This window comes from Zea mays, chromosome 5, assembly GCF_902167145.1.
Source record: "Zea mays cultivar B73 chromosome 5, Zm-B73-REFERENCE-NAM-5.0, whole genome shotgun sequence".
In the NCBI taxonomy this organism is placed as follows: Eukaryota; Viridiplantae; Streptophyta; class Magnoliopsida; order Poales; family Poaceae; genus Zea; species Zea mays.
In genome coordinates, this window is record NC_050100.1 from 86237289 (window position 1) to 86309377 (window position 72089).

At 45.6% G+C, this 72089-nt stretch overlaps 2 protein-coding genes and 1 pseudogene across 2 annotated transcripts; 1 reads left to right on the top strand and 2 right to left on the bottom strand.

Annotated features, from left to right (window-relative positions):
• The first annotated feature begins 7643 nt into the window (after positions 1-7643).
• On the top strand, positions 7644-11294 carry LOC100191140 (camouflage 1). Its single transcript, NM_001136576.2, has 5 exons — positions 7644-7972; positions 8743-9148; positions 9652-9855; positions 10541-10718; positions 10815-11294. Exons 1-5 carry the CDS (start codon positions 7809-7811, stop codon positions 10931-10933), a joined length of 1071 nt encoding a protein of 356 aa, NP_001130048.2. The 5' UTR covers positions 7644-7808; the 3' UTR covers positions 10934-11294.
• Positions 11295-11467: 173 nt separating this feature from the next.
• Positions 11468-13621, bottom strand: LOC100275043 (uncharacterized). The gene is given in 4 exon segments (NM_001149243.1): positions 11468-11776; positions 11969-12132; positions 13229-13321; positions 13405-13621. Coding segments are annotated over 4 exon segments (483 nt in total). The 5' UTR covers positions 13565-13621; the 3' UTR covers positions 11468-11710.
• Positions 13622-36190: 22569 nt separating this feature from the next.
• LOC109939921 (uncharacterized) lies at positions 36191-37120 on the bottom strand (annotated as a pseudogene).
• Between the last annotated feature and the right edge of the window lie 34969 nt (positions 37121-72089).

A 72089-nucleotide genomic window follows, 5' to 3' on the forward strand; every position in this document is an offset into this window, starting at 1 on the left:
AGAGTCGAGCTGAGCATGGAGAGTGGAGTTCAGCGTGTTGGCAACATTCAGGGAAGCAGAAACCCGGGCCAATTCAGTCTGACCTTGAGAATACTTTTCTTCAAGATCAGAATACCGCCGGGCCATATCTATCAAGAAACAGTCAAGCAAGGGTGTTCAGCTAAGAAGCAGATTGGTCAAGTAGCCAAAAAAGAAACAAAGGGCACTAACCAGCATTTGCCATCTCCAAATCAGATACCCGCCGCTGAAGCAACACTGGATTCCAATGCGTCAGAGACAGGGCCCTTTCCGGGACAGAAGCACCATGTGACTTCAACTGACCAACCATTTCATCAACCAATGCCTGACGATAAAAAAATGAGTGTAAGAACAATATCACACCCGGGGTACAGCCAGATCAGGAAAAACCAAATTACCTGGAGGTTGGAGAAAAACGAAGGAACTCCCAAGTCGTGGGAAATCAGTTGATGGCTCGATGAAGGATCAACAACCGGAGCAACCCGCAATGCATCAGTGGGGACCAAGTCAATATCACCATCAGAAATCAAAACTCTGTCATCAGGAGCGCCGGCCTCTAAGGCGACTTCCTGACCCGAAGCTTGAGTTGCTGCCATGCAACCAAAATGCGGAGGAGAAGATCCTACGTGAACATCCATGGAAGTGTGAGAGGGAGAACCAACTCGGACACCCTTGGGGGCTGGGTCATAGCTCGCGCTACCCATCCGAGCTGGATCATCCCCGGCGACACCCTCGGGGGCTGGGTAAGCGCTAGCGCCATCCTTGAGGGCCGAGCTCTCTGTAACAGCCACCTCTAAGGCCGAAGGACCTTCACCCACTTCCATGGGAGCAAAACAATCCAGACCAGCCTCCTGACCCTTAAGACCACTCTCCAAGGTCGATGAGGCACGGGACACCGCTCGGGATAACTCCAACCCGTCATCAGGCACATCAGCACAAATATCCATCATTCCACCATCTGCCGGCTCCAACAACAGATCCTCTGGGACCATATCTTTGAGAGTCTGATCAAAATTTGCCAGAGACAATTCTTGCAGACCAACGAGAGCAGACAAAGCTGGAGAAGGAACACCACTACTTTCCCCGCTAGCTATGTAGCACCGGCCGTTTTTCCAAATTAGAGGGATTTCATTCTCCTCTTCCTCATCTTCATCAATAATGCGGACGGTACACCCATTGGGATCAGCTGTGACCAGACTACACCCATTGGGTTTAGCATCATCAAGGTCATACCCATTGGGATCAGCATCAGTCGGGTCACACCCATTGGGATCAGCTTCAGCAAAAACTGGCACTTCCTCAGTAGCAGGAGCAGAAGGACCGCATCCTGATCCAAGCATGACACTCGACGAAGTCGTCTCTTTTTCTTTTTCTTCCCTTCAGCAGGAGAAGTTGGTTGATTGGCTCGGCGAGGACACTTTGGGCGAACACTATCAGACCTCTGAATATCCAAAGCTTTGCCAGCCTCTGGGATGGGTGCTACAGCTAGTGTTTAAGTAGGGGCTGCATCAGAGGAATCTTCAGCCAACATATCCAGCATGGCACTTATCTCTGCATCACTTGGATTCAAAGGTACCTCAAAATGAACCTGCCTCTCATCGTCAGGGATTTCGCCAAGTGAGGCAACCAAAGCACTAACCTCTTCAGGAGAGGGTCGCACTCTAAGGCCCAAACCGCTATCACCGGCAGGAGGATTTGACACAAAACTGGTAAATGCCTTGGAAGGAGGCAGATTCCAGGCTGAGTATGCAATATGAGCGCCGATGTTCGACACCTTGCCTCTGAGTATCATCTCGAGCCGGCTCACCAAATCCACAGTAGGAATCCTTCTGTTGGTAACCCGGGTTGAATCAGCGAGGCCTCAATACAGATAAGTCGGGTATGCTCTGTCTTTTAGTGGCTAAATGTTATTGAAAATGAAATCGGCGACCACAGCTTCTGCAGTCAGACCCCTCTCTTTCAATAATCCAACCTCAGCAAGCAGAGCCCCTGCCTCAGCCACCTCTAGGTCTGTGGGGGATTCGGTCCAACTCGGAGTGCGAACATCTGGCTGTCTCCCTGGCCGTGGGGGGAGGGAATTCCCGTGATTCTCCACGATAAACCATTCCAGGCGCCATCCTTTGATGCTGTCCTTGAGTGGGATGTCGAGGTAGTCGGTCTTCCTCCCACGGCGCATCTCCAAACTCGCGCCCCCCACAAGCTGGTGCTGCCCTCCGGCCATCCCAGGCCGACAGTGGTACAAATACTTCCATAAGCCAAAGTGTGGCAGAATACCAAGGAAAGCTTCGCACAAATGAACAAAAACGGAAACTTGCAGAATAAAATTGGGATTCAGATGGGTCAGATTCAAGCGATAGAAATCAAGGAGACCACGGAAGAAAGGAGAAATGGGAAGAGCAAGGCCGCGGATGAGAAAAGGAATGTAAATGACGGATTCGTGGGTGTCTTCTGTCAGAACAGTGACCCCACGGCAGATCCGCCAAGAACAGAGTTCCTTCGGAGGAAGAACTCCGATGGATACGAGATGGAGAAGGTCGGATTCAGAGACAACAGACATGTGGTTACCTGCGAAAGGCAACTGACTGTTGGGATCGATAGGAGGAATGATTGCAACAGATGAACTCTGAGTCTTCCGCTTAGGCGCCATCTCAATCTTGCTGGCGAGCGGAGCGGAAGTAATATTGCAAGGGAGCAGAGAAGCCTGGATGCAGAAAAGCAAAGCTAGGGCACAGAATGCAGAGGCATGCGACAGTGCAGTACATATGGGTTTTTCCTGGGCCAGACGCCATTTCTAAAAAGCACCCAGTCATCACCTAGCTGTTATTTCTAAAACGCTAGCGTGCCATGTCACCACTCGGCCGTTATTTCCAAAACGGACGACGCGGCCCAATTTAACTCAGTTGTTATTTCTAAAAATGGTGACGTTACCAGACTTCACTCGGCCATTGTTTCCAAAGCGGCCGACGTGGCCCATTATCACTCGGCTGTTACTTCTAAAACGCCGACGTCGCCAACAGTCACTCGGCTGTTATTCCTAAAGCAGTGACGTGGCTCCAAAGGATTCGGATGTTACCTCTAAAACGCCGACATCACCAGTAACCGCTCGGTCGTTATTTCTAAAACACCGACGTGGCCCGCTATCACTCGGCTATCAGTTCTAAAAGCGCCGACACCGCCAATAATCACTCGGCTGTCATTCCTAAGGTGACAACGTGACTCCAAAGGACTCGGCCGCTACCACTAAAGCGCTGACATCGCGAAGAAGGCAGTCTGAAGCGTGACCCAATGATTCTAAGTCGCTACTCAAGCATTACATTCAGAAACAACATCTGCAGTAAACATTAGCACGATCGACGATTGACAGGAAGGCAAAATGGTGCACACAGAATTGGGCGAAATCATTCTCCATTATAAAAGGGAAGCACTACCGAACTTACAAATCAACTCATTATGAGTTGATGTCCTCCCCATTACTACATCATATTTCACTACACTATACTACTAACTACTACTACGTTATTTTACTAATACTACTTCTACTACTAATCTATACTAACACTTAAAACTAGTGGCGCCTAGCCACTGGCCTTGTTGCTGCCCTTGCTGCTGCCCTTGTTGCTGCCCCTGCTGCTGCCCTTGCTGCCATCGCCGCCGTCGCCACTGCCACCTTTGCCGCCACCGTCACCGCCCTTGCCGTCGCCTTCGCCGCCATCACCGCCACCGTCACCATCGCCTTCGTCGTCGTCGTCGTCGCCGTCACCACCATCGTCGCTGCCGCCCTACTCGGACGAGTCCGAGGAGTTCTCCTCGTTCGAGGAGTACTCCGACTCATCCGAGCCCTCGAGCCCGGCGCGCTCGACGACCCGGATGTAGGTCCACACCTCTGCGGTGATCCCCTGGGAGTCGTCTGAGTCATCAGACGACGCTGGGGGAGAGGCATGGACCGGTGAGCCCTCTGACTCGGAGGAGAACTCCTTCTTCGAGTACTCCGAGTCACCGAAATCCTCCGAAGGAGGAGTCGGCTCACGCTTCCGCTTGTCGCCGGAGTGATGCGAAGAACTACCACCCTTCTTGATCTTACCATTGGTGGAGTAGAAGGAAAGAGAAGCAAGTAAACAGCGAGCAGCAGTAAGAGATGTGAAAATGCCGGAGAAGCAAGAACGCTATTTATAGAAGAAGAAGGCAACCGCTCACCTCCTACCACGGCCACCGAACAATCACAAAAATTCAATATGCAATTCAAATCGTCTAGAGACACGCCAGGCGGCTGACGCCGTTCCACGTAACACGACACCCATTGGGACTCCAGTCAACTGCTCGGGCGATATGATTACACCCGCGGTCACATCAAGTTATTACTCAGAAGCAGTTTGCTAAACGCTCAGCGCACCAAGCCGTCCCTTGCCTACACCCATTGGGAGGGGACGTCCAGGAATTTTCAATAGATTTTCCCAAGCAGTCACATCCATACAGTATGCGCAATGAATACCTCAAGACAGAAGGAAGATATCAATAGGTATCAAAGGAAAGCCAAATATAGCTGATGAGGTACAAGTCTAATCGACAGAAGCATTGAAGCACGAAGTGATATGAAGACTAGCCAAAGGCCATCTGTCGAACATCCAATCAGTCGCAGATCAAATAAATTGCAAGACCTAGCAAGATATGGACAGATCGCGTACTCGGCCTCAAAAACAAAAATGTATGCTGACCTCTAAAGCATAACGTTAATGATATAATGCTGATCTCTAAGGCATTCGACAAAAGAAAAGGATGATTTCTAAAAAACAGCAGGAAACGAAGACCTTCGAGTGGATTATTTTCAAAAATCCACTCAAAGCTCGGGGGTGCACCCAATGAATAATCATCCCCGAAAGACAAAATGCTGAGTTGCTGACCTCTAAAGCATACGGCAAAACTAAGGCAAGGCTAACCTCTGAAAAAGCACAAGTGGAAGATAAAAGTGATTTCTGAGAAGACTTGAAATGAAGACCTTCGAGTGGATTATCTGCAAAAATCCACTCGAAGCTCGGGGGCTACACCCATTGGGTGCACCTTCGGAGCACCCAATGAATTTCAAAATTCTACAGTGCAAAATGCTGACCTCTGAAGCAGGAACCTGATACAGAACACCAAATTTCGAGGAATAATAGCGGAAGAAGACAGTAAAAGATCGTTTTTACCGGATCACTAAGAGTTCAGAAGTAGTGACCCGACAGGCTTATTTCCAAGGCATTTCTTGTTAAAACCAGAGACTGCAAGCTGGACCTAGGATCTTTGGGCCGGTTATTTCAAAATCAACCCAAAGATCGGGGGCTTGTGGGGGACGAATATCCCCCGGGTCCACCAGAAGGACAAGATACCTCGCGAGGGGCCCGTGGGCCCAATAATCCGCGAGGTCACCCCTTCGTGGGCTTGGGAGGAACATCCAATAAAGCGGATCGACACAAGGCCGGATCAACGCAGGCCCAGACGGCCCGATGAATTTGAGCAGTGATCGCAACAGTGACCCGACCTTCCCGCGCAGGGGCCCCATACATCGGAACCGAGCGAGGATGGTTCGACTGAATTATAGGAAGATAGACTCAGTCAGTTCACTATTACTTAGGCACCCGTTGTTATCATATCCACATGTAATGCCCCACGGTCGAGTATATAAGGCCTAGGGGGGCACCCCTTCAAGACGATCTATCTCATTACTTAGCCATCCACCCGGTTCTCTACGTCCCCAACACTAGAGAGCCCCCTTGTAACCCACCACATAAAGTACTCACGCCAGGACGTAGGGTGTTACGCATCTCAAAGCGGCCTGAATCTGTGCACAACTATCCACTGTTTCTCGTGCATCTGGCACGAACCATCGAGCTACAGTCAGTAATACCGTCCTACTCCAAAAAGCACCTTGAGGGGCAACCCCGGGTGCGCGGTCGGACCCAAAACACCGACAGGGCCCTAGCAAGGTTGTGTGAGGGATTAATCGGGTGGAAAGCCGCCATAGACCCGGGAATTGCTCGCCGTAGTTGGAGAAAACCGTGGGCGCCGCGGGTTGCGTCGGAGCAAGGTGCCACCGCCCCGATTTGAGGTAAAATCACCCCCATCTTCTTCGTCCCACTCTCCGCTGCGCATGGCACCTTTCGGGAGGAGTTTTAGGGCATTAAATCATGGCCACCGTGCCCGGCCGGGGCAATGTCAAATATCTACACTAGAAAGTGGGACCAAGAAAAAAATGTGGTTGAGTGCCTAGATTATCTTAAGAGACAAATCCTTCTTATTGTTTCAGGAAGAGTCGTCTTGACCATGAATGTGCATGTACATCTCATGACCATTAATCTTCCCTAAGATTTGACTATTGGTGGTGGTGGATAGATCGATTTGGTGAAACACCATGACTATATGGCCATACTTCTTGATTGGGAGAACACTCAAGATTTTTCTCACAACATATAATCATTGTGTGGGTTGCGTGAGCCCCAATCCATTAACTTCCTCTATAAGAACATTCAACTATGAGTACATATCATTTGCAGTTTCGCGAGGAAGCATTTTTAAATAATTCAATTTCTTCATGATTAAATGATAATACTCTTCACGCTCACTCTTGGTCCCTTCACAAAGTGGACATATATCGAATTAATGATCATGAACGTCACTATGGTTACATACTCTAGTGAAAACATCCTTGCAAAGGTCTCTAAATAGAGTGTTCTTGGCCTTAGAATTCCATTTCTCAAAATAAATTTCATCAATGATTAGATTAGTGGGATCCTTAGGTGTTTGAATCCCTTGAGTAGAGAATCTAAAAACTCATATATCTATAGCCACAAGGTAAGCTGCGATACAAATTTTCGAACAAGGAAAATCATTACCCTAGACATGAGTAGGGTTGAAAACAGATGGGTAAAATCTCGTTCTGACTCATACTATTTTCTACATTTGACCCGACCGTTTCCATATTTACGAAAAAAATATGGAAACGGGAGATGGTTTATTCTGTTCATTTTTTTTGATCCCGTTTTTGTCCGGAATGAACCCGTATTTATTCCGTATTTGATAAATATGGGATGAGCCTAATATGCATTAGTATATAAACTAAAGTATCATGTCTTTAGTTGACAAATTATAGCACAAGTGGTCATTGTAACTATCGGCTCTTTTCAATGACAAGTGGTCTAAAGTCTTAAACAACATCAGATGTAGCTAAATGTACACTATTAGCAACCAAACAACAATAGAATGATGTCTCTCTATATCTATTTGTTTTATGTTATTGTCCTGCCAATCAATCACTATCAAACATTAATATCATTTCTATTTGTATTAAATTATGAGTTTCCGTTAGTATTTCCATTTCCGTTCATTTTCGCAATTCCGTTTATCCCGCTCTCGTTTCCGTTCCCAACTATTCCGGACCCGATCCCGTTTCCGATGAAAAAATGCGGATACGGAAATGGAAGAGGGGTTTTTCCATTCGTTTTCATCCCTAGATATGAGAAGGTTTTTGGAGATGCTCTAAGCATGAGAAAACTTTTTATGAAAAATACAAATAAAATAAATGGAAATATATCTAGAAAATCCCTAGGTTTAAGTTGAGTTTTATGCATGCTGAGTATGCTTCGCTGTGGTTGGCCAATCCTGACACATTATCTTCTCATCCAAGCCGAGAGCGTGACCAGCTCACCCAGATCAGAATCCAGACCTCGTCAGAGAGCATTCCCTTGTGCATCTCGGCCTCTCCTTCCTCCCTTCCTCGCCCGCCCAGTCCTCTAACCATCTTCTCCAAACGCCCGGAGATGGTCTCGCTGCGATGCACCACCGCGCACCACTCCCTCCTCGGCTCGCCGACCTGCCTCGCGCGCCCGCGGCGGCGGCCGTGCCCCGTCGTGCGCGCTGCCGTCGCCGTGGAGGCCGGCGCTCAGGCCAAGGTCTCACTCATCCGGATTGGGACGCGTGGGAGGTGATCGAATTCGACCCTTTCTGCGGTTTCTTTGTTTGGGATGACGATGAATTCGTGGTTATGCTGGTCAAAATCGTGTCTTTAGGTTCTGTTAATTGTTGAATTTGGGGACGGCAATGCGTTGTGACTTGTGAGTGCCTGATAGATCCTGCGTTTAGCTCTTCGTCCGGGAATGTGAGTTTTGAGATGTGGCTCTGAACCTACTGCGTCTTTATTAGGTGTTGAACATTGTGGATTGTCTGGTAAAGTTCAAAGGAGCATCGAGAATCGTTAGCAGGAAGGATGCGCTTCTTTGCTTTGTAGGATGCAATTCCGAATCAGTAGTAACTGGGCGTTGACCTTGATAGAGCTAAAGAATGGCGGCAAAATTCTACGTTTTAGATCTCACCTCTGCTATTTTTGGGCCAACACCAGAGGCTGGATTGTTCTTGTGCTATTCTCATGCTAGTTAGTGGTTTCATGTTAGCGTTTACAAGGGTGTTGTCTTTATCAGTCTTTGCCTTGACTCGGTTTTAACCAATTTACTACTTTTCTTGGATCTTGTGGAAATTCTACGCCTTTTAGACATTTTCCTTATGTTGAGAAAAAAGTTACTCAAGAATTCGTTTTAAAAAGCAGCAAGAAAAAGTTACTAAAGAAAATTCACAGTTGCTGCCAAAACAAATTGTTCATTCCACTTTCCAAGTTTTCATTTTAAAGTGTTGTTTGTTTCTTTTTTTCATTTGGAATGTGCAAATTTTGTAATTCTTGTCATTGGTTATTTAGGACAGTCCTCTGGCTCTTGCACAAGCCCATGAAACTCGGGAAAAACTGAAAGCCGCACACTCTGAGTTAGCTGAGGAGGGGGCTATTGAGATCGTCATCATAAAGACCACAGGAGACATGATCTTGGACAAACCCCTTGCAGATATTGGAGGCAAGGGTTTATTCACCAAGGAGATAGATGATGCACTCTTGCAGGGAAGGATTGATATAGCTGTGCACTCTATGAAAGATGTTCCAACATATCTACCTGAAGGCACAATATTGCCCTGTAACCTCCCACGAGAAGATGTAAGAGATGCATTCATATGCTTGACTGCAAATTCGCTCGCGGAGCTTCCTGCTGGCAGTGTTGTTGGAAGTGCTTCCTTGCGGAGACAATCTCAGATTCTCTACAGATATCCATCACTGAAAGTAAGTATGATGGTTTTGCTCATCACACTTTCCCTCCTCACCCCCTATACTTGTGATTTTAGTGCTACCAGATTTACTGATGTGTTCATAGGTACTTCCCAGTATTGTGAGTCCGGTGTCCCCCCCCCCCCCCCATTGCATACTCTCTGAAGTCTAGAACATAGATCTTCTTTCTATCAGCTGCAGTTTTTAACTCTATTATAAACTGTTAAAAAAACTCTTACCAATATGTACATTTTTCATTTGTATGATTCTGAAGCTGTTGTTTTCAATGTCATACATGTGAAAAAATGTCCATCCTAGAGGCATTATTGCAATTTTCTTTTTCTTTTGTTATAAAGAGTATTTTGTCCGGTTGACAGTTGTATATTCTTGCCTTAGTCCTGTACTTAAATATTTAGAAGCCTGTATCTGTATTTTTAAAAAAATATTTAGAAGTGTGTTATGATTAGGCATTGACCTTGATTAGTCTCGCTTAAGTAACAGTATTCAATGTTTTGCAGGTAGTTAACTTCAGAGGAAATGTTCAGACACGGTTAAGGAAACTCAAGGAAGGAGATGTGTCTGCTACATTGTTGGCGCTGGCTGGATTAAGGCGGCTAAAAATGGCAGAAAATGCAACAGCTGTACTATCAGTGGAAGAAATGCTTCCGGCAGTTGCCCAAGGTGCTATTGGAATCGCTTGCCGAAGCAACGATGACAAAATGGTAAGGCGTCCAGTGTTGCAGTATGCTGGTAAATGGAGAAAACATGATGCTTGCATGATTCCATGTACAAATCTGACACTAGCTTTGCTGTCTTTTCTTTATCGGACTTTGCATGCCACTTTGATTAACTGATAAGCAAGGGCGGATCTAGAATTAGGAACCATTGATGTCGCTAGCGTAGCTATGATGGACATGCTGTGTCATTGCCCCTTTTGCCCACAGTAATTTTTCATTGAGTTTACACAGGTCATTGCTGTCAGGGGACAGAATTACTAATACTGTGGACCTGCCCCCTGGTGACAGGGTCTGACCATTTTATGGTCCTGAATAATAACCATTCTAGGTATATATATTGCTGTTGAGGCCACACAGATATGTCTCTTTGTCATGCCACTATTTGCATTTTTATTTAACAAATATCTTTTATTTATTGCTTTTTTTATCATGGCCATGTTGCATGCTGTGGCTTTTCCGAAAGCATTTAATCTTTGCAACTATGCCTTACAGTAGGCCTTTATTTTTCTTATTTCAGAGTGTGCATTGTTGTTTTATTCCGCAATGTACATGAATGTACTATGCAGCTACGCAGAGCATGGCAGGCACTTGCTTGCTCATGGCTTTCTTTTTAACACTATATGTATCCGAAAATGATAAGATCTGCCATTCTTTGCCCTCTTTTCTGCAGATGGAGTATCTGTCCTCGTTGAACCACGAGGATACCAGACTAGCTGTCACATGCGAAAGAGAATTCTTGGCAGTTCTTGATGGCAACTGCCGAACTCCAATTGCGGCCTATGCTTACCGTGACAAGGACGGGAACTGCTCATTCCGGGGCCTACTGTCTTCACCAGACGGATCTAAAGGTATCCTCGATTTTCGATCGAGAGGATCTTAAAATGGTCCTGTTCTGTTTGTCATCGAATGACATCGCTTTGTTGCTTGCGTGGTTCTTCTTGCAGTATTTGAGACGGCAAGAAGTGGACCGTACTCTTTCGACGACATGGTCGAGATGGGCAAAGACGCTGGCCACGAGCTGAAGGCGAAGGCTGGGCCTGGCTTCTTCGATAGCCTTCAATGAACAGAATGTGCGGCCATGCGCGATTTCAGTTGGCACCCTTTCGGTTGAAAACGAGGGCCAAAGTAGGTTGTTGAGGGGTTTGTTTTTGTTTCTTCTTTTTTTCTCCTACTACTAGTTCCTGCTAGAGCCTTGTACTACCACTCATGTTGAGCAGCCCCATTCAGCTTTTGTTGTTTCTCATGTTCTTTTAGCACTCTGGGTTAGAGAGAGCCGGTATCTGCACAGCTATGTTGTGTCGAAGTTGATGTGACTCTGCAGATAGTTGTTGTTTCAAGAATATTTGAGCGAGCTCATGATAACCATGGGAGTAAGATTCGATGTTCCTATTCTTCGGAAAATTAGCCTTGTTGATTGATTCTCAGATGAACCTGATGAATGTCACATCCCTCTTTGGGGGAAATGAGAATGGAGAAACCTGCCTCTTTCATGAATGTCACATACACCCCTAAATGTTCCAGTTTTTTTTTTTAAAAAAATTAAACAAATATGATTCCTTTTTATTATTATTTTCTGCAATCACATAGAGGCAAGATGAACACAAAGGCAACACCGGCACTCTTTCACAATATTGGAGATAACTGATAGTCTGATACAGGTCCCAATCTAAATTACCCAGACATTTTCAGATGCTACTGAACAAGGATCTCCTGAAGCATCTTACCCCAAAGCCTAAACATTACCTACTGGATGCGTTCAAATAACATGTTGGTTGTTACAAGATCCTTTGTCGAGATGGTTCACCAAATCGAAATTGCATGGCTTCGTTATAGAACGAATCTACTTGTCCTGATTCTGCATTGCTGCCATGTTAGTCAGGTCTTCAGCAGTCACTGCTCTATGCATCTGTACAAACAGGAAGCCAAAATTAGGATCATGTCTGTCAGTCTATGTGATGACACTTCCTTTGTTTCAGTGATTATTGATTTATGTGGCCTACTGCATATAGCTAACCACAACAAGTTGATGCGGCGGAAGCAAAACAAATTTGCGTAAATGGAAAACAAACAGATCGTTAGGTGAAGAAATAATGCTCACCGCATTAGCGACGGTAAGCCAATGGAAGCACCTCGGGAGGGAATCCTCTGCTGATGGCGCTGTATCGTGATTCCAGTAGGTTATGCTCTGGAATTCAGCTCGGGATGTAAAATTGCTGACTTCAGCATCTGAATTCTGTCCGCGACTCTTCTCCAATACATAACCTACAGAGAATGTTAAAAGCATCATAAACATGGTCAAACTGCAGTACTTCTGTTGAATTCACAGTTTCTACTGAAGATATAGAATGACAGATTGTTACCACTCGAACTTGTGGAAAGGGAGGAACAGGAGGAGGGTTGTGATAGCCTGATAGGTTTGTCCAGCCCATGTTAAAGCTAGCTATTTTAATAAAGGTGAAACCCAAAATGTGTTTGAACTTTGAACCTTGACTTGTGGTTTCTATTGAGTTTCAGCTCTAGCCTACCCTAACTTACTTGGGCTAAAAGACTGCTGCTGCTGCTGTTGTTGTATTGTATCACTCAAAAAGGATAGTTCAGAGGCATAAAGCGACATTATTTATGGTCGAAACCTGTCTTCGGTTCGAGGGGGTTTGTTAGCCTTCGGCCCTAATGACCGATGTGTTTGGCACCAAGGGTGCATTCTGTACATAAAATCTCTCTTTTCTTACTTAATTGAATGGCCGAGCTCCTTTTATTGAAAAAAAAAATAGATTGTTACCTCTGGTCACCACCTATCATCTCCACACATCTAGATGTACATGCAAACTTAGCATCCCAAGACCAATTAACATATGTACTAAGTAGGCCGATGGCCATATTTCAGGTAAAAGAAGGAATACACCGCCATTCAATGATCACTTCTGCAGCCAAACTCAAAACTGAAACTTCAGGATTTGTGAACGACTTCCTTACTTCATAGTGTTTATACTTTTTCAGCATGCATTTGAATCATAAATTAATTCTTACTAGAATTTGAAGGTGCCTTTTTTTAGGACGGCTGGAATATCAATGTTCCCCCATAAAGTTTCGGTTTTTATCAGCGCCACACAATTCATCCAGTCACCTTAAAGGCGTGCATGCAATTTGGAGAGAATGTCGGATTTTGGCGCATCTAGTTACGGTTACACTGATTCTATACAGCTTCACTATCATTCAGGCCATAAATCAACGTACATTGCTACGAATCGATGAAGAAAAAGGAGAAAAAACACGCTTCCCACTCCAAAGGTCCCAAACTGATGATAAACTCAGAAATCTTGTAGGCTTGAAGAAGGCAGAAGGAAGAAAGTGATGTAACCTCGGTAGCCATCCGGGAGAGCTAGGGTAGTGCCCTGCAGTTTCCTCCCACGAAAGAAGGCCTCTTCCATCTTCACCCCCTCCACCTCCACACCTATCGGGAGGCCCACACCAATTCCTCAACTAAATGAGCGGGAAAAAGGAAACGAGAGATTTGACTCGGGGGTGGGCACGGACCTGTGTCCCTAGGCTTGAAGTAGTCGGATACGGGGGCGCCGCCGTTCTGCCTGATGCCGCAGGGCAGGAGGTGCGCCCCACCGAGGTCGGCTGCGACTGAGGAGAGGTCGACGGTAGCCGTGACGCCGGCGGCGGGTGCCGGAGGGGTCGCCGGCTCCATGTTGAGCTCACGTTCGTGGAATTTCCGCACTCAACGAGCGACCACAGGAAGAAAAACGGGAAGGAAATTAGGAGAGTCAGCCCACAACTTAAAGCCCTGTTTTGAGTTTGGTGTCTATTTAGGTGCTCCATTAAAGTTAGCGTAAGAATTGAAATGGCTCGAAAATTATTTAAATCTATTTTTTTTGTTTGGCTAACCATAGAATATGTTTCTCGTGAACAAAATCAAATATTTTGGCAACACAAAGAACACATATATGTTTTCATTGCTCACTCCATCCCAAAATACAGGTACGACAGGTGCTTGAGGGCACGCACGCGGGAGCGTGGCAGCGTCTCAGAGCGGCAGCGTCTCTCTGAGGTGCACGCGGCAGTGACACCTTGAGTTGCGCACGACGGTAAGGTGTGAGTGGCCGCGGCGGCGTGACGACGGATCTCGGGGGCACGTGATCAACGACGACACCCCTAAGGCGTGCATGACAGCGAGGTGGGAGCGGCTGATGCGACGGATCTCAGGATGCACGCGCGCGAGGGTTGACCCTGAGCGCGTACGACTGCGATGCCATCCAAGGTACACGCGGGATCCAACTACTCTACCATCGAACACGACACTGGCCCACCTTCGTCCATCCCAACTCGACCCCACCACGTGTGCACCTTCTGTTTACGCAAAACATAACACATGTTTACACATGTATAAACGTGCCCTACAGTCGCGCGGACGCACGAGCCCCACTGGCCCGACCTGACCACGCGTGTGACCACTACCTTGGCTAGGGCTTCCCATGCCTATCGGAAGCTCTGGGCTTCCATTACCAACAGCCTATATATACACTATATTAAAACACCAGTTTCAACGGTCGTTCCACGTCATATTTTTACAAATAACCCCTCACAACCAACCTCCACGTCTGGTATGTGTAAGGAAAATGGACCCCGGGCCATTTGGCTAATTGAGTTTTGGTGTTTGATGAACAACACAATCAGTGAACTAATAAGTTTTCTAGTGGTTGTATTTGTAGTTCACAGGATGCGAAGAGAATTGGACCAAGGCAATGAGGATGCAACACCTCAAAAGAAGACATAAAAAGATGCATAGGAGTCCAATACTCAAGAACAAAGAAGCCCGAAGAAATCAGCGAAGAAATCCAAGACGAGGGCTGTCAGCCAGCGCCTGGTGGCGCACCGGACATCGGTGTCCGGTGTGCACCGGACTGTCCGGTGAGGCACCGGACAGTCTGCGCAGAGAGGCCGCAGACAGGCGCTCTCTGGCTGTAGCACCGGACTGTCCGGTGTGCACCGGACTGTCCGGTGTGCCAACGGGCAGACGGCAACGGTCGGATCCAACGGTCGACTGCTACAGGCGCCAACGGTCGGCTGACGTGGCGTGCACCGGACATCTACTGTGCAGTGTCCGGTGGTGCACCGGACTGTCCGGTGCACCCGACGACAGAAAGCTGCTGCTTTCTGTCCAACGGCTAGTTGGGGGTGTGGAGGCTATAAATACCACCCTAACCGGCCATTCTCAAGTGTGAGAGCCCAAGCAACATACCAAGACACATAGTGCATATTTCCAAGAGCTCAAACACCCAAGTGCTTAATAGAATCACTCGGTGATTAGCGTAGGTGCTTTGCGAAGTGCTTAGGTTAGTTAGACCGCTTTAGCGCTTGCTCTAGGTGAACCCTAGTTAGTTGAGTGAGTTTTGTAAAACCACACAACCCCTCGGCTCTTGTGTGAGTCGTAGTAATTGTACCGAGTGGGGCGAGAGTCTTGCGAGACCGTGACAACCGCGTTTGTGTCACGGCCGCCACCGTGTACCGGAGGGAACGAGGCCCGCGGCGTTTTGGCCGGAAGCTCGATAGTGGAGACGGCGGGGAGCGTCCGAGAGGAGCCGGAAGCGGAGCACCACTTGCGCGTGGAGAAGGCCCGTGGCTCCCTACGGAGTTACTCGACCGTGGTGCTTGGCCCTCGCGTGGGCTTCCCTTTGCGTAGGGGCACCAACGAGGATTAGTCGGGACCTTGCGTGGTTCCGGATACCTCGGTAAAAATACCGGCGTCATCCACGAGAGTTTGCTTCTCTACTTAGCTCTTTACATTCCGCATTTATATTAAGCATTTAAGTTTCAATCTTGTAGTCATACTTATTTAGTGTAGATTGAAACTTAGCCTTTGCGGTAGAGATAGCAACACTTAGACAAAGCCTAGTTTGCACATTCTAATTTGATTATTTGCATAGGTTTTGCTCTAGGGATTTAATTGTGGCCTAGTTAAGTAAAAGTTTTAGAAGTCCTAATTCACCCCCCCCCCTCTTAGGTGTCACCCGTTTCCTACAGTATGTACCGAATTATATTTGGTACTAGGGTGGCCTGATCTTCACGACAGTAGGTTGATGAATAAGATGGCTGGATATAAAGGTAACAGAATAACAAGGTAAATTTGTTGAAGAACAGCGGGTAACTGACTTTATACCTGATCAAGGTCGGAAGTGACCAAGCGACAGGAAGAGAGACACCGAAACCGTGTAGACTTCAACTCGATCTCCGAACAACCGCAGAACCACAACCGGAGCTAATCCACACAATACGAGGCAGTCGTATTGGAACTCGCAAGGCACGAACTAGTGGATCCCAGAGGAATCACTTCACAAGTCCAGGAGAACAAGGAAGAAAAGGGGTAGAGTAAACACTCAGCAGCTCGGCTGCAGTAATCACTTGGATTATCAAATCATCAAAGGTTATCAAAAGTTGTTTTACATCATAGACATAGGGGGTATTTATACTAGCTACAACCAGCCTTAGATAGGTATAAACACGAAAAGAAAGTATTTTAACGTGCTAATGTGAAGGGGCCTCTTCGGGAGATATCCAGAGCTGAATTCCGCGTGGATGTTTGACTTCTGCGCAGCCTTCAGTATTTTGATAATAACTTCTCCTAGGAATCTCCAAATGGCGTGGGGCTAGATGCGTTGGAAAGCTAACTTGATAAGCTTTCTCACCATGTATAGCATGCCTAATGAAACTTTGTGTAATGATGCAGTTTAATACTGAAACTTGGTCATCAAGCAGTCTGTTGACCTTCTGACCAGTCAGCACTAAAGTAGGTCGGTTGCCTTGCTGAGAAATCCGATTAAGTCAGTCTTAGAATCATTGGAAACTAGACTTCAATAGCTTTCCAAAATATACTTATGGGCCTTCATAGATGTTGTTCACTTGTTCTCAAATACTATTAATTAAGAACAAGGCAACACAATTGTTAATAGTTAAAGATCTTCGTCCTTCAAAACATTATTTTCTCTCGGATATAATGATCTTCAGACGAAGGTCATGAAGGACACACCTTCATCATTTTACAATATAAACATGAATATAAATAATAAAATGAAAGAATACAGTGGAATGAAGATAATATTTGTTATATATTTAGATTCATTTATCTTCATTAAACATGGATAAACATTAACAATATTCATATTACAATGGTACCTTCGGCTTACCGGAAGGTGAGAGAGCAAGAATGACGCGAGCGATTACAATCCAGCCTGAACAGTACTGTGTTACTGTTCATCTATTTATAGACACAGGACGCATCCCAAATAAAAGTACATTTATATCCCTGGTAACTGCCTATAATCCTAACATGAATTATTGAGGACTATAAGGTCTTTAGCCCCTTTCAGCCATCATCATGCTTCTGAGCTTCATCAATATGTTAGGCCGAAGGTCCTTGGCTTTTAGCTTCGTTCCCTTCATTCCGCCATAAGAGAAGTTCTTCATCCCAAAGCCGAAGCTTCCTGTAACTATTCATAATCATGCTGAAAACATATGGTTAGACACATTTTTTAGGACCTTCAGAAGAGGAAGACCCCCAACAGTAGCCCCTCGCAGTATTAATTTGTGTCCTTGTAACAAATTTAGACTGCGACGTGTAAGAAGGCCTTTAGCCGAAGGTCCGAAAAAACACCTTCCCTTCGCTAGAATAGCGAACGACACTAACATGCCGGACCCACCAAGCCGTGGGGCGCTATGTATATAAATATGAGCTCGTATTGAAAGTGTTTCTTGTGCTATTTCAGTTGCTTACACTGTGCTCTCTATTTTAAATTCTCATGTTTTGTCGCGAGTTTGAGCTTCGGCATTTCAACAAGTTTTGATTTGATGGCTGGTGAAAAGAAGACTATTGACCCGACGCTGTCCGAGTTTTACGAAGCTATGGAGAGGACCAATGCAGAAAAGATTGCACATGAGACATTAGCTGGAATATCTAAGGGTTCCAGTGACAGTGAATATTTTGATGCAGAAAGTGAAAATGAGGGTGCCGAAGATCGGCCCTAGAGGCCAAGTCATGTTGTCTTCAGAAAGTCAACAATCAAACAAGGATAGATTGATGCCATGAGGGGAAGGTATTTTCGTGACATTTCTATTGTGCGGGCTGGAGGGGAGAGTAATGTCCCTCTGCCTGAAGCTAACGAGGTGGTTTTCTATAGAAGCTTCATGAAAGCAGGGCTTCGGTTTCCTTTGGATAGTATGCTAGTCGAAGTGTTGAAAACCTTCGAAGTGTACCTTCATCAGCTTACCCCTGAAGCCATCATCAGGATGGGGGTTTATATTTGGGCCATGAGGAGCCAAGGACTAGAACCAAATGTGAAAGGCTTCTATAACATGCATGAGTTGTTTTTTGAGACGAAGGCCACCGAGAAAGCAATATCATAATAAGTTTGGCTGCTATGGCTTCGTAACCCGCTCTGAAGTAAGCAATCTAGTGCCAACATTTCGCAAGAGATGGCCAGGGGCCTGGATGCAAGAATGGTTTTATGTGAAGAATGATTTGGTGGAAAGGGAAGACATCAAGGGTATTATCCAACATCCCATATGGTCTCACTTCGGCATTAGGATACCATTTCTTGCCCTTGGAAACGACGTTCAAGCATGCCAAGCTGCCTTTAACACGGTATGCACCTACATAGGCACTAGGGACTTAGTCCAGGAGTATATTGCCTACAAAGTGTGGCCGCTTGGGAGTGGTTGGGAGATGCTGAAGGAGGCTACTGCTGGTTCTAGCAAAGGTGGCCTAGTCTATTTGAAGTATACATTCAAATATAGAAGCCAATTTGATGAGCCAAATGACGACTGGCTAGACGCTATCGAAGCCACCAGTGATGAATTACTTGGTGCCTATTCAAGGGCCGAAGATGACGCTATGACTGCAACCTTCGGAGGTCGAGGCAAGAAAAGGCTAAATATGATTTTTGATGTTATTGGTTTGTATACCCAGACTACTGCTACCCTTCGCGAAAGCAAGGGAATAAAAGAAAAGCCGCTGCTTCGGCGATCTCTAATACGACGAAGCCAAAAATGGTTAAGGTTTTGAGACATCGCCCGAAGCGTGATGAAACAGCAGAAGAACCAAGGCATGCTGAAAGGTCTTCTGCTCCTGAGTCAAGTCACCCTGCTCCCGCCGAAGCTAGGATGGAATCGGACGAAGAGCCATGACTGAAGATAGCAGCAGAGCAGCCGAAAGTCTTGAGTTCATTGCAAGAAATAGAACTTCCGAAGGTAGAAAAGATTGCTTCAGTAACTCCTAAGAGAAGGAGAATGGTGAAAGGGAAATGTGCCCTTGGGCCATTTCTAAGTATTTTGGTGATTTAGTGTCCAACACAAGTGCCTAAGTGTAAAATGGAGGACAAAGTACAAATCAAGGGTAAAGGTATGTTTCTCAGACTTAGTACATTGTTTTAGTGACTAATGTATTGTGTCTAAGTGTTGGAAACAGGAAAAAGCCAATTGAAAATGTCTTGGCTCGAGCAGCCAAGTTTCAGCTCAGTCTGGAGCACCGGACTGTCCGGTGGTGCACCGGACAGTGTCCGGTGCGCCAGGCTGGCTTGAGCGAACTGGCCACTCTCGGGAATCCACCGGCGACGTATGGCTATAATTCACCGGACTGTCCGGTGAGCCAATGGTCGGCCGGGCCAACGGTCGGCCGCGCAATCTGCGCGGGACACGTGGCCGAGCCAACGGCTAGAAGAATGCACCGGACTGTCCGGTGTGCACCGGACATGTCTGGTGCGCCAACGGCTCTCAGCCTGCCAACGGTCGACTACTTCGTTTATGGAAAGAAATCGGGCACCAGACAATGTCCGGTGTGCACCGGACTGTCCGGTGCGCCAGTCGACAGAAGGCAAGATCAGCCTTCCAAGATTGCTCTCAACGGCTCCTAGCTGCCTTGGGGCTATAAAAGGGACCCCTAGGCACATGGAGGAGCACACCAAGCATCTCCTAAGCATTCCTAAGCACCAAGACATCGATTCCGCGCCTTTGATTCTTTGCGATAGCAATTAGAGCTCTAGTTGAGTGGTGAACTCATTGAGTTGTGTTGTGAGCTCTCGTTGCGACTTGTGTGCGTGGTGTTGCTGTGATTTCTTGTCTTGAGTGCGTTGCTAATCCCTCCCTTGCTCCGTGTTTCTTTGTGATCTTAAAGTGTAAGGGCGAGAGGCTCCAAGTTGTGGAGATTCCTCGCAAACGGGATTGAGTAAAGCAAACAAAACACTGTGGTATTCAAGTGGGTCTTTGGACCGCTTGAGAGGGGTTGATTGCAACCCTCGTCCGTTGGGACGCCACAACATGGAGTAGGCAAGCGTTGGTCTTGGCCGAACCACGGGATAACCACCGTGTCATCTCTGTGATTGATCCTTGTTGGTTATTGTGTTTTGTTGAGGATTCCTATCTAGCCACTTGGCAATTATTGTGCTAACAATTAACCAAGTTTTGTGGCTTAAGTTTTCAAGTTTTACAGGATCACCTATTCACCCCCCCCTCTAGGTGCTCTCAATTGGTATCAGAGCCGTTCTCTTCACAAAGGGACTAACCGCCCGAAGAGATGGATCCTAAGGGGAAGGGAATCGTGATCAACGACAAAGAAAAGGAATCCTTCGTCAACGAGCCGAAGGACGACAAGCCTACCGACTCCGGCTCGGACCATAGACGGAAAGAAGGGAAGAAAAAGAAGACGAGGCGCATCAAGGAGATCGTCTACTACGACGACAGCGATGAGTCTACTTCTTCCCAAAAGGACGACGACCACAACGACTACGAGAGAAGGAAACTGGTTAATTCGAACTTTTCTTTTGACTACTCTCGTATTCCGCAAAGTTCAAATTCACATTTGCTCTCCATTCCACTCGGCAAGCCTCCACACTTTGATGGAGAGGACTACGGATTTTGGAGCCACAAAATGCATAGTCACCTATTCTCTCTCCATCCTAGTATATGGGAGATTGTAGAGAGTGGAATACACTTTGATAGTACGGATAGTCCTGTGTTCATTAATGAGCAAATACATAAGAATGCACAAGCTACTACTGTTCTTCTAGCTTCTTTGTGCAGGGATGAATACCACGAAGTGAGCGGCTTGGATAACGCCAAGCAAATATGGGACACCCTCAAGATTTCTCACGAGGGGAACGACGTCACCTTGCTCACTAAAATGGAGTTGGTGGAGGGCGAGCTTGGACGGTTCGCGATGATAAGGGGCGAGGAGCCAACCCAAACATACAACCGGCTCAAGACCCTTATCAACAAAATAAGGAGCTACGGAAGCACGCGATGGACGGACCACGACGTCGTCCGACTGATGCTAAGGTCCTTTACCGTTCTTGATCCTCATTTGGTGAATAATATTCGTGAGAATCCCAGGTACACCAAAATGTCGCCCGAAGAAGTCCTTGGAAAATTCGTGAGCGGGCGGATGATGATCAAGGAGGCGAGGTACGTGGACGACGCTTTGAATGGTCCGATCAACGAGCCGCAACCCCTTGCTCTCAAGGCAACAAGAAGCAAGGAGGCACTACCTAGCAAGGTGGCACAAATTGAGGCGGCTGGACTTAATGATGAAGAGATGGCCCTCATCATCAAGAGATTCAAGACGGCGCTTAAAGGTCGCAAGGGACAACCAAGCAAGACCAAAGTCAAGGGGAAGCGCTCATGCTTCAAATGCGGTAAGCTTGGTCATTTTATTGCTAACTGTCCCGACAATGATAGTGATCAGGATCAAGGGAACAAGAGGGAGAAGAAGAAAAACTATAAGAAGGCAAAGGGCGAGGCTCATCTTGGCAAGGAGTGGGATTCGGATTGCTCCTCGTCCGACTCCGACAATGAAGGACTCGCCGCCACCGCCTTCAACAAGTCATCCCTCTTCCCCAACGAACGTCACACATGCCTTATGGCAAGGGAGAAGAAGGTATGTACTCAAGACTCTACTTATGCTTCTTCAAGTGAGGATGAATCTAGTGATGAGGATGAAATAGATTATTCATGTCTATTTAAGGGCCTAGATAGAACCAAGGTAGATAAAATTAATGAATTAATTGATGCCTTGAATGATAAGAATAGGCTTCTAGAAAAACAAGAAGATTTATTGTATGAAGAACATGACAAATTTATAGAAGCACAAAAATCTCATGCTTTAGAAGTCAAAAGAAATGAAATGCTTTCATGTGAATTATCTTCGTGCCATGAGACAATTTCTAGCTTAAGGAACATTAATGATGATTTGAATACTAAGTTGAAAATAGTTAGTAAATCAACAACTTGTGTAGAAAATGTTGTTATTTGCAATAGATGTAAAGATTTTGATATTGATGCTTGTAGTGAACACATAGCTTCTATTGCAAAGTTAAACAATGAATTGGCTAGTCTTAATGCCCAACTTAAGACTAGCAAAAGTGATTTCGATAAACTAAAATTTGCAAGGGATGCCTACACGATTGGTAGACACCCCTCCATTAAGGATGGACTTGGCTTCAAGAGGGAAGCCAAGGACTTAACAAGCCATAAGGCTCCCATCTCCACCAAGGAGAAAGGGAAGGCCCCTATGGCAAGTAGCACTAAAAAGAACCATGCTTTTATGTACAACAATAGAAGACAGTCTCATAGGAGTTGCAATGCTTTTGATTCACATGACTCGTATGCTATGTTTGCTCCTAGTTCTTCCTATATGCATGGTAGAGATATGCCTAGGAAAAATGTTCATCATGTGCCTAGAAAAAAATTTGTTCATGCTTCTAGGAAAGTTATGAATGGTCCCTCTACAATTTATCATGCTTTGAATGCTTCCTTTGCTATTTGTAGAAAGGATAGGAAAATAGTTGCTAGGAAATTAGGGGCAAAATGCAAGGGTGATAAAACTTGCATTTGGGTCCCTAAGGAAATTGTGACTAACCTTGTAGGACCCAACAAGAGTTGGGTACCTTAGACCCAAGTCTAAATTTGCCTTGCAGGTTTATGCATCCGGGGGTTCAAGCTGGATTATCGACAGCGGATGCACAAACCATATGACGGGGGAGAAGAAGATGTTCACCTCCTACGTCAAGAATAAGGATTCCCAAGATTCAATCATATTTGGTGATGGGAACCAAGGCAAGGTGAAAAGGTTTAGGCAAGATTGCAATATCAAATGAGCATTCTATCTCTAATGTGTTTTTAGTGGAGAGTCTTGGATATAATTTACTATCTGTTAGTCAATTATGTAATATGGGATATAACTGTTTATTTACAAATGTAGATGTGTCTGTCTTTAGAAGATGTGATGGTTCACTAGCTTTTAAGGGTGTACTAGACGACAAACTTTACTTAGTTGATTTTGCAAAAGAAGAGACCGGTCTAGATGCATGCTTAATGGCTAAGACTTGCATGGGCTGGTTGTGGCATCGCCGCTTAACACATGTGGGGATGAAGAACCTCCACAAGCTTCTAAAGGGAGAACACGTGATAGGTCTAACCAATGTTCATTTCGAAAAAGATAGACCTTGTGCAGCTTGTCAAGCAGGTAAACAAGTGGGAGGAGCACATCACAACAAGAATGTGATGACCACGTCAGGACCTCTGGAGCTGCTGCATATGGACCTCTTCGGACCCGTCGCCTATCTGAGCATAGGAAGAAGTAAGTATGGTCTAGTTATTGTTGATGACTTTTCCCGCTTCACTTGGGTGTTCTTTTTGCAGGATAAGTCTGAAACCCAAGGGACCCTCAAGCGCTTCCTCAGGAGAGCTCAAAATGAGTTTGAGCTCAAGGTAAAGAAGATAAGGAGCGACAACGGGTCCGAATTCAAGAATCTTCAAGTGGAGGAGTTCCTTGAGGAGGAGGGGATCAAGCACGAGTTCTCCGCTCCCTACACACCTCAGCAAAATGGTGTGGTAGAGAGGAAGAACAGGACGCTCATAGATATGGCGAGGACTATGCTTGGAGAGTTCAAGACCCCCGAGTGCTTTTGGTCGGAAGCCGTGAACACGGCTTGCCACGCCATCAACAGGGTCTACCTGCACCACCTCCTCAAGAAGACCTCATACGAGCTGCTAACTGGTAACAAACCCAATGTATCGTACTTTCGTGTATTTGGGAGTAAATGCTACATTCTAGTGAAGAAGGGTAGGAATTCCAAATTTGCTCCCAAAGCTATAGAAGGGTTTTTATTAGGTTATGATTCAAATACAAAGGCGTATAGGGTCTTCAACAAATCATCGGGTTTGGTTGAAGTCTCTAGCGACGTTGTATTTGATGAGACTAATGGCTCTCCAAGAGAGCAAGTTGTTGATCTTGATGATGTAGATGAAGAAGACGTTCCAACGGCCGCGATACGCACCATGGCGATTGGAGATGTACGGCCTCAGGAACAATTGGAGCAAGATCAACCGTCTTCCTCAACTATGGTGCATCCCCCAACCCAAGATGACACACAGGTACCTCAAGTGGAGGCGCATGATCAAGGGGGAGCACAGGATGTTCAAGTTGAGGAGGAAGATGCACCTCAGGCACCTCCAACCCAAGTTCGAGTAACGATCCAAAGGGATCATCCCGTCGACCAGATATTGGGTGATATTAGCAAGGGAGTAACTACTCGTTCAAGATTAGTTAATTTTTGTGAGCATTACTCTTTTGTCTCTTCTATTGAGCCTTTCAGGTAGAAGAGGCCTTGCTAGATCCGGACTGGGTGTTGGCCATGCAGGAGGAACTTAACAATTTCAAGCGCAATGAAGTTTGGACACTGGTGCCTCGCCCCAAGCAAAATGTTGTGGGAACCAAGTGGGTGTTCCACAACAAACAGGACGAGCATGGGGTGGTGACAAGGAACAAGGCTCGGCTTGTGGCAAAAGGTTATGCCCAAGTCGCAGGTTTGGACTTTGAGGAGACATTCGCTCCTGTGGCTAGGCTAGAATCAATTCGTATCTTGCTAGCATATGCCGCTCACCATTCTTTCAGGTTGTACCAAATGGATGTGAAGAGCGCTTTCCTCAACGGGCCGATCAAAGAGGAGGTGTACGTGGAGCAACCCCCTGGCTTCGAGGATGAACGGTACCCCAACCACGTGTGTAAGCTCTCTAAGGCGCTCTATGGACTTAAGCAAGCCCCAAGAGCATGGTATGAATGCCTTAGAGACTTTTTAATTGCTAATGCTTTCAAGGTCGGGAAAGCCGATCCAACTCTTTTTACTAAGACTTGCAATGGTGATCTTTTTGTATGCCAAATTTATGTCGATGACATAATATTTGGTTCTAATAATCAAAAGTCTTGTGAAGAGTTTAGCAGGGTGATGACGTAGAAATTCGAGATGTCGATGATGGGCGAGTTGAACTACTTCCTTGGGTTCCAAGTGAAGCAACTCAAGGACGGCACTTTCATCTCCCAAACAAAGTACACGCAAGATTTGCTAAAGCGGTTTGGGATGAAGGACGCCAAGCCCGCAAAGACGCCGATGGGAACCGACGGACACACCGACCTCAACAAAGGAGGTAAATCCGTTGATCAAAAAGCATACCGGTCCATGATAGGTTCTTTGCTTTATTTATGTGCTAGTAGACCGGATATTATGCTTAGTGTATGCATGTGTGCTAGATTTCAATCTGATCCTAAGGAGTGTCACTTAGTGGCTGTGAAGCGAATTCTTCGATATTTAGTCGCTACGCCTTGCTTCGGGATCTGGTATCCAAAGGGGTCTACCTTTGACTTGATTGGGTACTCAGATTCCGACTATGCTGGATGTAAGGTCGATAGGAAGAGTACATCGGGGACGTGCCAATTCTTAGGAAGGTCCCTGGTGTCATGGAACTCTAAGAAACAAACCTCCGTTGCCCTATCCACCGCTGAGGCCGAGTACGTTGCCGCAGGACAGTGTTGCGCGCAACTGCTTTGGATGAGGCAAACCCTCCGGGACTTTGGCTACAATCTGAGCAAAGTCCCACTCCTATGTGACAATGAGAGTGCTATCCGAATAGCGGAAAATCCTGTTGAGCACAGCCGCACAAAGCACATTGACATCCGACATCACTTTTTGAGAGACCACCAGCAAAAGGGGGATATCGAAGTGTTTCATGTTAGCACCGAGAACCAGCTAGCCGATATCTTCACTAAGCCTTTAGATGAAAAGACCTTTTGTAGGCTGCGTAGTGAGCTCAATATCTTAGATTCGCGGAACTTGGATTGAAATGTAGCATACATGTGTTTATGCCTTTGATCATGTTCATTCTGCATTTTGTTGCTTATTGTGGTGCTCAAGTTGTACAAACACTCCCTGGACCTCACAAGTCCTGTTTGCAAGTAATGCACATATTTAGGGGGAGCTGTGCTACAACTTGACCCTTTGAGACTAACCATGTACTTGAGTTTGGTTGTTTTAGTCTCCAAGGAAAATTGAAAGGGAAAAGGTGGACTTGGACCATGCAAGACTTCCACTACACTCCGATGAAAAGAGTAACTTTTCCAAGTTCATCTTTATACTCTTATTGCTTGATGCCAAAGGGGGAGAAGATAAAGGGCCAAAGCAATAGATGGATCAGCTACCACTTGAGAATTTTTGGAAATAGTAGATTAGAGCTTTTGGTTTGTCAAAACTATTTTATTGTCTCTTATGTCAAAAGTTGGCCTCTTGTGGGGAGAAGTGTTGATTATGGGAAAAAGGGCTTTTGGTTTGTCAAAACTATTTTATTGTCTCTTATGTCAAAAGTTGGCCTCTTGTGGGGAGAAGTGTTGATTATGGGAAAAAGGGGGAGTTTTTGAAATCCTTGATCAAATTTCTTCGGAAAACCTCTCTTTATGTCTCTACAAGTGGATTTGACTTAGAGATAGGAATTTGAGTTTGATTTGCAAAAACAAACCAAGTGGTGGCATAGAGTGATCCATAAATGTCAAATTTGAATCAAAACAATTTTGAGTTCTTAGTTGAATTGATTTTGTACTGGTTCTACTTGCTTTATGTTGTGTTGGCATAAATCACCAAAAAGGGGGAGATTGAAAGGGAAATGTGCCCTTGGGCCATTTCTAAGTATTTTGGTGATTTAGTGTCCAACACAAGTGCCTAAGTGTAAAATGGAGGACAAAGTACAAATCAAGGGTAAAGGTATGTTTCTCAGACTTAGTACATTGTTTTAGTGACTAATGTATTGTGTCTAAGTGTTGGAAACAGGAAAAAGCCAATTGAAAATGTCTTGGCTCGAGCAGCCAAGTTTCAGCTCAGTCTGGAGCACCGGACTGTCCGGTGGTGCACCGGACAGTGTCCGGTGCGCCAGGCTGGCTTGAGCAAACTGGCCGCTCTCGGGAATCCACCGGCGACGTACGGCTATAATTCACCGGACTGTCCTGTGTGCACCGGACTGTCCAGTGAGCCAACGGTCGGCCGGGCCAACGGTCGGCCGTGCAATCTGCGCGGGACACGTGGCCGAGCCAACGGCTAGAAGAATGCACCGGACTGTCTGGTGTGCACCGGACATGTCCGGTGCGCCAACGGCTCTCAGCCTGCCAACGGTCGACTGCTTCGTTTATGGAAAGAAATCGGGCACCAGACAATGTCCGATGTGCACCGGACTGTCCGGTGCGCCAGTCGACAGAAGGCAAGATCAGCCTTCCAAGATTGCTCTCAACGGCTCCTAGCTGCCTTGGGGCTATAAAAGGGACCCCTAGGCGCATGGAGGAGCACACCAAGCATCTCCTAAGCATTCCTAAGCACCAAGACATCGATTCCGCGCCTTTGATTCTTTGCGATAGCAATTAGAGCTCTAGTTGAGTGGTGAACTCATTGAGTTGTGTTGTGAGCTCTCGTTGCGACTTGTGTGCGTGGTGTCGCTGTGATTTCTTGTCTTGAGTGCGTTGCTAATCCCTCCCTTGCTCCGTGTTTCTTTGTGATCTTAAAGTGTAAGGGCGAGAGGCTCCAAGTTGTGGAGATTCCTCGCAAACGGGATTGAGTAAAGCAAACAAAACACCGTGGTATTCAAGTGGGTCTTTGGACCGCTTGAGAGGGGTTGATTGCAACCCTCGTCCGTTGGGATGCCACAACGTGGAGTAGGCAAGCATTGGTCTTGGCCGAACCACGGGATAACCACCGTGTCATCTCTGTGATTGATCCTTGTTGGTTATTGTGTTTTGTTGAGGATTCCTATCTAGCCACTTGGCAATTATTGTGCTAACAATTAACCAAGTTTTGTGGCTTAAGTTTTCAAGTTTTACAGGATCACCTATTCACCCCCCCTCTAGGTGCTCTCAAATGGCCAGTGTATTGGACACTGTTATGGAATCCATAAAGGCATTAACTTCAGCAAAAAAGGAAATAAGTGAAATGGAGGCAGCAAGGGTGCAGAAAAACATTGAAGAACTTCAGGATTCCAGAGAAAAATGCTTCGAAGTATCCATGGATTGCGCGAGGAAACTAAAAGATAGTTTTGCGAAGGTGGGTGCATACTCGTCAGAGCAGAAATTTATCCGAGGCGATCCCGAAGGAGTTATTCAATGGATCGACGAAGAGGTCGAAGCTTTTGAAGAAATACTCAGCGACCGCGGGGATTTTTTTGCCTTTGCCAGTGCCCGAGGGGTTGCAGCAGGTTTGGAGAAAACTGGCTGTGAACATGTTAAGACTGTAGCCCAGGCAGAAACCAGCTTCTCTGTAGACGATACGAAAGAACCTTCAACCAAAGCTACTTTGATGGGCGGCAAATTCTATTCCGATATTTGGATGAAGGGCGGTCGTGAGATGGCCGATGAAGCTATAAAGAAGAGTGAGAAAGAATGTGATGGAACCTCCCAAGGTATTAGGCCCACCTACAGTTGTCCTTGTCCTAAGGACCTTGGACAACCCTGTAGATTCACTTAATCACTCGACAAGTTCGGTAACTGTATCCTCATCATTTTGCCCAAGAGTGCTTCACCTGTCACGCTGATACACCACCGTCCAGCCTCCTGCCACGAAGGGTACATGCTACTCTCGCCATCTCTCCACTCCCATTGTGTGGGGGACAGATATCCCCTGGGTCCACTGGAAGGATAAAAGACCTCACGAAAGGCCCAAGGGCCCAATAAATCGTAAGATCATCCCTTCGTGGGCCTGGGGAGGAATGACCAGTGAAGCGGATCAACACAAGGCCGGATCGACGCGAACCCAGACGGCCCAACAACGTCGAGCGAGTAACCACCACAGAGACCCGACTTTCCCGCGCTGGAACCCCGTACAACGGAACCAAGCGAGGATGAGTCGGTGGAACTATAGGAAGATAGACTCAATCGGTTCACTATTTCTTAGGTGTGCATTGTTATCATATCTGCATGTATTGCCCCATGGTCGAATATATAAGGCCTAGGGGGCACCCCTTCAGAACAATCAATCTCACTACTCAGCCATCCACCTCGACTCTCTACGTTCCTTTCACTAGAGAGTTCCCTTGTAATCCACCACATAAAGCATTCCCGCCAGGACGTAGGGTGTTACGCATCTCTAAGCGGCCTGAACCTGTACATCATTGTTCACAGTTTCTCGTGCGCCCTGCACGAACCATCGAGCTACAGTCGGCAACATCGTCCTACTCCTAAAAACACCTTGAGGGGTAACCCCGGGTGTGCGGTCGGACCCAAAACACCGACAGCTGGCGCGCCAGGTAGGGGGTGTGTCGCCGATCTAAGCTAGCTCAAAGGTCGTCACCTTCCAGCGCAAGATCACCCTCCGCCCCGGATCCGTGTTCTGCTTCGGAACTATCTCATCCGTAGCCGATGAGGAAGGAACTCTACATCGCATCGCAGATCCACCAAGGAAGAAGTCTCCCCCAGCAACCTCCGAAAATATCGGAGTAAGGAAGGGAAAAGTGCAACCTCCAACGCTCCGAAAAAAGATCGCCTTCAGCAAGCTAGGGGCCGAGGGCCCGCTGACCCGGAGAACTCCACTGTCTACCTCCCCGACGAAAGAATGGACACAAATCGCAAGGAAGAAAGAAACAAATAAAACTGGGAGGAAGCAAGTTGTTCTTTTCGTGCCTCCACCCTCAAAGGAGAACGGAAAGAAGATCGCCACGACAGCCGCACCATTCTACCCTGATGTCCTCTTCATCAGGAGAGTGGAGTCACCCCCCGTCTCCGACGACGAGCCGACTGCACCCGGAGAGGAACCTCCTCAGCGGGAATCCTGCCGACGGAGGAACCAACGCTGAAATATCTGGGGACATCACGAGGCCGGAGAGCGGGACCTGGAGTAGCCTATATCGCGAGACGAGATCTCAGAAATAGGAGAGACTCCAGAGGAACGTGTCTTCAGGGAACGAAGGAATTCCCGATGGCGTGATCGCCGACGAGCTCAGGAACAAGCCGAGCAGGAGGCAAGGCAACGTCGGGAAAATCCACTCTTCAGCCGCAACCTGAACCCCGACTTCGCCCGAGCCATGAACACGCCGAGTGAAGTCGGAGGGGTACTGGCTCAGATAGCTGATGGGCTCCCTCGGACTCCCGACGCCGAGGGCTATCAACAACTGTTCACTCAAGGAGCCAACCATCTTCTACCTCTCGCTCACCCGCCAAACGACCTATGACACGCCATCAACAGTCGCCGGGACGCGCGGAGCTCCATCAATGCCTCGCGTGAACGACGACATGAGAACGAGATCCACCACCGGGAAGAGTACGACAGGGACCACGACATCCCAGCTCGGAGTTAGGCCACCAGAACTGAGTCGGTGACCACCTCGACTGGTGGAACCACCCGGGGACGGTCGAGGCGCCACAACAACCACTCCCCTCCCCGGGACAGACATCATCCCCGACGACAGGAAGACACGTGTGGAGTGTCTGCACTTAATCCATGCCTTAGGGCCATTCAATGGCCCCCTAACTTCAAGGTATCCAATGTCGACAAATATGAACCTAAGCAGGATCCAGGAGGCTGGCTGGCCGTCTACACCACCGCTGCTCGAGCTGCTGGGGGCGTCCGAGGAAGTAATGACCGCATACTTACCCATTGTCCTCGGGCAAGACGCGCTGCAATGGCTGCGACATCTACCCCGACACTGCATCGACGACTGGAGCGACTTCAGTCGACGCTTCACCGCCAACTTTCAGTCCCTCTCCGACAAACCAGCGCAACCATGGGACCTCAAATCCATCAAGCGCCGGGGGACGAAACTCTCTGGTCGTACCTCAAAAGGTTCCAGACCATGAGAAATCGTATCCCCGAGGTCACGGAGGCGGCCGTGATCGAGGACTTCTACAGAGGATCCAACGACTCGGCCTTCGCCCGAGCCATATTACAGAAGGAGCCGACTACCTCTGAGCAACTATTCCAGGAAGCCAACCTCTACATCACCGCCGACGAGCGAGCTTAGGACCTCATCGGAGGAGCGAAGCCTGCGCCAGCAGCACCACGACGTGATACGAACTAGCAACCCGACAAACGCTGGGAGAAGAGGCCTCGCGAAGAAGTTCACGCCGCCGGACCACCCGCCTCTCGCGCCCGGGGAGGACCTCGTGGAGGCGAACGCGCGCTGGATGACATCCTCGGCGCCCAATGCCCGTACCACAAGGACATGCGCCACACCCTTCGGAACTGCAGAGACTTCAAGCACTCCGTTGGGCACGGCCGACCCTTCCAACCTCTACCTCCTCCTCCGCCGCGGGGAGGACCAGGAGAACCGCGACAACCCCAGCAACAGGAGGAGGGAGGAGGCGGAGCCTTCCCGCGCGTCGACAGAGAGGTCAACGTCATCTTCGGTGGACACGGATCGCAGGAGAACAGAAGACAGCAAAAGCTCAACGATCGCCAAATACTGGTGGCGACCACCAGTCCTCCCGCTCCGTACCGATGGTCGGAGCACCCGATCACCTTCACTCGGGCAGATCAATGGCTCAACTTCGACCACCTAGGCAAATACCCGCTCCTCGTCGATCCGGTGATCCGAGAGAGCAGGGTGAAGAAAGTATTAGTAGACGGGGGGAGCAGCATCAACGTCACCTTCCCCCGGACACTCCAAGGCTTGGGAGTTCACCTCAAAGAGCTCCATGAGTCAGATACTCCTTTCTTCGGCATCGTGCCGACTGAAGGAGAATACCCGTTGGGCCACATCTACATGCCAGTCACCTTCGGAACTCCGGAGAACTACAGAACCGAGTTCCTAAGGTTCGAAGTGGTGAACTTCGACTGCGGGTACAACACCATCATCGGGATGCCAGGATTGGCAAAATTCATGGCCATTCTGCATTACACATACATGATATTGAAGATGTCAGGTCCGCAAGGAATCATAACTGTGCGCGCTGACTTCCAAGGCGCCGCAGAGTGTTTCCGAGTGGCCATCCAGGCGGCCCTCTCCACCAAACCATCAGCAACTTCTTCGGTACAGGCAAACTCTAAGCCTGAGGAAGACCTTGCAGTACCTGCAAATGAAGCTCAAGCCGCGACCTCTATGCGGCCGACTAAAGAAACCAAAAGGATCAACCTCGGGTTCGCTGATAAACGCAAGACCACCATCATCAGTTCTAGCCTGGATGACAAATAGGAAAGCGCGCTCGTCCAGTTCTTGCAAGATAACCGAGACGTATTCGCATGGCAACCTGCGGATATGCCGGGAGTCCCGAGAGAACTGGCCGAGCACAAATTGAAAGTCTATCACCAGGCGAGGCCGATTCGGCAAAAATTACGTCGTTTCACGCCCTACAAGAGAGAGGCCATCCGCGCTGAGCTAGCTCGCTTGGTCGCGGCTGGATTTATTAGAGAGGTGTTACATCCCGAGTGGTTAGCCAACCCTGTTCTTGTACTAAAAAAGAATAAAGTGGATTGGCGCATGTGCGTCGACTATACGGATCTCAACAAACATTGTCCAAAGGATCCCTTCGGGCTCCCTAGGATAGATCAGGTGGTAGATTCTACCGCTGGATGTTCTGTGCTATCTTTCTTGGATTGCTACTCCGGGTATCATCAGATTAGCCTGGCAAAAGAAGACGAGGAAAAAACAGCGTTCATCACTCCATTCGGTGCTTTCTGCTATACCTCCATGTCGTTCGGCCTCAAAAACGCTGGAGCGACTTATCAGAGAGCCATTCAAACATGCTTAGCCGATCACTGGGGCAAGCGTGTGGAAGCTTATGTGGATGATGTGGTAATCAAAACAGAAAATTCAGAAAATTTCATTGAAGATCTACAACTGGTTTTTAACAGTCTACGACGATATCGATGGAAGCTTAACCCCGAAAAATGTGTCTTCGGGGTACCAGCAGGAAAGTTACTCGGGTTTATTGTCAGCCACCGGGGAATTGAAGCTAATCCAGATAAGATCGAAGCTATCATGAAAATGGAGGCACCGCGATCACAAAAGAAAGTTCAAAGACTTACCGGATGTATGGCAGCCCTGAGCAGATTCATATCCAGGCTGGGAGAAAAAGGCTTACCATTTTATAAGCTACTCAAGAAGGTGGATAAGTTTCAGTGGACTTCAGAAGCACAGGAAGCCCTAGACACATTAAAAAAGTTCTTGACAACACCACCAGTGCTGAAACCGCCACGACGGGCCACGTCGACTCAACCAGCTGAAGATTTGCTGCTATATATCTCTTGCACGACTCACGTGGTGAGCACCGCATTGGTAGTCGAGCGAGCAGAGGAAGGACATGCCTACCCAGTGCAACATCCTGTTTATTTCATCAGCAAAGTTCTGGGTCCCTCGAAGAAAAAATATCCTCAAGTTCAGAAGCTATTATATGCAGTACTTCTAACTGCACGCAAACTACGTCACTACTTTGACGACCACAAAGTCATAGTAGTCACTGGTTTTCCGATAGGGGATATTCTGCACAACAAGGAAGCCATTGGCAGAATAGCCAAGTGGGCCTGCGAGCTGAGATCTCATGACATTGAATTTCGACCTCTCACTGCCATCAAAACTCAAGCATTGATTGATTTTGTATCAGAATGGACTGAACAACAAGTACCAGATAACCCAGAAGTTGCAGAGGTATGGCGAATGTATTTTGATGGCTCATTAAAGCTGCAGGGAGCAGGCGCGGGGATCCTCTTTACCGCACCTGGAGGCGAGCACCTCAGATATGCCCTCCAGTTGTTATTTCCAGCCTCTAATAATGCAGCCGAATATGAAGCTCTGATTCATGGACTGAACATTGCTATATCACTGGGCATCAAGAGACTGATGGTATATGGAGATTCTCTGGTAGTCATAAGCCAGATAAACAAAGAATGGGACTGTTCAAGTGATTCAATGGGAAAGTACTACACCGCCGTCCGGAAACTAGAAGATAAATTTGAAGGTCTGGAATTTCACCATGTAGAAAGAGATCGAAACACGGCAGCTGATGTACTGTCCAAGCTAGGATCCGGTCGAATTCAGGTCCCACCTATAGTCTTCGTACAAGAAATACCACACCCAAGCATCTCACTGGATCAGACAGAAGAATGTAATACCGTGAGCCAACCAGAGTCAGATTCTGATGACTAGAGAAGGGCGATCATCAGATATATAAAGAATGAAGAGGAACCAGATGACAAAAATGCAGCCGAGCGCATCGCTAGACAGTCAGCTCACTATACACTCATTGGGGAAACACTATACAGAAAGGGTGCATCGGGCGTCCTCATGAAATGCATTCTCTCATCTACTGGGAAGCAACTTCTAGATGAGGTCCATGCTGGGCAATGTGGAATACACGCAGTATCCAAAACACTAGTCGGGAAGGTCTTCATGTCGGGATTCTATTGGCCAACAGCGAAAAGTGATGCAGCCGAGTTAGTTCAGAGGTGCGAAGCCTGCCAGTACTTGTCAAAGCAACAACATCTACCAGCGCAGCAACTGCAGACCATACCAGTAACCTGGCCGTTCGCATGCTGGGGACTGGATATGATTGGACCTTTCAAGAAAGCTTAAGGAGGATACACTCATATACTGGTAGCAATTGACAAATTCACTAAATGGATAGAGTTCAAACTCATTGCTTCTTTAACCTCAGCTAAGGCCGTGGAATTCATACAAGACATAATATTCAGATTCGGAATACCGAATAATATCATAACTGACCTAGGATCCAACTTCACAAGTTCAGAGTTCTTCGATTTCTGCGAGCAAAAAAGCATTCAGATCAAATATGCTTCAGTGGCACACCCAAGAGCCAACGGGCAGGTTGAAAGAGCTAACGGGATGATATTGGAGGCACTCAGAAAAAAGGTCTTCGATAAAAATGAGAAGTTCGTAGGAAAGTGGATAAGGGAGTTGCCCTACGTCGTTTGGAGCCTAAGAACTCAACCTAGTCGAGCTCTGCATGGAAATACTCCTTTCTTCATGGTCTACGGGTCAGAGGCAGTACTACCTGCTGACCTCAAGTTTGGGGCGCCAAGGTTGGTCTTTGAAAGCATAGTAGAAGCCGAGGCTACTAGGCTGGAGGATGTTGATATACTCGAAGAAGAACGACTGAACACGGTAGTTCAATTAGCACGGTACCAGCAAACTTTGAGGCGTTATCACGATAAGACCATGCGATTTCGATCCTTCGTAGTGGGAGACCTCGTCCTCCGCCGAATTCTAACGGGGGAGGGACGGCACAAGTTGTCACCTCTATGGGAAGGACCATTCATAGTAGCAGAGGTCACTCGGCCGGGATCATATCGTCTCACTCAAATGGACGGCACGGAAATTGGGAACTCATGGAACATAGAACACCTCAGGAAGTTTTACCCCTAGCTATATTTCAAAAGCTATCGGGACGACAATGTACTCTGTAAACTGGAAATATATCATCAATAAAGAGACCTCAAGAATACCCATATTGTTCATGGTCGACCTGCATTCTTAACTCGGGGTGACCACTATGCCCTGCTAACGGAGCAATCGACTTAAGTCGGCAACGACTTAAGACGGTGCAACATGCTCACGCTTACTCAACTCGGGGCGACCACTATGCCCTGCTAACAGAGCAATCGGCTTAAGTCGGCAACGACTTAAGACGGTGCAACATGCTCACGCTTACTCAACTCGGGGCGACCACTATGCCCTGCTAACGGAGCAATCGACTTAAGTCGGCAACGACTTAAGACGGTGCAACATGATCGCACTTGCTTAACTCGGGGTGGCCACTAAAAAGAGTGATCGGTTTGAGTTAATACTAACTTAAACGGGCGCAACACACTCGGCGCGCATACGGTTAATCATATAGGGGAGACCTCTATGTCCCATGAAGAAGTCTCGAAATCATCACACAACATTTTACTTCTGCAAATTTAGATACTGCAGAATTCTAAACAATAGGAGAATAACAGTAGCATTCAGTATCAAGCAGGTGTCCTCTAACAAAATATCTAAGCGCGTTAACCGCATGCTCAAAGCACGCAATGTTTTTCTATTTTGCAACTTTCTTCTCAGGAGCAACCGACGAAGAAGGGTGACTTGAGGAATCAGGAGCAGCGTTCACATCAGCCCTTATGTTGTCGGGGACAATCACACCAGGTCTCCTCATCAAGATCCGCCCTGCACGAATGGCTTTATCCATGGCTCTGTCACGCTAGGCCCTCAGAGTAGCGGAAGTTTCTTCAGCAACCTTGACAGCCAACTGAGCAGTCTCTAGCTCCTGGGCGATGGACTTCTTGGAAGCACACAGTTCCTTGATGACAGCATCTTTAGCCGATATCGACTGCCTGAGACGAATCACGTCATCCAAAGATTCCTGCAGCTTACAACGATGATTGTCTAACTCCTCCATGGTGAAGCGATGACTCCTCTCCAGGATGGTCAACGAGTTGCTGGAGTCACGATATAGCCTGTCAAGATTGTCACGAGAAGCAACGAGGGCACATTTTTCTTCCTGCAAACAAGAATTAGCTTCTTCAAACGTAGAGCAAGCAATAAGAACATGGCAAAACAAAGCCCGGGCTTTCAGGTCACCTTTTCAGAATCAAGCTGAGCGCGGAGAGTAGAGTTCAACACGTTGGCATCGTTCAGAGCAGCAGAAACCTGGGCCAGCTCAGTCTGGCTTTGGGAATACTTTTCCTCAAAATCAGAGCACCGCCGGACAATTTCAGCCTCATTTTGAGAATGTTTCTCTTCAAGAACAGAAAACTGCCGAGCCATATCTAGCGAGAAACGGTCAAGCAAAAAGTTTAAATTAAGAAGCAGTTTAATAAGGTAGACGAAAGGAAGCAGAAAAGCACTAACCAGCATTCGCCGCCTCTAATTCAGAAACACGTTGTTGAAGCAGCACCAGATTCCAACGTGCTAGAGATGAAGCTCTTTCTGGAACAGAAGCACCCTGCAACTTCAACTGACTAGCCATCCCGTCCACCAATGCCTGATATTGAGAGCAGATGAGTATAATGACAGCAGTTCATCCGATGTAAAAGTCAGACTAGAATAGACCATAGTACCTGGAGGTTGGAGAAGAATGAGGGGACCCCCAAATCGTGAGAGATCAATTGATGGCTTGGCGAAGGATCACCACCCGGAGCAACTTGCAATGAACCAGTAGGAACCAATTCAGTGTCATCAGCAGAGCCCAAAACTTTGTCGTCAGGTACGCTAGCCTCTAAAGCGACTCCTTGACCAAAGGCTTGGGCTACCACCATGCAACCAGAGTGTGGAGGATACCCTACGTGAACATCCATGGAAGTACAAGAGGGAGACCCCGCTCGGACACCCTCGGGGGCTGGGTCATAGTTTGCGCTACCCATTCGAGCCGGATCGTCTCCGGCAATACCCTCAGGGGCTGGGTCGCAGCTTGTGCTTCCCACCCAAGCCGAATCATCCCCGGCAACACCCTCGGGGGCTGGGTGAGTGTCAACACCATCCTTGAGGGCCAAGTCCTCTGCAGCAGCCACCTCTAAGGTTGAAGGTCCCTCAGTCACTTCCATGGGAGCAGGACAATCCAAGTCAGTTTCCTGACCCTCAAGATCGCGCTCCAAGGTCGATGAGGCGCGGGACGCTGCCTGGGATGACCCCAACCCGGCATCGAACACATCAGCACAAACATCCATCGCGTCACCATCCGCCGGCTCTGATAACAGATCCTCTGGAACCATATCTTCAAGAGTTTGATCAAAGTTCGCCAGAGACAATTCTTGTAGACCAATGAGGGCAGACAGAGCAGGAGAAGGAACTCCACTACTTTCCCCACTAGCTACGTAGCGCCGACTGTTCTTCCGAGTTAGAGGGATCTCATCTTCTTCCTCTTCCACATTTATATCAGCAACACAGATAGCACACCCATTGGGGTCAGCGTCAGATGGATCACACCCATTGGGGTCAGCATCGGTAAATTCAGGCATGGGCACTTCCTCAATAGCAGGAGCCGAAGGACCAGCATCCTGATCCAAGCTAGATACTCGCCGAAGACGTCTCTTTTTCTTTTTCTGCTCATCGGCAGGAGAATCAAGTTGATTGGCTCGACAAGGGCGCTTCGGGCGAACACTGATAGACCTCTGAATATCCAAGGCTTTACCAGCTTCCGAGAGAGGCGCCACCACCAATGTTCCAGCAGGAGCGACATCAGAAGAATCCTCGGCTAACATATCAAGCATGACACTTATCTCTGCATCACTGGGATCCAAAGGCACCTCAAAATGAACCTGTCGTTCATCATCAGGAATTTCTTCAAGCGAAGCAACCAAAGCACTAACTTCTTCGGCAGAGGGTCGCACTCTAAGGCCCAAACCGCCATCGCCAGCAGGAGGACTTGACACGAAATGGGTAAAGGCCTTGGAAGGAGGCAAGTTCCTAGCCGAGTAGGCAACAGGGGCACCAACATTTGACACCTTGCCCCTAAGTATCATTTCAAGCCGGCTCACCAAGTCCACAGCAGGAATTCTTCTATTGGTGACCCGGGTGGAGTCAGCTAGGCCTCGGTACAGGTAGGTCGGGTATGCCCTGTCCTTCAATGGCTGAATGTTCTTGAAGACAAAGTCAGCAACCACAACTTCTGCAGTCAGACCCCTCTCCTTCAACAATCCAACTTCAGCTAGCAGAACTCCTGCCTCAGCCACATCCTGGTCTGTGGGCGATTCGGTCCAGCTCGGAGTGCGAACATCTGGCTGTCTCCCTGACCGTGGGGGGAGAGAATTTCCGTGATTCTCAACAATAAACCACTCCAAGTGCCATCCTTTAATGCTGTCTTTGAGGGGGATATCGAGATAATCAGTTTTCCTTTCGCGGCGCATCTCTAAGCTCGCGCCCCCCACCAGCTGATGCTGTCCTCCGGCCATCCCAGGCCGACAGTGATACAAATATTTCCACAGCCCAAAGTGCGGCAGGATGCCAAGAAAAGCCTCACATAAATGAACAAAGATGGAGATTTGCAGAATGGAATTAGGGTTCAGATGGGTCAGATTCAAGTGATAGAAATCAAGGAGACCGTGAAAAAAAGGGGAAATAGGAAGAGCAAGACCGCAGAGAAGAAAAGGAACATATACGACGGATTCGTGGGTGTCCTCTGTTGGAACAGTGACCCCATGGCAAACCCGCCAAGAACAGAGCTCCTTCGGAGGAAGAACCCCGATGGACATGAGATGGAGAAGATCAGACTCAGAAACAACTGACATATGGTTACCTGCGAAAGGCAACTAGCTGTTGGGATCGATGGGAGGAATGACAGCAGCGGATGAACTTGATGCTTTCCGCTTGGGCGCCATCTCAATCTCGATGGCGAGTAGAATGGAAGCAGTATCGCACGAGCGCAAGGAAAGCTTGGATGCAGAAAAGCAAGAATTAGGGCACGAAAAGCGGAGGCGCGCAACGATGCAGTACATATGGGTTTTTCCAGGCCAGATACCGTTTCCAAAAAGCGTCCAGTCATCACCCAGCGGTTATTTCTAAAAACGCTGGCGTGCCATGTCATCGCTCGGCCGTTATTTCCAAAACGGCCGACACGACCCGTTCTAACTCGGCTGTTACCTCTAAAACACCGACGCCACCATCAGTCACTCGGCTGTTACCTCTAAAACGCCGAGGTTGCCATTAATCACTCAGCTGATTACATCTAAAACACCGACACAACCCACCGTAACTCGGCCGTCATTCCTAAAGCAACGAGGGGATTTCGGATGACTCGGCCGCAACCACCGAAGCGCTATCATTACAAATAAGGCAGTCAAAAAGGCGATTTGATGATCACAGATACTCCTCGCGCATTGATTGGCGTACAACGAGAAAGCAGCATAACACATACAGAAGTGGAGCGAAATCACTTTTCATTATAAAGGGAAGCTACCGAACTTACAAATCAACTCATTATGAGTTGATGACCTCCCTACTACTACATTACACTCCGCTACTCTATACTACTAACTACTACTACATTATTTCATTATACTACTTCTAATCTATACTAACATCTAAAAAACCAGTGGCATCTAGCCACTGGTCTTGTTGCTGCCCTTGCTGCCGCTGCCATGGTCGCCCTTGTTGCCGCCGTCGCCGCCCGTGCCGCTGTCGCCGCCGCCATCACCGTCGCCTCCGTCGTCACCGCCATCACCACCATCACCGCCGCTGTCCTCCTCAGACGAGTCCGAGGAGTCCTCCTCGTCCGAGGAGTACTCCGACTCATCCGAGCCCTCGAGCCTGGAGCGCTCGACGACCCGGATGTAGGTCCAGACCTCCGCGGCAATCCCCTGGGAGTCGTCTGAATCATCAGACGACGTCGGGGGAGAGACGGGAGCCGGGGATCCCTCGGACTCGAAGGAGAACTCCTCCTCCGAGTACTCCGAGTCGCCGAAGTCCTCCGAAGGAGGAGTCGGCTCACGTTTGCGCTTGTCACCAGAGCGAGGAGAAGAACCGCTACCTTTCTTACTTTTGCCCATGGTGGCAGTGGAGGGAAGAAGAGGAGAGTAAACAAGCAGCAAGAGATGTGAAAAAACCGGAGAGGCAAAGACACTATTTATAGAAGAAGAAGGCAACCGCTCACCTCCTACCACAGTCACTGAACAGTCGCAAAAATTCAATATACACTTCAAACCGTCTGAAGATACGTCAGGCGGCTGACGCCGCTTCACGCAACGCAACACCCATTGGGACTCCAGTCAACTGCGCGGGCGATATGATTACACCCGCGGTCACATCAAATTACTACTCAGAAGCAGTTTGCTAAAACACTCAGCGTACCAAGCCGTCCCTTGCCCACACCCATTGGGGGGGGGACGCCAAGGAATTATCAGTATATTTTTCAAAACTGTCACATCCATGCAGTGCATGCAATGAATACCTCAAGACAAAAGTGAGATATCAGTAAGGATCAAAGGAAAGCCAAATATAGCTGGTGAAGTACAAGTCTGACCGACAGAAGCGACATGAAGACTAGCCAGGGGACGTCTATCGAGCGTCCAATCAGTTGCAGATCAAATAAATTGCACCACCTAGCAAGATATGGGCAGATCATGAACTCGGCCTCAAAGACAAAATACACGCTGACCTCTAAAGCATAATATCAATGACATAATGCTGACCTCTAGGGCATTCGGAAAAAAGAGAGGATGATTTTCAGCAAAAGGGCACGAAATGAAGACCTTCGAGTGGATCGTTTTCAAAAATCCACTCAAAGCTCGGGGGCTACACCTTCGGTGCACCCAATGAATCGTCATCTCAAGTCAAGACAATGCCGACTTCTAAAGCGTAGGGCAAGATCAAAAACAAGGCTGACCTCCAACAAAGTGCAATTGGAAAATAAAAATGATTTCTGATAATACTCGAAGTGAAGACCTTCGAGTGGATTATTTTCAAAAATCCACTCGAAGCTCTGGTGCACCCAATGAAGTTCAAGGTCCTACAGTACAAAATGCTGACCTCCGAAGCGCGAGTCTGAAACAGAACACCAATTTTCGAGTGATAAAAGCAGAAGGAGACAATAAGGAATCGTTTTTACCAGATTACCCAGAAAGCATTTCCTGTCACAAACAAAGACCGCAAGCTGGACCTAGGATCTTTGGGCCGATTATTTCAAAATCAACCCAAAGATCGGGGGCTTGTGGGGGACAGATATCCCCGGGTCCACTGGAAGGATAAAAGACCTCACGAAAGGCCCAAGGGCCCAATAAATCGTAAGATCATCCCTTCGTGGGCTTAGGGAGGAATGACCAGTGAAGCGAATCGACACAAGGCCGGATCGGCGCGAACCTAGACGACCCAACAACATCGAGCGAGTAACCACCACAGAGACCCGACTTTCCCGCGCTGGAACCCTGTACAACGAAACCAAGCGAGGATGAGTCGGCGGAACTATAGGAAGATAGACTCAATCGGTTCACTATTTATTAGGTGCGCATTGTTATCATATCTGCATGTATTGCCCCACGGTCGAATATATAAGTGAAAGGGAATTAGGCTTACACCTAGTTCCTAAATAATTTTGGTGGTTGAATTGCCCAACACAAATAATTGGACTAACTAGTTTGCTCTAGTGTGTAAGTTATACAGGTGCCAAAGGTTCACTCTTAGCCAATAAAAAGACCAAGTATTGGGTTCAACAAAAGAGCAAAGGGATAACCGAATGCACCTCTGGTCTGGCGCACCGGACTGTCCGGTGTGCCACCAGACAGTGTCCGGTGCACCAGAGGACTCCAACTCAAACTCGTCACCTTCGGGAAAATCCAGAGGCGCTCCGCTATAATTCATCGGACTGTCCGGTGTACACCGGACAGTGTCCGGTGCTCCAAGGAACGGCGCCTCAGGAACTCGCCAGCTTCGGGAATTCGCAACGGCTAGTCCGCTATAATTCACCGGACATGTCTGGTGTACACCAGACTGTCCGGTGTGACAACGGAGCAACGGATATTTCGGCGCCAACGGCTACCTGCAGCGTATTAAATGCGCGCCAGCGCGCGCAGAAGTCGGGCACGCCCATACTGGCGCACCGGACACTCTACAGTACATGTCCGGTGCGCCACCGGACATCCAGGCGGGCCCAGAAGATAGAGCTCCAACGATCAGAACCCAACGGCTTTGGTGACGTGGCTAGCGCACCGGACATGTCCGGTGTGCACCGGACTGTCCGGTGCACCATACGACAGTCAGCCCCACCAAACGGCTAGTTTGGTGGTTGGGGCTATAAATACCCTCAACCACCCACCATTCATTGCATCCAAGTTTTCACACTTCCAACCACTTACAAGAGCTAGGCATTCAATTCTAGACACACTCAAGAGATCAAATCCTCTCCCAAATTCCACACAAAGCTTTAGTGACTAGTGAGAGAGATTTGCTTGTGTTCTTTCGAGCTCTTGCGCTTGGATTGCTTTCTTCTTTCTTGATTCTTTATTGCGATCAAACTCACTTGTAATTAAGGCAAGAGACACCAATCTTGTGGTGGTCCTTGTAGGAACTTTGTGTTCCAAGTGATTGAGAAGAGAAAGCTCACTCGGTCCGAGGGACCGTTTGAGAGAGGGAAAGGGTTGAAAGAGACCCGGTCTTTGTGACCACCTCAACGGGGAGTAGGTTTGCGAGAACCGAACCTTGGTAAAACAAATCCGTGTGTCACACTCTTTATTTGCTTGCGATTTGTTTTCCACCCTCTCCCGCGGACTTGATTATATTTCTAACGCTAACCCGGCTTGTAGTTGTGATTAACTTTGTAAATTTCAGTTTCGCCCTATTCACCCCCCCTCTAGGCGACTATCAATAAGGCCTAGGGGCACCCCTTCAGAACGATCGATCTCACTACTCAGCCATCCACCTCGACTCTCTATGTTCCTTTCACTAGAGAGTTCCCTTGTAATCCACCACATAAAGCATTCCCGCCAGGACGTAGGGTGTTACGCATCTCTAAGCGGCCCGAACCTGTACATCATTGTTCATAGTTTCTCGTGCGCCCTGCACGAACCATCGAGCTACAGTCGGCAACATCGTCCTACTCCTAAAAACACCTTGAGGGGCAACCCCGGGTGTGCGGTCGGACCCAATACACCGACACATTACGTGTTGGCCTTTCTGGTATTGGTCTGCCCGAGGCAAAGCTTACCCATGATGAGGCATGTGACCAGTTAAAAGGTCCTCGATCATCAGGCCTACATCGACACGGTCCTTAATCGACTCAGACGGAGATACTACACCGAGACTCTCTTCTCGTGCAAGTCACCCGCCCGGTCTTAGCTTTATCATTGAAAATCCCAAAGTTTGGTACCTGGCAGAGGTACATCTTTTCCGATGTTGAACCCATCACGACAATGATGGATCCACCATCAAGTTTTATTTTTGAAAACATCCCATTCCATCTGAAGCATCATCTTTGGTTTAAAAAAAACCTTTTTGTTTTTCTAAAGCAAGACTAAGCACCAGAAAACCTTTTAATAAAATAGGTAATCAAGGAATGGTAAACAGTTTCAAGGAAGGAAATGCAGCAATTGGTTTAGCACCCAACTCCTATCAGCTAATGCACCATTCAATTGATAAATAGTTTAAAATCACAAGGAAAAGGTAAATGCACCAGGGCTTGCCTTGTGTTGTCGGGAATTCAGGATCTGTTCCACAAATATCAAAATAAAAACAATTCCTGGCAGGTGGAGTTTTAGTTGGTGGTGCAGTCTCTTCTTCGACACTTATTTCTTCTTCGTTTTCTATACATAACCATATATAAACATGAATGCTCATGTGATGCTATGAATATGCAGTTATATAAATAATACATCAAGTTGTATCTTGAATACAACCCTCCCTCACGGTACACCAGGGAAACTAGAGTTTTCCGAGTCAGTACTCCACTAGAATAAGACAACTATTACCTAGAAAGTTAGGGTTTTGGGTTTGTGGATCAGACAATATTCAAAACATGTCAAACTTCACCCAAGGGTTCTAATTATCATATTAGGCTTACCTAAAAAGTTTGGTGATTTTTGGAGTTATCAAATAATTTCTAAAATTCCAAAAGTCTAGGTTTAGGCCTTTTTAAGTACTAAATAATTCATGGTTAGGGCTAAAAATCTTGAACCTATTTTTATTAAATACTAGAGGAATTTAGGAGTCTAATAAAATTGGTCTCATATTTTTATCATTTTTCTAGAATTTTCTATAATTTCCCTAATCCTTATAGAAAAAGAAAGAGAAAAGGAATGAATAGTAACGGGCTCAAACTAGCCCGAGTCAGCCCACGAACGGGAAAACGCGCACGCACGCGCGCCCGTGTTGGCGTCTTTGCATAGAGACCCCTGGCTATTTGAAAAACCCGTAAAGAGTCCTTAGCAATATTCCTCTGTGTCTCTGACATTCGCACAGAGGCCCCTGCACTTCTGTTTCTTTGCTGACCCAGGTCCCCGACGGCGAACGGCGGTGAGCGTGCCCTCCGGCAAACCTGTACCGACTGAGATGCTTAATGACCAAAGCCCTAACTCGGCTGACACCTAATCCCACCCTCGGCGACCCGGAACCAACCATTAATTGCACAATTCCGGCCCGAAGTTCGTCTACCCACGACGACAGCAAGATCCGAGGAGAAACTATGGTGTTCAAGGCAATTCAGTGCGGTCTAGTTCAATCAATTGAGCCTATAAGCAACAGGAGACCTAAGAGATGCTAGAACATCCAACAGAGAAGCATGAACCAACCTGAGGAGGGCTGGCCACGGTGAGATGCCTCACGGCGGCGTTCTGATCGATTTGGGGGAAATGGGAAATTGGGAGCCTCTGGTGGACGATCGGAAGCAAGAGCTGGTGCTTTGGATGCGTAATAACCTAGCAGAGCTCACTGGGGCAGAAATTTATAGACTCCATCAGCAGTGGCGTCCAATTTGAAGGAAGTGTGCTGGCGGCCGGAGAGAGGGACTGAGTTACTGCGACATTCTACCGTGGCATTCACTGGTTGAGGAGCTACGATGGTCACTAGTGAACTATTATGGCTAGCAACGACGTGGTGAAAGGGTCACGGCGTGGCACGATCACGGCGAACGATGTACACCTCGATGACGGCCGCTCGGCCACGTCGCCTGCAAGTGGATGAGGCGACAGAGCGGCCACAGTGTCCCATACTCATCCACGGTGAAGATCTTTTCACTCCGATCGTCATTCCGCACATCAAAGGGCACGAATCGTGGCGGCCGGCGTGAATCCAGGCGCGGAGGTCACCGGCGGCGAAGTGCAGTGAACCTGAAGATCTTTTCATGCACTGTACCATGGTGATCATCATTAGAGCATCTGACAGAGCAAGTTAGAGGCCTTGGTTCTCCAATTTTTGTGTGGCAACTTGATCATCTGTCTGCAGCAAAAATGTTGTCCCATAATCCATCTTTGTTTTTGTTATTGTAACCATACCCAATCGATCACTGGATCCCATTCAAAATTGATCTCCAAGTTCTTCCAAGTTTACTGGTGGCCATAATTCAGTCTGTAGTAGCGACTGACAGCCCAACTTTGAGCCCATTTTACTCCAAATTTTGTATGTGATCAAGGCTTAGTCACTTAAGAAAAGTTATACTCCTATCATAGCTCTACAAATTTGATGTGTTGACCTATGGCAAAATCCTTATGAATTGAGAGATATAGAGCTCCAAAGTTGACTCCAATACAATGAATTTTCAGACTTAGTCACATAGTGTTCATGTGACCCTTTTGCAAATAAGTCCAAATTTCATCATTCCACTTGAAAATTCTTCAATATGAAAGTTACTTGGTTTGTGGTGTTCCATCACTTTGACATTTGCACTTTGGTCCAAAAGTGCCTAGAATTTACAGTTACCCCACTAGGGTTCCAATTAGGGTTTTCTAATGACTTTTGAGATTTTTTACTCTTTTTGGCTTCACTTTCATCTGTAGGTCCTAATTCCAGGGTTAAGTACTCTACCCTAGGGTTAATCACACATCAATTCCTATCATCACAACTTGTTTGAAAATTTTACCTAGTGAATGCACTCTAGGTGTAACAAACACATGCAATGTCAATGCATATGATGTTATGCTCAAGTTTTAGTGCAAGTAACACCAGGGGTGTTATATCCTTCCCCCCATAAAAGAATCTCGTCCCGAGATTTAAGGTCCTAGGGTAAGTAATGGAAAAGGAAACACGTCACATCTTTATTTCCTTACTTGTCTTACAGAGTAGGGTGTGGTATGGGGTGTATTTCTACTTTACAATAAATGTACATATCTTACATGTTACATGAAGCTAAAAACCTAGGAAAATTCTTTTCTAAGAAGTCTTGAGTCTCCCAGGTAGCTTCATCTTCAGTATGCTGGTTCCATTGTACCTTATAGAATTTAAGAGTCCTTTTTCGGGTGATCCTGTCCTTTTGATCCAAAAATCGAATGGGATGTTCTAAATAAGTCAAATCTAGTTCCAAGACAACATCCACTACATTGATGGTTCGATCAGGAACCCGAAGGCACTTCTTCAATTGAGATACATGGAACATATTATGTATTGCAGACAATGTTTCTGGCAGTTGAAGTCGGTATGCCACTGGTCCACATTGCTCAAGAATGGGAAACAGACCAATATATCGGGGTGCCAGCTTTCCTTTTACCCCGAATCGATTAACACCCTTCATCGGTGATACTTTTAGGTACACATGGTCTTTGACTTGAAAGAACAAGGGTCGGTGTCGTTGGTCTGCATAACTTTTCTTCCGAGCTTGGGCTTCTTTCAATTGGTACCTTATTCGTTGAACCTTTGCTTCTGTATCCTTGACTTGGTCAGGCCTGAAATACCACCTTTCTCCGGGTTCTGACCAGTTTAAGGGTGTCCGACACTGTCGCCCGTATAGTGCTTCAAATGGTGCCATCTTAATGCTCTCTTGATAGCTGTTATTATAAGAAAATTCTGCCAAGGGCAGACAGTCATCCCATTTTTGCGGAAACTCTAGGTCACATGCTCGCAACATATCTTCAAGTATTTGATTTACTCTTTCAGTTTGCCCACTTGTTTGAGGATGATATGCCGAACTATGGAGCAACTTAGTACCTAGGGACTTATGTAGCTCTCCCCAAAACTTGGATACAAATTGTGTTCCGTGGTCCGACACTATTGTTTTTGGAACCCCGTGCAAACTGAGAATGCGAGCAATATATATTTGGGCATAAATGATGACTTGGTAAGATGTCTTGACCGGTAGAAAATGGTCTATCTTCGTAAGCCGACCAATTATAACCTAGATAGAGTCAAAACCCTTGGCTGTTTTGGGCAATACCACAATGAAATCCATGCTAATATCCTCCCATTTCCAAGTTGGGGCGGGCAAGGATTGTAATGGTCCAGCGGTCTTCATATGTATTGCTTTTACACGTCTGCAGGTGTCACATCTTGCCACATAGCGTGCAATTTCAATCTTCATTTTTGTCCACCAATAGTGTTGCTTTAAGTCTTGATACATCTTAGTACTTCTAGGATGAATAGAATATCGACTAAGATGAGCTTCATCCAAGATCTGTTGGTGGACTCCAACATCTTTAGGCACAACTATGCGATCATTAAACCATATTATCCTCTGGTAATTATTTTGAAGCAATTAGCTTTGCCGGCTTCTATTTTCTCATGAATGTGTTTCATACCCTTGTCAGTTCTTTGGGCATCAATAATTCTCTATAGAAGAACTGACTCAAGCTTTAATTGCGTCAAAGTTTCGTGTTGTATCATACCCAGGTTTAAGTTTTCCATTTCTTAACATAGTGTGGTGTCAGGGGTCCTCACTGTAAGACAATGACAGGAAGCTTTGCGACTCAGTGCATTTGCCACCATATTGGCTTTTCCTGGGTGATAGTGGATTTCCAAGTCATAATCTTTAATCAGCTCAAGCCATCTTCTCTGCCTCATGTTCAATTCTGACTGGTTAAAAATGTATTTCAAACTTTTGTGATCTGTATATAAATGACAAGTATTTCCCAGCAGATAATGATGCCATATCTTGAGGGCATGAACAACTGCAGCTAATTCCAAGTCATGAACTGGATAGTGCTCCTCATGTCGGCGTAGTTGTCTTGAAGCATAAGCTATGACTCGGCCCTCTTGCATTAGGACACATTCGAGTCCAGTACCTGATGCGTCACAATACACATCAAAAGGTTTTTAAATGTCCGGTTGAGCCAATACCGGAGCAGTGGTTAATAACACCTTCAATTGCTCGAAGGCTTTATCGCATTTTGAGGACCAGTCAAACTTTGTATCATTCTTCAATAAACTTGTAATAGGTTTAACGATCTTGGAGAAATTCGGAATGAACCTGCGGTAATATCGAGCTAGTCCAAGGAAACTTCGAACTTGATGTACTGTTGTTGCCGGCTTCCATTCTAGAATATCCTTGACTTTACTGGGATCTACCGCAATTCCTTGTGCAGTTAATACATGTCCCAGAAATTGGATTTCTCCCAACCAAAACACGCATTTGCTGAACTTAGCATACAACTGATTCTCCCTTAAGCGCGTTAGCACGATCCGTAAGTGCTTAGCATGCTCCTCTTCATTTTTGGAATAAATAAGAATGTCATCAATGAAGACCACCACAAATTTATCCAACTCGGGCATAAATACCAAGTTCATTAAATATGTGAAGTGGGCTAGAGCATTTGTCAATCTGAAAGACATGACCAAATATTCAAATAATCCATACCGCGTAGTGAATGCGGTCTTGGGTATATCTTCGGGTCGAATGCGGATCTGATGATAACCTAACCTGAGGTCAATCTTGGAGAATACCCGAGCTCCAGTGAGTTGATCGAATAAGATATCGATCCGAGGAAGAGGATACTTGTTCTTGAGTGACCTCATTAAGGGGTCTGTAGTCCACGCACATTCGAAGGGGTGATGAACTAGGCCTAATGAACCCCTTCTCAAGTAAATCTTGGAGCTAAGTCTTGAGTTCTGCCAATTCATTAGGTGGCATTCGATATGACCTTCTAGAAATAGGGGCCGTACCAGGCTTTAGCTCAATCACAAACTCTACATCCCTTTCTGGAGGCAACCCAGGAAAATCTTCAAGAAAGACATCTGGGAATTCACATACCACCAGAATATCCTGGATTTCTTGCACGATAGCTTCATAAACTCGCCTAGATTGTTTGACGGGGACAGCTATAGGGATGGACATTTGAATGTCTTCATGGCCATGGCTCAATTTGATAGTCCTTAAGTCTGTGTTGATGATGGCCTTATGCTGGGCTAACTAGTTCATGCCTAGAATTACATCTATGTCTTGTCCCTTTAAAACAATCATATTGGTAGGAAATTCCCGCCCGGCCAATGTTACTGGTATGTGGAAGGCTACTTCCTTAGTAAATATCCATCCCCCAGGTGAATGGATAATAAATCCTTCCCTTGATTCAGTGCAAGGAATGCAATGCTTTTCCACAAAATTCTTGCTTATGAAGGTATGTGATGCACCAGAATCGAAGAGAATAACTGCTGGGTAATTGGCAACAAGGAACGTACCCATCATTACCGGCTCGCCCTCCGGTGTTGTAGCCACTTGGGTATAATAAATCCGTCCAGTTTTCTTGAAGTTCTTGCCCGTTGAAGTATTAGCCGTATTCCCCTTTCCTTGGTTGGAGTTCCCAGAGTTCTATTGGAAATTGGTTTTATTTTGCTTTGGGTATGGGCAGACCTTAATGAAGTGTCCGGACTTTCCACAATTGAAGCAACCAGTGGAAGAACTGGGGAGAGCAGGGAAACGAGTACCAGGGGCACTCGGTTGATTGGTAGGAGCAGGGGCAGTAGTGGATGAATAAAAACAGGCTGCTTGAACGGATATGAAGGTGGGCGAGGCGAAAATCGATTTTGATTAAAAGGTCGGATCACCAACCTGGTTCTCTTCTCAGGCCCTTGATTTGACCTTTCACCTCCAAACCCCTTCAATTTTCAATGTCTGGCGTGTTTGGCTTCTACTGCCAGTGCTGTACTGACAGCCCTACTATGGGTAAGATCCAAGCAGGTTGCCATTTTCCGTTGAAGCCTGTCATTAAGTCCCCTCATAAAGCAATTCTTTTTCTTCAGATCTGTATTCACCTAGTCGATGGCATACTGGGATAGATGATTGAATTTGTTGAGATACTGCATCACAGTATCTCCCCCTTGCTTTAACCGGATGAACTCTTCTTGTTTCATATGGAGCACTCCCTCTGGAACATAATGCTCTCGGAATGCTAGCTTGAATTCCTCCCAAGTGATCTGATGCCTAGCCGGTTGAACTGTTACAAAATTTGCCCACCAAGTACTGGCAGACCCTCTTAGTTGTTGTGCAGCAAATAATGGCTTCTGCGTCTCTATGCAGCGAATCAACCCAAACTTCTGTTCCATAACTCTTACCCACTCATCAGCTTCTAAAGTTTCTTATGCTTTAATGAAGAGCGGGGGTCGAGTCTTAGAGAATTCCAAATATGTTGTTTCACGCGGTCCTTGAGGAGGAGCTCTCCCACCATGCTGTTGGAACTGATTGCCCGCCATTTCGCGCAAGAAGCGCATATTATCTGCAGTGGCATTGACCAAGGCAGCGATAGCCTCGGCCAAAATCGGTTACTGGTGACGGGTTAGGAGTATCCTTCCTACCGCGGGAAGTCCCTGCAACATCATGTGTGCGAGTCCGTGATGGCATCTGAGGCAAAGAAACATTTGGAAAAAATATAACATGCCACATACACCATATTACATTACCAAAATGTAATAATTATACAGACTCCAGTGTACAACTCGACTTCAGTACTTATTTTACATAAGTATAACATCTAAACTATACTATTCTAGTCTTCATCATCCTTTGTCGCTTCATTTCCTGCTACAGGAGACTGTTCGTCAGCAAGGTTCATGGAAGGAGGGGGCCTAAAAAGGTCCAACTCCTCATCAGGTCCTTCATTTGCTGTTCCTGATGGTCCAGCTCCCATTGCAACTGTTGGGACCATGCTTTGTCGCCGAAGGTCCTACAAGAAGAAACAGCTTCGGCTGAAGCTGTCTGCACGTGATGACCGAAGGTTGCTGTTCATGAAGCTTCGGAATTACAAACCGACTTAAAAGTAGAATGACCTTTTAGTCCATAAGTGTTTGAGTCGTTGTTGTAAACTTTTATGAGGGGCATGTTTGTAATTCCTCACAGACTGTGTCTTGTGCCTATAAATAGTGAATAATATTCTTTTACTGTTCACACATTCTAGTAATTGCAATCGCATCACTCGGGAATTAATCTTTGCCAAGGCAGAGGTATTAATGTATCTAATATTTGAATACATTAAGTTGATATAATATGGAAGTGATGTTGTTCATTTATAATTTATTTATCTTTGATGCTTCATATTTCGTATTATTTTATATAATCTATTAGAGTTCAATTACGAAGATTCAACCTACGTAATTGTATCGTCCTTAACCTTCGTCCGAAGTTCATTAAATCCTTAAAGGAATAATGCTTCAGTGGACGAAGGGCATTAACATTTAACATTTTATGTTGCCTTGTTCTTAATTCATAGCATTTGAGAACGAGTCCCCAACATTGGCGCCCACCTCCGGTGAACTCACTTACACTTTTCTGAGCTGATGGCTTCGTTCAATATTCAAGCTGAAGCTGCTTCGGTTCCGAAGCTGGTATTCCCGATAATAGGCGGTTCATGTTCAGAACCAGCCAACAAGAAGCAGAAGAAGGAAGCACAGAGAAGGGTACAGCATGTCGGGGTGCAAGGACCCTTCATCAAGTCAAGATGGTCTCACATTCCTATTACCTTCTCCCAAGAGGATCTTCAACTCAAGGATTACCCACACAATAATGCTATGGTTATCTCTTGTGTTATTAAAGGATTTCTGGTCCACAATGTTTTGGTTGATACAGGCAGTGCAGCTGATATCATATTTGCTAAGGCCTTCAGACAGATGCAAGAGCCCGAAGATAAAATTCTTGATGCCACACATCCCCTCTGTGGCTTCGGAGGAAGGCAGATTGTAGCACTCGGCAAAATCTCAATGTCAGTGGCCTTCGGATTCATCAACAACACAAGGACTGAACAAGTTATGTTTGATATCGTTGACATGGAGTACCCTTATAATGCAATCATTGGTCGTGGTACTCTTAATGCCTTCGAAGCAATTCTGCATCCAGCTTATCTTTGCATGAAGATACCTTCAGACCAAGGGCCCATTGCTATTCATGGAAGTCAAGAAGCTGCCAGAAGGGCCGAAGGAAATTGGATAGACTCAAAAGCAATCCATAATATAGATGGAACTAAAGCTTGTGAGCAAAACAAGTTCAGAAGGGAAAAAGCTGCTTCGGCTGACCAGCCAAAACCCATGCTCCTATGTGAGGATATAGCAGAGCAGAAGGTATTATTGGGATCTCAATTGTCCGAGGAGCAGGAGAAAACCTTGATCAGGTTTCTGTTCAACAATAAAGATGTTTTTGCTTGGTCAGCTAATGATCTTTGTGGAGTTAACAGGGATGTTATTGAGCATTCGCTCAATGTTGATCCATCCTTCAGGCCCAGAAAGCAGAGGCTTCGGAAAATGTCTGACGACAAGGCCGAAGGTGCTCGGAATGAAGTAAAAAGAGTCCTCAGTGCCGGAGTTATTAGAGAAGTAAAGTATCCAGAATGGTTGGCTAACACTGTTATGGTGAAGAAGGCCAATGGTAAATGGAGAATGTGTATCGATTTTACTGACCTCAATAAAGCCTGTCCGAAGGACGAGTTTCCATTGCCAAGGATAGATTCCTTAGTTGATGCAGCAGCTTCATCAGAACTTATGAGTTTGCTGGATTGTTATTCAGGCTATCATCAAATATGGATGAAGAAGGAAGATGAACCAAAAACCAGCTTCATAACCCCTAGTGGGACATATTGCTACCTTCGGATGCCTGAGGGGCTTAAAAATGCTGGAGGAAGTTTCAGCAGAATGACAACGAAGGTCCTTCACTCTCAGATAGGAAGGAATGTGTTAACTTATGTCGATGATATCATTGTAAAAAGCACGAAGCAAGATAACCACATTGCTGATTTGCAGGAGACCTTCGCTAATTTTAGACAGGCTGGTCTAAAATTAAATCCAGAAAAATGTGTCTTCGGAGTAAAAAAGGGGAAATTTCTCGGTTGCCTAGTCTCAATAAAGGGAATCGAGGCTAATCCAAGCAAAATCGAAGCAATACTTCGAATGGAACCACCAAGTACAAAAAAGGGGGCTCAAAGATTGACAGGAAGGCTGGCGTCTCTCAACAGATTCATATCTAGATCAACAGAGAGAAACTTACCATTCTTCGAAGTGCTGAAGACAGTCGAAGTCTTTCAATGGGGACCAATCCAGCATAAGGCCTTTGAAAAGCTGAAACAGTATTTAATAGATCTAACAACATTAACTCCACCAATGCCAGGGGCTCCTTTGTTATTATATGTGGCAGCTTCGCACTCAGCGGTAAGTGCAGCACTTGTTCAGGAGAAGCTTGAAGGCCAAGTTAAGAGGCAGGCCCCAATATATTTTGTATCCGAGGTTCTTAGTTTATCAAAGAAAAATTATACAGAGTTGGAAAAGGTATTGTATGCTGTCTTGATGGCCTCCAGGAAGCTTCGACACTATTTTCAAGCTTACAACATAATTGTTCCTTCTTCACAACCTCTGAAGGATATTATGAGGAACCGAGAAGCTACTGGAAGGATTGGAAAATGGGCTGCAGAGCTCAATGAATTTTGTATTGAATATGTTCATAGATCTTCGATTCAGTCCCAGGCGTTAGCAGACTTCATTGCTGACTGGACACCAGGGGCTCAGGAGGAAGAAACAAATAAAGACGCCGAAGCATGGACAGTGTTTTGTGATGGGTCTTGGGGAACCTTCGGAGCGGGAGCGGCTGCTGTGTTGGTTTCACCTTCCAAAGTTAAAACTTGTTATGCGGCAAGACTTGATTTTAATTGCACAAATAATATCGCCGAGTATGAGGCTCTGCTTTTGGGTCTTCGGAAATTAAAGGCAATGGGAATCAGAAGGGCCATTCTTAAAACTGATTCTCAAGTTATTTCTGGTCATATTGACAAAAGTTACAAAGCAAGAGACCCGAAGCTTGAAAAGTATCTAGATACAGTCCGAAGGATTGAGGCTTCCTTCGAAGGTTTCTCTGTCAAAAATATTCCTCGTGGAGAAAATGAATACGCTGATCTATTGGCTAAGTCAGCAGCCCAGGGGCTGCCTATACCTTCGGAAGTATTTTTTGAAACAATAAAAGCACCTTCGGTCGAGCTTCTTGAAAGAGCAATCCTCAACATATCCCCTGTTTATAGTGAAGATTGGAGAACTGAAATCATCTCTTTCCTTCAGGGTAATTTTCTTTCAGACGACGAAGCTTATAACAGGAGAATAGAAGCAAGAACTCGACCATATGTCATAATAGAAGGGGAGTTATACAAGCACGGGGTCTGTTCCCCATTGCTCAAGTGTTTATCCAGATCCGAAGGTATAGAATTAATGAAGGACATACATGCAGGTCTGTGTGGATCTCACATTGGATCCAGGCTCTTGCTTGGGAAAGTTTTTCGCCAAGGATTTTACTAGCCAAAGGCAGCTTCGGATGCAGCGGATTTAGTTCAAAAGTGCGAAGGTTGTCAGAAATGTGCAAGAGATCAAAAACAACCTTCGTCTTTAACTCAACTAATACAACCCACTTGGCCATTGCAAAGGTGGGGTCTGGATTTGCTAGGTCCATTACCACCAGCACAGGGGAACTTAAGATATGTGGTGGTGGCAGTGGAATATTTTTCCAAATGGATTGAGGCGAAGCTCTTAGCCACAATAACTTCGTTTACTATTCAAAAGTTTTTCTGGCAAAACATTGTTTGTCGCTTCGGAGTGCCGAAGGCTATCACTGTGGATAATGGGACACAGTTTGATTCTGAAGCCTTCAGAGAATTTTGTAATCAAATCGACACGAAGATCCATTTTGCATCAGTCCGACACCCAGAATCAAATGGACTTGTTGAAAGAGCCAATGGGATCATAATGACAGGAATAATGAAGTCAATCTTCAATCAGCCAAGGGGAAAGTGGCCAGAGGAGTTAATCAAAGTGGTGTGGAGTCATAACACAACCATCTCAAGATCAACAGACTTTACACCCTTTAAACTATTGTTTGGTGACGAAGCAATAACTCCAGAAGAGGCTAAAACAAGATCAATAAGGACAGTAGCTTCGGCAGAGGGCGAAAACGAAGCTGATTGCTCTGTAGAAAAAGATGCTATTGAAGGGATCAGACTTCAAGCTGTGGAAAACATCAATAAATATCAAGCTAAAACAATAAAATGGCGTGATAGAAAGGTCAAGCTGAAGAACATTGAACCAGGACACTTGGTACTTCGAAGAGTAGCTAACCCTGAAACAGTAGGCAAATTACAGCTGAAGTGGGAAGGCCCCTATTTGGTAGTATCTTCGTCAAGACCCAGTTCCTATAGATTGAAGGATTTGGACGGCAATGACATTCCTAGATCGTGGAATGCGGATGAGCTTCGGAGATATTATGTTTAGTTCGATGTAATTTTTTATATTCTTTCTTGTGGCACCCTTTTCCTTTCCAAAGGGGGAGAAAGGTTTTTAATGGGGCCACAACATGTAATTTTTCTTTTCCTTATTTCAATTCTATAAGAGCGATATCCCCCAAAAATGTAAATGTAAAAGCTGAGAACGCACCTTCGAGTGCAAAGAAAAAGAAAAGAAAACAGGAAGAAGCTCAAAAGTCGTTCCTAGGGGAATGCAGAGCTTACAGCGAAAAATAAACGCTGATTCCGCCGAAAGTAAAAGGCGAAGAAGCTCCTAAGGGAGGCTTACAGCGAAAAATAAACGCTGATTCCGCCGAAAGTAAAAGGCGAAGAAGCTCCTAAGGGAGGCTTACAGCGAAAAGTCAACGCTGATACACCGAAAAGTAAGCGGTGAAGCCGAAAAGTAAACGGCAAAAAAGATTTTTTGAGGGGACGAAGGGTCGTGCTTATGGTTTTTTGAATGTGTCCTAATATTCATTTGCACATTACATGTCATCATGTCATTTGCATTCATAAACATCCATTTAGACATATATAGAATCATCATCATGCTTCACAAAAAAAGACAGGTGCTTCAAAAAATAAAGAAAAGATCCGAAGGAAAAATTTTCTATGCTTCGTTGTGTACGAAAAGAAGGGAAGGTGTTTTTTGCCTTCGGCTCAAAAGAGAAGTTTCGTCCACAGCAAAGCAGACTGGATGCGGATAAGGGAGACAGAATAGACTGGATGCGGATAAGGGAGACAGAATATATTACAAGGTATGTACAAATTTACATAAGTTATTCCATATCTATATTACAAGAGTTTCTCCAAGAATTTTTGCAGGAAAGCATATTATAAGCAACTCCAAGCTTCAGCTAAGGCTTCGTCTTCAGTTTTGTCAAACTTCAGCATTGTCAATCTTCAGCTTCGTCATCCTGTATATACCAAATAGCAGAGTAAGAAAGGTACAAAATTCAAAGGAGAAGGTAAAAGTAACAAACATAAGTTTCTTACCGGCTTAAGATGGCTTCGAGCTTCGTCGCCTGCCATTTTCCGCCCGCCACTTACCCAGATCTGGGTCATGAATCTATTTCCGATACTTCTGGCTAAGCTTGGGATATCCATCAAATCTGAAGCTGACAAGCTGAAGTTTGGTCTGTTCACAATGTTTCCATGCGTGCAGCCAGCCTTCAAAAAAGCCATAGCTGTGCCCCGAGAAGCTACCAGGGCGCAGAAGTCGGCGTGCCCACCAATAACTTCGTCAAGGGCGTCAACTTCACCTTCAATATATTCTAATGTTCTTGGCAGATTCTCAGCTGAAGGTGTAAATTTCTAAGAGCTAGCTCCGACAGAGTGAAACACATCCTTCAGCCGCTGCACGCATCGGCTGCCGAAGCTTAAGCATTTCTCCTGAAGTTCTTTAAAGGATTTCTGCAAATTTGAGTATTTATCCACTTCAGTTTTCAGGCTTGCTTCAAAATATTTCTTTTCTTGCTCGAATTTTTCTGATTGACGGAGCAATTCATTCTTTAATTTGTCATTTTTAGTTTGGACTTCAGCCAAAGAGCCTTGCATGGTCTGAATAACAAAATCCTTCTTTTCCAATGCACCTTCGTGCTCTTTGACCATAATTTCAAGGTTTTGGATTGCGAAGTCTTTCTTTTGCAGATTGGCTTCATGATTTTCAACTTTTTCAGTCAAATCTTGAATGAAGGCTTTGTTTTTCTCTTCCTCCAGATCTTGTTGCATTTTCAGAACCTTGCTTAACAATATGCTCTGTCGAAATGATCTTCGTTAGAACACGACCCAAAAGTTAATAATAATAGTAATAAAATAACAAAAATATTCGTTACCTTGAAGTTAGCATAAAGCAAGCTTCCGACGATGTGTTGTCGTTGATAACGGCATAAGTCCGCTTCCAGCTTCGGTAAGCCAATGCTTTTGGAAAGGGTTCTAACAATTTTGGCCTCGGTGCGGTTCCGAAGGCATCTTAGTTTCCCTTCGTTGACCCCACCAAATAGCATAGCCCCTGATTTGTATCCGCAAGATATGGCATATTTTTTCAACTCCTCTTTTTCGGTGTTTTTAATTCTTGTCCGAGCAGATCTTGAAAGTTAAAATTTCCTTCTTCTGAAATTTCATCAATCTGCTCTTTCCCCTTTTCAGTTGCCGTATTCACTGCAGCCACACTAGCTTCTTCTTCAGCCATTTTCAGGAGTATATTGTCAATAACCTCAAGTGTAGTTTTCAGGTTTGACTCTTCAGTGCCCCCGGCTTCGGCCCCGGTAGCTTCGGCTTCGCCGGTTTCAGCTTCAGTAGTTTTCGTTCCAGTAGCTTCGGCTTCGTCGGTTTCAGCAAAGACAATTTTTGACGCCGTTGCCGGTGGCGGCGTCTGATGGATCACATCTGTTACTTGAATAATTCTCCGTTTTTTCGGCTTCGCAGGACTTTCTGCTGCCGAGGCTGTCTTGTCCTTCTGAAAAAACTTCGTCAGTTCCAGTGCCAGCGGACTTAGCCTGATAGGCAAGGGTTCAGTCATTACCTTCATAATCTCTTCTACTTCAACAGCAGAAGGAGAAGCAGGAGTATCTTCTTCTCGGACCGGCGTTTCCGGCTCTGGGGATGCACTTTTTCTCTTTCTTGTAGTAGCCACCTTCGGCTCAGGATTTAACTCTTCAGCGCTAAGACTTTCAGAATCTTTCTTTTTCTTTTTGGCCACCTTGACGACCTCTTCGTCAGCAGCGCTGGCAATTCTTTTTCACTTCGGGCCTCCAACATCTCCACCCAGTCGACCGTAGTCAGCTTATTCAAATCCTATGGCATCAAGTACCCTGTTCAGCCTTCGTTTCGGCCGAGTGCCGAAGGCCGCTGTCATCAGTTGGTCCTCTTTTTTAGAGTAATTCCCAATAATTTCATTACTCATCATTTCAATTGTATCAAGCCATTCTTTGCAGGGTACTTTAAAGTATTTCTTGAACTTATAATGGTAGGGCAGTCGGACGAGTTCCCCCTTTTTCTTTTCCCCTTTAAGCTTCGGCAATGTCCACTCTTTCATAGTTGAAAAACCCTGAAGGCCAGGAATTCCTGCACTAAATCTCTAGTGCCAATATGTTCTGCAATAATTTTGAATTCGCCCAGTGCAGCCCAAGTTGGACCTTCTACTTCCATTCTGCATCGGGGTCTTGTTTCTCCGAAGGTTAGTTCAAGAGGGCTCTGAACCAGTTTCTCTTTGTCTTCGTCAACTTTGACATAAAACCATTCTGATTTCCAGCCTGCCGGCCATTTGCTTCGGTAGCTGATCACGGGAAACTTCATGGTTTTCCGATAAGCAAAATTATAGCAACCAAAATTTTCATGCAATCCATCTTTTCTGGCCTTAGTTTGGTAATGCAGCTCATGAACTCGACAGAAGCTGTCGGCAAACGGCTCCACCGCTTGGCTTCGGAGAGCCCAGATATAGACGCTGAGCCTGACAATCGCGTTGGGAGTCAGTTGGTGAAAATAGATACCAAATCTTTGCAGCACATCAGAGACCATCCTATTTAAGGGGAATCTCAACCCAACTTTTAGAAAGCTCTTGAAAATAACTATTTCATCCTTTTCTGGCTTCGGGGTAGTTTCTTCCCCCCCGAAGCGAAGTAGCTTCTTCTCATTCTCACTAAAATAACCCGACTTCACCATCTTGGAGAGATCAGGCTTGGAGACAGTCGACTTTCCGAAGTCCAAGTGGCTGGGCTTGCTTGGCACGACAATATGGTAATCATCATCAGGATCAGCTTCCTCAATATTTCCTTATTCCGTTTCGGCAACAACTTGTTCTGTCTCGGCAACAGTTTGCTCTGTCTCGGCAGTACGGATTCCTTCCGAGGTCACCAGTCCGGATCGTTGCATTGCTTCGGAGATAGGAACAGTCTCCGCTCCTTCGGCTTCGCCTCCCTCATGCTCAACTCTAGCGGTAGAGCACACTCTGGCCATTTAATTCTGAATTTCTTGGGAACTAAAAAACTTTTTCTTCCGAAGCTTTTTCTTCTGACGAAGTAGGCTTTAAACTAGAGTTTCGTCTGATTGCGAGAGTCAAGCTTCGGCTATGGTTAAAAATTTTGGCAGCAAAACAGTGCAATAGCAATGAATGATGTGGTAACTTCACACCTACCCGTCTGTTTATATAGTGCTGCAGGTAAGAAGGTGAATCGTCAGGATTTTTACACCAGGCAAACAGCTGCTTACACCCGCTGCGCGGTGGACCGCAGAGACCAAATAGTAACCCTGCAGGGTGGGACCGCTACGCGCTCGGAAACTGAATCGTTTCTCGACAACGAGCTCAGGGAAGGTGTTTTTCGGACCTTCGGCTTCCTGAAGCCTAAGAGACTTTTTTCACGGATCAAGCTCGTTACGAAAAACGATCTAGCACCGCGAAGGGGCTACTGTTGGGACCATGCTTCGTCGCCGAAGGTCCTGCAGAAAGAAACAGCTTTGGCTGAAGCTGTCTGCACGTGATGACCGAAGGTTGCTATTCATAAAGCTTCGGAATTACAAACCGACTTAAAAGTAGAATGACCTTTTAGTCCATAAGTGTTTGAGTCGTTGTTGTAAACTTTTATGAGGGGCATGTTTGTAATTCCTCATAGGCTATGTCTTGTGCCTATAAATAGTGAACAGTATTCCTTTACTGTTCACACATTCTAGTAATTGCAATCGCATCACTCGGGAATTAATCTTTGCCAAGGCAGAGGTATTAATGTATCTAATATTTGAATACATTAAGTTGATATAATATGAAAGTGATGTTGTTCATTTATAATTTATTTATCTTTGATGCTTCATATTTCGTATTATTTTATATAATCTATTAGAGTTCAATTATGAAGATTCAACCTACGTAATTGTATCGTCCTTAACCTTCGTCCGAAGTTCATTAAATCCTTAAAGGAATAATGCTTCAGTGGACGAAGGGCATTAACATTTAACATTTTATGTTGCCTTGTTCTTAATTCATAGCATTTGAGAACGAGTCCCCAACAGCAGCAACGTCAGAAGGCACGTTTGGGTGCAGTCGAGCATACAATACATGTACTTCATGTAAAGTATTACAGTGCACTTGCAGGCTGTCAAGGGCTGCACTAAGCTCTGCCACACGAGCTCGAGCTTTTGCTTCGCGGTCCCAAGCGATCGAACACGAGTTGACGACCCAATCCCGTTCTACAATCTCATATTGCAAGCGACTGACGTCAGCTGACAATTCAGCTATACGCTGACTGTCCTGCGCCCATGCCCTATTCCGGTGGCGTAGCTCTGACCGAAGTTGTTCCACCTTGGCTTCCAGGTCTCCAATTGGGTCATTGCTGCCACTACTACTTCCTTCATGTCTGGGGGCTAGTTGATGACGAGGCACGCCAAAAGGTCCAATATATTTTCATGATGTTTTCCTTGTACATGCCATATCTCCATAAGAGGGGAAGATTTATTAATATATTCTTAACATGATGCATGCATATTCTAATAATTATGGAATCAACTTTCGTTGATCCCCAACTTCCTATATATTGCACTCTGTTACCAATTCTACAATATAAAGGACTACCGGAAAGTGGTAAGGGAGGAATGAAAGAATATCTCTAGGTGAGTATTTGAAAATTCTTTTGAAGTACTACGTAATATCTGAAGAGATGGGCTTCGCTCCGATACCAGCTGTGATGGAACCTCCCAAGGTATTAGGCCCACCTACATTTGTCCTTGTCCTAAGGACCTTGGACAACCCTATAGATGCACTTAATCACTCAACAAATTCGGTAACTGTATCCTCATCATTTCGCCCAAGAGCGCTTCACCCATCACGCAGATATTACATCACATCAGAGGATGGAATAAGCGAAAGCAGATTACAATAACTTAATTTACATTCATAAAATATAGAGAGAGTATTATTATTATTACAATACTAGGGTACTAAGAGTGCATAAGTAGTATTATTATTATAGACCAGGGAGGCAAAACACCCTCCCGCACACAAGTTTATTGTTTTCAAAGTGGGAGGCCAACATCCTCCCGCGACTGACTTCACTGCTGGGGCTCGTCTTTGGGTACCACCTTTGAACAAAAACGGCAAAAGTTTGCTGTTTCCTCACCTACAACAACATGGGTTCGAAAACCCTGAGTACGGAGTGTACTTTCGCAAGTCTTACCCGACAAAAGAAAAAGACTCTCAAGGATATGCTGGCTTGAGGAGGTCAAGGTAAGGCTATTCAAAGATCAAAGACTATGTTTGCAGAAATGCTTACTAACAATGGATTCTTAAAAATCTAGTTTTATTATCAAGTTAAGTTATTACCTGCAGCTAGAGTTCTTTCTACCCTAGTTCAAGCACTTGACCTTCACTAGCCGTCTTTTATTACCCTTTAATTCACTGGAATGCTAGTTGTAAGTCAGTGACCAAGTCTTCATGTTCAAGAAGTAACGGCGATCCGAATCGATTAATACCCAACTAGGGATCTCCAATCACACGGCATATGTAGCACTTAACCCTTGCATATGTCAACTCGCCACCGGGTTTCTCAAGACCAGACCGGGTTCACGCCAACCGAGAGCACAGATACACCACCGTCTAGCCTCTTGCCATGAAGGGTACACGCTACTCTCGCCATCTCTCCACTCCCATTGCGTGTTGGCCTTTCTGATATTGGTCTGCCCGAGGCAAAGCTTACCCATGATGAGGCATGTGACCGTTAAAAGGTCCTCGATCATCAGGCCTACATCGACACAATCCTTAATCGACTCAGACGGAGAAACTACACTTAGACTCTTCTCGTGCAAGTCACCCGCCCGGTCTCAGCTTTATCATTTAAAATCCCAAAGTTTGGTACCTGGCAGAGGTACATCTTGTCCGATGTTGAACCCATCACGGCCATGATGGATCCACCATCAAGTTTTATTTTTGAAAACATCCCATTCCATCTGAAGCATCATCTTTGGTTTAAAACAAAACCTTTTTGTTTTTCTAAAGCAAGACTAAGCATCACAAAACCTTTTAATAAAACAGGTAATCAAGGAATGGTAAACAGTTTCAAGGAAGGAAATGCAGCAATTGGTTTAGCACCCAACTCCTATCACCTAATACAGCATTCAAGTGATAAATAGTTTAAAATCACAAGGAAAAGGTAAATGCACCGGGGCTTGCCTTGTGTTGTAGGGAATTTGGGATCCGTTCCATAGATATCAAAATAGAAACAATTCCCGGCAGGTGGAGTTTCAGTTGGTGGTGCAGTCTCTTCTTCTTCGACAATTATTTCTTCTTCATTTTCTATACATAACCATATATAAACATGAATGCTCATGTGATGCTATGAATATGCAGTTATATAAATGATACATCAAGTTGTATCTTGAATACAACCCTCCCTCATGGTACACCAGGGAAACTAGGGTTTTCCGAGTCAGTACTCCACTAGAATAAGGCAACTATTACCAAGAAAGTTAGGGTTTTGAGTTTGGGGATCAAACAATATTCAAAACATGTCAAACTTCACCCAAGGGTTCTAATTATCATATTAGGCTTACCTAAAAAGTTTGGTGATTTTTGGAGTTATCAAATAATTTCTAAAATTCCAAAAGTCTAGGTTTAGGCCTTTTTAAGTACTAAACAATTCATGGTTGGGCTAAAAATCTTGGAACTATTTTTATTAAATACTACAGGAATTTAGGAGTCTAATAAAATTGGTTTCATATTTTTATCATTTTTCTAGAATTTTCTATAATTTTCTATAATTTCCCTAAGCCTGGTAGAAAAAGAAAGAGAAAAGGAATGAATAGTAACGGGCTCAAACCAGCCCAAGTCGGCCCACGAACGGGAAAACACGCCCGCGCACGCTCGCGTTGGCGTATTTGCACAGAGACCCCTGCCTATTTGAAAAACCCATAAAGAGTCCTTAACACTATTCCTCTGTGTCTCTGACATTCGCACATAGGCCCCTGCACTTCTGTTTCTTCGCTGACCCAGGTCCCCGACGGCGAACGGCGGTGAGCGCGCCCTCCGGCGAACCTGTACCAGCCGAGATGCTCAATGACCAAAGCCCTAACTCGACCGACACCTAATCCCACCCTCGGCGACCCGGAACCGACCATTAATTGCACAATTCCGGCCCGGAGTTTGTCTGCCCACGATGATGACAAGATCCGAGGAGAAACTATGGTGTTCAGGGCAATTCAGTGCGGTCTAGTTCAATAAATCAAGCCTACAAGCAACAAGAGACCTGAGAGATGCTAGAACATCCAACAGAGAGGCATGAACCAACCTGAGGATGGCTGGCCACGGTGAGATGCCTCACGGCGGCGTTCTGACCGATTTGGGGGAAATGGGAAATTGGGAGGCTCTGGTGGACGATCGGAGGAAAGAGCTGGTGCTTTGGATGCGTAATAAGCTAGTGGAGCTCACTAGGGCAGCAATTTATAGACTGCATCGGCGGTGGTGTCCAATTTGAAGGAAGTGTGCTGGTGGCCGGAGAGAGGGACTGAGATACTGCGGCGTTCTACCGTGGCATTCACTGGTTGAGGAGCTACGGCGGTCACTAGTGAACTATTACGGCTAGCAACGACGTGGTGAAAGGGTCATGGTGTGGCGCGATCACTGCGAACGATGTACACCTTGACGACGGCCGCTCGACCACGTCACCGGCAAGTGGATGAGGCGACAGAGCGGCCAAGTGTCCCATACTCATCCACGGTGAAGATCTTTTCACTCCGATCGTAATTCCGCACATCAAAGGGCACAAATTGTGGCGGTCGGCGCGAATCCAGGCGCAGAGGTCATGCGGCGAAGTGCAATGAACCTGAAGATCTTTTCGTGCACTGTACCATGGTGATCATCATCAGAGCATATGACAGAGCAAGTTAGAGGCCTTGGTTCTCCAATTTTTGTGTGGCAACTTGATCATCTGTCTGCAGCAAAAATGTTGTCCCATAATCCATCTTTGTTTTTGTTATAGTAACCATACCCAATCGATTACTGGATCCCATTCAAAATTGATCTCCAAGTTCTTCCAAGTTCACTGGTGGCCAGAATTCAGTCTGTAGTAGCGACTGACAGCCCAACTTTGAGCCCATTTTACTCCAAATTTTGTATGTGATCAAGGCTTAGTCACTTAAGAAAAGTTATACTCCTATCATAGCTCTACAAATTTGATGTGTTGACCTTGGGCAAAATCCTTATGAATTGAGAGATATAGAGCTCCAAAGTTGACTCCAATACACTGAATTTTCAGACTTGGTCACATAGTGTTCATGTGACCCTTTTGCATATAAGTCCAAATTTCATCATTCCACTTGAAAATTCTTCAATATGAAAGTTACTTGGTTTGTGGTGTTCCATCACTTTGACATTTGCACTTTGGTCCAAAAGTGCCTAGAATTTACAGTTACCCCCTAGGGTTCCAATTAGGGTTTTCTAGAGTTCCTTTTAGGGTTTTGAGTACTTTAGGGTTTTTCTGCCACTAAAGTCCATCAACTTTGATATCTTGTGAACATTTCTAATGACTTTTAAGATTTTTACTCTTTTTTGGCTTCACTTTCATCCATAGGTCCTAATTCTAGGGTTAAGTACTCTACCCTAGGGTTAATCACACATCAAGTCCTATCATCACAACTTGTTCGAAAATTTTACCTAGTGAATGCACTCTAGGTGTAACAAACACATGAAATGTCAATGCATATGATGTTATGCTCAAGTTTTAGTGCCAGGAACACCAGGGGTGTTACAAAGAATCGCACGATGCCCGAGTGGAGGCGAAGGAAGCTGAAGAAGCTGCTGAACGCGCATTGATTATAGGTATCCTTTTAAAAACTTTTTTGTCTCATTTTTTGTTTATATCTTCAAAAATTCATTATTATGCTTTTTATTACAGCCGGCCTTTCGCCACCACCGGAGCCATACAATCCTGAGGTGGATCTAGTTATGAAAGAGGCTTTAGATGCGATGAAAATTGCTAACGAAGTTGTTGACGAAGTCGTCGACAAACTTTTGCATGAAGCCGCCGAAAGAATTCTGAAGGAAGACTAGATTCATGCTTTACTAGAAAATGTAATATTTGTGTATAAGACAAACATCAAGTATTTATATGTATATCAATGTAATGTGTTTCTTTGTGATGCATGAAATTTGTGTACATACCATTTTTGAGCCTTCGGCGTAAAAACACCTTCCCTTCTTTTCATACTTCGCAAAGAAAAAATTGCCCCCTTTATTGATTGAATACCTTATTCTTTGCCACGGCCGTTGTATAATAACATTGCCAACGAAGATTTCCTTGCTATGTAAAATTATATCTGCCGAAGGTATACTTTGTGCTTCAGCACATTGTTTCATAATCCATCAAATATTTTCGGGGGAGCATCTTTCCTTCTCCACAATTTTGTTGCTAATGTGATATGTTGTATGATGTAATGTTGTGCGAAATGATGTGATGGTATGATGCACTATGATGTTGATGTCAAAGATGAGCACCCACACAAAAACACACCCAGACTCTGCATTCCCTTAGGAACGACTTTGGAGTCTCTTCACCTTTTACTTAGGTGGTATTTTATCTTCCTTAGGAACGACTTTGGAGCTAAGCTCTGCATCCCCTTAGGAACGACTTTGGATCTTCTTCACCTCTGATTTAGGTGGTATTTAAGCTCTGCATTCCCTTAGGAATGACTTTGGAGCTTCTTCACCTCTGATTTAGGTGGTATTTTGGCTCTGCATCCCCTCAGGAACAACTTTTGAGCTTCAGAACTTATACTGCGCCCCCTTAGGAACAACTTTGTAGCTTCTGAACTTACACTACGCTCCCTTAGGAACGGCTTTGTAGCTTCAGAACTTACTCTAAGCTCCCTTAGGAACGACTTTGTAGCTTCGGAACTAAATTCTGTCACACTCGATGGTGTAACGACAATATCATTATATCAAGTTGAAAATTTATCCCTCCTATATTGTTTTTCTTTCAAGAAAATATAAAAGGCAGAAAATGTTAAGATACATCAGATCGTCATATTCCTTGGCTGAGCCACTGTAGTTCTTTTAGTAAATATGCTTTGACTTAGGCACAGTGTTGTTGATTGTGTGTACTTCGGACTCCTCCCGAAGGTCGCACTGCTGTTGAGTATGATTGCGCCCTTCTGGCTATTGATTGTGGATTAGTGGTGGTGGTGGTGGCAATTGCGGCCAGGAAGCTCGGGAATGGCTTGCCGAAGCAACAGAAGTCGTAGGTTGTTGATTGCATACGTATTCTGGGATGTATGGAGAGTAAAACGAAGCAGTGTGGAGGACTTGCTTCGGCTGACTCTGCCGCGCTTCAGCTTCGACAATTTCCTTTTGCTTCTGAATTGTGACCTGGCGTGTCCTTGTTGTGTGGCCCTTGTCCTCGCCACAAAAAGAGAGTACAACTTTCTAGGTTGGTTGCCAAACCTTCCTCCACTGAAACTTCTTCCTCCTCTGCCCCTCGGAGCCGGTGGTCTGAAAGAAGTCTGATGCATGATTGAAGACTGAGAACTGTGATGGCTATGGTGAACATTGCTGGCCCTTTAATCATTGGTATTGGAGTTATGAATTGATCAGACATGCCTAGGATGTAGTCTCCCTCTGAAGCCCCTGGTCATCTCAGAAAACCTACAGGCTTCCTCCCTTCTTTGGCAAAAATCATTATCGGCTCGGATGTACTCATCCATTTTCTGAAGTAGCTTCTCCAGGGTTTGTGGAGGCTTCCTAGCAAAATATTGAGCTATAGGTCCTAGCCTAAGTCCCTTGATGATGGCCTCAATGACAATTTCATTGGGCACTGTGGGTGCTTGTGCTCTTAGACGCAAAAACCTTCGAACATACGCCTGAAGGTATTCCTCCTGGTCTTATGTGCATTGAAACAAGGCCTGAGTAGTAACTGGCTTCGTCTGAAAACCTTGGAAACTAGTGACCAGCATATCCTTGAGCTTCTGCCATGATGTGATTGTTCCTGGATGATGAGAGGAGTACCAAGTCTAGGCCACACTTCGCACTGCCATGACGAAATACTTTGCCATGACAGCGGCATTACCCCCATACGAGGATATTGTTGCCTCGTAGCTCATCAAGAATTGCTTTGAATCTGAGTGCCCATCATACATGGGCAACTAGGGTGGCTTATAGGATTGTGGTCATGGGATAGCCTGCAATTCTGCTGCCAGAGGAGAAGCATCATCAAAAGTAAAATTACCATGATGAAAGTCATCGTACCATTCATCTTCGTTGAATGAGCTCTCCTGACGAAGCTCCTTATGTTGAGGCCTTTGGTCCTGGTCATCTTGAGTAAGATGACACATTTCTTCAGTGGCTTCGTCAATCCTCTTCTGGAGGTCGGCCAACCAGGCCATCTTCTCCTTTTTCATTTGCACTTGCTGATGGATGGCCTCTAGGTCCCTGATTTCCTGATCAATTTGCTCCTCATGAAGAGTTGGGCTAGTGGCCTTCCTCTTTTGGTTCCTGGCCTCTTGAGATCCTTTTAGCTTCGTTCCCTTCATTCCGCCATAAGAGAAGTTCTTCATCCCAAAGCCGAAGCTTCCTGTAACTATTCATAATCATGCTGAAAACATATGGTTAGGCACATTTTTGAGGACCTTCAGAAGAGGAAGGCCCCCAACAATAGCTTTGTGAATCAAAAGATATGACTGTTTCTTCTGGACGGTTCTGTCACGCTGGACTGACTCGAACATAGTTCTTCTCTCTGATTCGCCCTTGATATGTTTTGTCCTTCCTCTTTGGTGAACCTAAGAAAAATCAACATACACGACTTAGGTAGCATAAAGTTATCATTAGTGTTTAATTTAAATTCGTAAAGTAGCGCGTGCATGTCTTGTTGTATCTATTTTGCTCGGCTTCGAGTGATAGGTCCAGTAGGAATGGTCGGCAAGGTTGACGATGCTGGTATGGTCACATCATCCTCCCCTTAGAAAAGAGTCATCCTCGACTCTTCCAATCCAAACAAAGGAGAGAGCTCGACCACATTAAAACTAGAACTCACACCATACGTGTCTGGCAGATCAATTTCATAAGCATTATCATTGATCTTGCGAAGCACTTTGAATTGACCATCAGCTCGTGGTTGTAATTTTCTTTTACGTTGTTTAAGAAATCTTTCTTTGCATAGATGTACCCAAACCATGTATCCTGGTTTGAACAACATCTTTCATCGACCGTTGTTGGCACACTTTTCATATTTCTTGGTCATTTTCTCAATATTTGCTCGAGATTTTTCATGAAGGTTCTTGATTAACTCAGCTCGCTTGCTAGCGTCAAAGTTTACTCGTTCCTGCACAGGCAATGACAAAAGATCTATGGGAGCAGTGGGTTTGAAGCCATATACAATTTCAAATGGACAAAATTTAGTAGTCGAGTGTACAACTATGTTGTATACAAACTCGACATGTGGTAGACTTTCTTCCCAAAGTTTTAAATTTTTCTTGAGGATAGCTCGCAACAGCATTGATAATGTTTGGTTTACAACTTCAGTCTGTCCATCTGTTTGTGGATGACACGTTGTAGAGAACAGTAGCCGTGTTCCATGTTTTCCCCACAGAGTTTTCCAAAAGTAACTCAAAAATTTAGTGTCACAATCAGAAACAATGGTTCGTGGAATCCCATGTAAACGAACAACTTCTTTGAAAAACAATTCAACAATACGTGAAGCATCATCACTCTTGTGGCATGGAATAAAATGTGCCATTTTGCTAAATCTATCAACCACAACAAAAATAGAATCACTTCCCTGCTTTGTTCGTGGTAAACCAAGAAAAAATCCATGGATATGTCTTCCCAAGGCACACTAGGAATAGGTAGTGGAGTGTATAAGGCATGAGGGTTTAAACGAGACTTAGCTTTATGACATGATTCACATCGAAGGACATGTCGCTCCACATCCCTTCTCATTTTAGGCCAAAAGAAATGATCAACAAGCACTTGCTCCGTCTTCTTGGTGCCAAAATGACCCATAAGTCCTCCTGCATGAGCTTCCCGCAAAAGTAAAATTCGAACAGAACATTCTGGAATGCACAATTTGTTAGCTCAGAACAAAAAACCATCATTAACATGAAATTTTACCCATCCTCTGCCATCACAACACTTAGAATATGGTTTAGCAAAGTTTAAGTCAGTCGGATATAATTCCTTTATACTTTCTAATCCAAGAATTTTAGCATCGAGTTGTGTTAGCAAAGCATGTCGTGAAGACAAAGCATCTGCTACAACATTATCTTTTCCTTTCTTGTATTTAACAATATAAGGAAATGATTCAATAAATTCACACCATTTTGCATGCCTTCTATTTAGTTTTAGTTGTCCTTTAAGATGTTTTAATGATTCATGGTCTGAATGTATCACAAATTCCTTAGGAAAAAGACAATGTTGCCAAGTTTCCAAACTCTGAACAAGAGCATATAATTCTTTATCCTAAACTGAATAATTTAGAGTCAGACCACTTAGCTTTTCACTGAAGTAGGCAATTGGTCTTCGTTCTTGCATGAGCATGCCTCTGATCCCAATTCCACTGGCATCACATTCTATTTCAAATATCTTACTGAAGTCTAGGAGTGCAAGAACTGGGGTTGTTGTTAACTTCGTTTTTAATTCTTCAAATGCCTTCTGTTGTGCTTCTCCCCATTTGAAAGGTACTTCTTTTTTAGTCAATTCATTGATGGGAGTAGCAACAGTAATGAAGTCTTTTGCAAACCACCGGTAGAACCCAGCGAGCCCAAGGAAGCTTCTCACTTGGCTCACATTCTGTGGAGGCATCCAGTCGCGTACGGCTTTGATCTTTTCTTCATCTACCTCCACACCTTGTTCTGATACAACAAATCTAAGGAACACTACCTTGTCGGTGCAAAAGGTGCACTTCTCAAGGTTAGCATACAATTTCTGTTCTCGAAGGATAGTAAGTATGTATCGGATATGTTCAACATGTTCGTTAAGGGATTTACTGTAAATTAGTATGTCATCAAAATAGACAACAACAAATTTGCCAATGAAAGTTCTATGAACATGATTCATCAACCTCATAAATGTACTAGGTGCATTTGTTAACCCGAAGGGCATCACCAACCATTCATACAACCCAAATTTTGTTTTAAAGGTTGTTTTCCATTCATCTCCCTCTTTCATACGAATCTGATGATAGCCACTTCTTAAGTCAATTTTAGTGAAAATAAAAGCACCACTAAGTTCATCAAGCATATCATCTAATCTAGGAATTGGATGTCTATACCATACGATGATGTTATTGATAGCTCGACAATCCACACACATTCTCCAAGATCCATCTTTCTTAGGAACTAGTAGGACACGTACAACACAAGGGGAAAGACTTTCTTGTACGTACCATTTTTTAACCAATTCTTCCACTTGTTGCTGAATCTCCTTTGTTTCTTCTGGGTTGGTGCGGTAGGCAACACGATTTGGGAGGGAAGCGCTAGACACAAGGTCTATTTGATGTTCAATCCCTCTCTTAGGTGGTAACCCTAGTGGCACTTCATCAGGAAACACATCATCATATTCCTGTAATGCATCAAAGACAATACTTGGCAAGGTAGAGGGTAAGTTGTTAGTAGAAAGAAGGGTGTCCTTGTATAGGAGCACAAAGAACATGGCATTAGGTTCACTCAATTCTTTTAGATCCCCCTTCCTAGTCATCATGACTAATTCCTCTTTTCCCGGTGTCTTGGTTATTGAAGGCAGTGGAGTTTTATTTGGCTTTGAAAACTCTCCCTTACTATTTTTATGGATCACTCTCAAGTGGTTCTCGCTCTCTCATTGTTTCTTCTTTGGATCATCCTTAAAAATTTCCTCCGGTGTTAAAGGAAGCAAAGAGATTCACTCCCCTTTGTACAAGA

Excerpts from the sequence above, each read along its gene's own strand:
- LOC100191140 (NM_001136576.2), top strand. The coding sequence starts at position 7,809 with ATGGTCTCGCTGCGATGCACCACCGCGCACCACTCCCTCCTCGGCTCG. Across the intron at positions 9,149-9,651 it reads ACAGATATCCATCACTGAAA|GTAGTTAACTTCAGAGGAAA; the intron begins GTAAGTATGATG and ends AATGTTTTGCAG. Across the intron at positions 9,856-10,540 it reads GAAGCAACGATGACAAAATG|ATGGAGTATCTGTCCTCGTT; the intron begins GTAAGGCGTCCA and ends TCTTTTCTGCAG.